General features: G+C 38.0%; 5 protein-coding genes, 2 long non-coding RNA genes and 1 pseudogene across 8 annotated transcripts in view; 4 read left to right on the plus strand and 4 right to left on the minus strand.

Annotated features, from left to right (window-relative positions):
• LOC149040108 (uncharacterized) overlaps nt 1–2,160 on the plus strand; it is a 4,343-nt gene extending 2,183 nt beyond the window's left edge. Inside the window, exons 2-3 of the mRNA XM_089181521.1 lie at nt 1–1,141; nt 1,444–2,160. The exon at nt 1–1,141 is cut by the window's left edge and continues 1,959 nt beyond it. Coding sequence (XP_089037647.1) covers nt 1–1,141; nt 1,444–1,492 — 1,190 coding nt within the window. The 3' untranslated portion in view covers nt 1,493–2,160. The remainder of the gene's footprint in view (nt 1,142–1,443) is intronic.
• A 10,057-nt stretch (nt 2,161–12,217) lies between these two features.
• Nucleotides 12,218–13,361, minus strand: LOC149040109 (melanocyte-stimulating hormone receptor-like). Its single transcript, XM_089181782.1, has one exon. The coding sequence runs from the start codon at nt 13,283–13,285 to the stop codon at nt 12,305–12,307; it is 981 nt and encodes a 326-aa protein (XP_089037908.1). The 5' UTR covers nt 13,286–13,361; the 3' UTR covers nt 12,218–12,304.
• Nucleotides 13,362–19,455: 6,094 nt separating this feature from the next.
• Nucleotides 19,456–21,783, minus strand: LOC149040110 (melanocyte-stimulating hormone receptor-like). The gene has a single exon (XM_089181773.1). It carries the CDS (start codon nt 20,742–20,744, stop codon nt 19,887–19,889), a length of 858 nt encoding a protein of 285 aa, XP_089037899.1. The 5' UTR covers nt 20,745–21,783; the 3' UTR covers nt 19,456–19,886.
• Nucleotides 21,784–23,214: 1,431 nt separating this feature from the next.
• LOC149040111 (uncharacterized) lies at nt 23,215–23,737 on the minus strand (annotated as a pseudogene).
• Nucleotides 23,738–27,815: 4,078 nt separating this feature from the next.
• On the minus strand, nt 27,816–28,688 carry LOC113676506 (beta-2 adrenergic receptor). Its single transcript, XM_027193169.2, has one exon. The coding sequence runs from the start codon at nt 28,686–28,688 to the stop codon at nt 27,816–27,818; it is 873 nt and encodes a 290-aa protein (XP_027048970.2).
• A 4,260-nt stretch (nt 28,689–32,948) lies between these two features.
• Nucleotides 32,949–58,210, plus strand: LOC113676568 (uncharacterized). 2 transcript variants are annotated; one of them, XM_089183446.1, is made up of 24 exons: nt 32,949–33,331; nt 40,520–40,608; nt 41,166–41,348; nt 42,840–42,953; nt 43,271–43,384; nt 43,713–43,877; nt 43,978–44,091; nt 44,378–44,491; nt 44,824–44,988; nt 45,295–45,408; nt 45,689–45,802; nt 46,113–46,277; nt 50,701–50,814; nt 51,096–51,209; nt 51,535–51,699; nt 51,800–51,913; nt 52,197–52,310; nt 52,643–52,807; nt 53,114–53,227; nt 53,508–53,621; nt 53,932–54,100; nt 54,404–54,510; nt 55,509–55,693; nt 57,913–58,210. In XM_089183446.1, the coding sequence occupies exons 2-24, from the start codon at nt 40,551–40,553 to the stop codon at nt 57,943–57,945; spliced, it is 2,928 nt and encodes a 975-aa protein (XP_089039572.1). In that variant the 5' UTR covers nt 32,949–33,331; nt 40,520–40,550; the 3' UTR covers nt 57,946–58,210. The 2 variants fall into 2 exon arrangements, with proteins under 2 accessions (XP_089039572.1, XP_089039571.1); XM_089183445.1 differs by having other exon boundaries at nt 32,949–33,144.
• On the plus strand, nt 46,695–47,278 carry LOC149040112 (uncharacterized). Its single transcript, XR_016180025.1, has 2 exons — nt 46,695–46,962; nt 47,060–47,278. It is a non-coding gene; the product is annotated as an uncharacterized LOC149040112 (long non-coding RNA).
• Nucleotides 47,545–48,455, plus strand: LOC149040113 (uncharacterized). Its single transcript, XR_016180026.1, has 3 exons — nt 47,545–47,683; nt 47,997–48,038; nt 48,315–48,455. It is a non-coding gene; the product is annotated as an uncharacterized LOC149040113 (long non-coding RNA).
• Nucleotides 58,211–60,948: the final 2,738 nt, after the last annotated feature.

The following is a 60,948-nucleotide window of genomic DNA, read 5'->3' on the forward strand; positions in this document are numbered from 1 at the left end:
GTCTGTACATTTCTTATGTTCAGAATCTTCTGCATTTGTGGATCTTGAAAACAAGTGGAGTCCTTCACCATAGAAGAATATCAGTAGAAGACAATCTAGTTCAGACTGGGTTGCCCAAAGATTTGTCTTTGAGTCAATTTTTGGATGATGATTTCCGGGGTCTTGGTATTTTGCCTACTAAAGATTGTGAAGATCGATCTTTAAATACGATTAACGTGCAACCTCTCTCCCCCGCACAAAAGAGCTCAGGAAGATTGCGACTCGTCGAGGAGGACGAGTACAAGGAAGTCATTTCAAGTCTACCTTTGTGTTACAAAATTTTTATTGCTCCCGTTTATGATTTGCTGGAGGGGCCTGAAGTCATCATCGTTCCTGACCGCAGTTTGTACAAAGTTCCATTTGCTGCACTGAGTGAAAAGGAGGGAGCCGAATACCTCTCGGAGACTCATAAGATCCGTGTCATTCCTTCTTTGACAACACTCAAGATTATTCAAGATAGTCCAGAGGGCTATCACAGTAACACTGGTGCCTTGATAATAGGAAATCCCAAGGTTCCTTGGCAGCCGTCATTGCCATGTGCAAGAAGGGAAGCGGAGATGGTTGGACGACTGATGCGTGTTCCGCCTCTGGTAGATGAGAAAGCAACGAAGCAGGCGGTGCTTGAGCGGATAGGTTCAGTGAGCCTGATACATTTTGCTGCCCATGGCAACGCCCAAAGAGGAGAAATTGCCCTCTCCCCCATTCCTATTCCCAACAGTCAAAATGCTATCCCACAGCAGGAAGCTTACATGTTGACGATGGCTGATGTCTCACGAGTGAAAGTTAGAGCTAAACTGGTGGTACTTAGCTGCTGTCACAGTGGAAGAGGTGAGATAACAGCCGAGGGAGTGATAGGAATTGCCCGTGCGTTCTTAGCATCTGGTGCTCGCTCGGTGTTAGCTGCGCTGTGGGCCATTCCAGACTTAGCAACGGAGCAGCTGATGAATCGGTTCTACAAACACCTTGTTGAAGGAGAAAGTGCCAGTGAATCCCTTCATCAGGCCATGAAGTGGATGAGAAAAAACGGCTCGAACAAAATGTCTGATTGGGCTTCGTTTACGCTGATTGGAGATGATGTGAGGCTCGAGTTTTACAAGCAGAGGTAAGACTCGGTCAGAACAGGTATTTCATAAATGAAAGTTAAATTAGATGTGAAGGTGGCTTTGTCTTACTGGTCGCTGACTGTCGGCGGGAATCCTTTGTCACCATGAATACAAAAGCTACTTTTATACCATTTTTTTGGTTTCTTTCAAATAGTAACAATTGATTCTCCCAATTAGATGTAAAATATATAATCTCGAAAGCGCCTTTCTGCCAATCAGATACAAGTACACATTTGCCTACATATTACACCTGGTATAACTGTTTATTTATAATTGTTTTTCTTCTTTACGTTTGTTGTAGGAAAGAGAATGAGAATACCTCGAAGGAAACAGAACTTAGAGACTTTTAATGGATGAACAAATAGAACGAGTAAAGAAAATACTCTATCCGTTTTTTGATTGTGTAATTAAAGAATGGGCAATCGTCAATTAAGCATATTAATTATAATTTTTTTTTGCGTTTTCTTTTCCGATCTTCTCAGAAGGAGGTATTGGTAACGTATTCGAGAGAGATTTTATTCTGCGCAAAAATGATCTTATCCGGCCGATTTAAGTAGCACGAAACGTTATTGACGAAGGACTCTTAAGTAAAGTGAAATCAGGAAAGTTGAAACAATAGTTTAAGCATCAAAAATGAGCCAGTTGTCTTAAAGGATTTTCTCTCAATACCTTTAATATTTTTGTTATAGGTTCGTTCATAGAATCCTTAATTTTTGCCAAAAGTCTTAAAAGAAACCTTTCCTTATGTTCATTTCCAGTACCACTTCTTAGTGCTTAAAAGACTGAAAAATACATGGATTTCTAAATAAGACCATGGAAAAAGCTATCAAAGTCAAGAATTGTATTACTATAAAGTGGAAAAGTTACGGCAGCAATATTTTGAAACTGGTTCAATAAGTCACTTACGCATCGTAATGTTTGATACGTTGTAATGTTTTCGTGGTGATTTAATCGTTTTCAAGTCAGGTTATTGTCAGAAAGTTGGCTTGGGAATAAAAATATTCTTGTTTTTACCACACTTTTATACACTCCTCTTTTTTGGGAAACTTTCCTATGGGATTATGCAGTAATGTCACGTTTTCTTGATATGGTGTCCTTCTCGTCTCCTTCTTTAGCTATTTCTAAGGGCATTTAACATCACACTATATTCCTAACGTTAATATACCTGAGCTATGAGTATCAGTGCATGAGGAGTTCTCATTCCTAGCCCAACCTACTCGTCCCAAACCCCTTCCCTCCTCCACTTCGCTCTGCTTAAAAAAGGAAATTAAAGAGATGGATTCTGGCCGGATTTGTTCGGAAACCTTTCTGTGAGTTATGTTTCTTATGAATCAAGAACATCGATCATTCGTACCCCAACCTACTTGCCCCAACCTCCCTCCCTCCACCACTCCGTTCTGCTTCAAAGAGCGCATATAGTCGTAATCAGTTTGCTGGATAAATTTTTTATTCTTTTTGCTCTCGACCAATTAGCCTGCAACAGTTCTCACAGTTATTTTAAAAGCTTTTAATAAGAAATTTCTCTGAAAATTTTGAAGTCATTCAGAATATTCTGAAATTTTTGTATAGCAGACAGCATGAACAGTGAAAAGTATTCGGGTCACGATGCACATCGTGATGCACATGTTAGTTTTGGCGGAGTTCTGCATTGAAGTGTTCGATGGCGGTAAGTGTCAACGACAACACTATTTTAGTTTTATCTCTGGGATAATAGCACAGTTTTTTAATGTAAAAGAGCTATTGGTATTTTCTCTCGACCAAGAGGGCAGAATTTCGCGGCCGTAAAAGCCGAAGTTGTTGCACAGGGAACTTGTATGTCAACCAACACTCCGCATCTGACTTAAAAATCTCCTGAAATGAGCGGTAACAAATCGTAGACTAATAAATATTTTGTGCCGTACAAAAGCCATATTTGCTGATTTTAGTAAATCTCCAAAGTAACAAACGACGAAAGAAACACTACGATTTCCCATCAACATTTCGCTTACAAGCATCTCTCTCGATGTGAAATTAATTTCCATTCCTTAAAAAAAAAAAAAAAAAAAAACTCGAAAATTGTTCACATTTCTTAGCTTCCTTAATCAACCATCATGGATAACGAGCTGTAACATATTTAACAAATAGAGAAGCCTTGACTATGCTCTGTTCTGTTATAAAGCACGCAGGAAGCGGCTAGAGCACGAAGAAGAACGCACGCTGACGCATGAAGCAATTGTTAATTATTGGCCCAAGTGACCGCTGAGAGCCAGAATTACGTGACAAGTGTAGTTAATAGAAGCTTCAAGTCATAGTCGCAAATTTATGAAATGATGGACTATAAAGGGTAATTAAATTAGTGTCGTAGCTTTCTGGCAAGGAGAGATAGTTGACCTCAAAGTTATCAAATATTAGATGAATCAAATAAAACCACAGCCATTTCTTTGCCTCTTTTGATTGACAAGCCATCGATTAAATTGATTGATATTTGCATCCTATATTCATTATTGGCTTTTCAAATCCTATTTCCAGCTTTGTCTCCTGCATCTAAAAGCTGATAGTAGCCTCTTAGAAGCCTGCTGATACACTACCAACAGTATAAAAAGTGCTACTTTGTGTCGGAAATGAGACTAAAGAATCTGCTATGTTCCGAAACTTCACGTTTTATTTTATAAAATCAACTTAATCTCCCATGCTCTCTCTCTCACCGTTCTCTGTCTCACGCTCTGGTCTCTCTCATTTTAAATATATAATATGATCCTATTGTTCAATCATCTGTCACTTATCGCAAAAAAACCAACCGGAAATCAATTAACGCTGAATAATCTCTCACATTTGTTTTGCTGAGAAAGAAATGCAAAATTCCACAAAAACCCAAAAGCTACAAACATATTCAACAACGATCTATTCTTGCCCAGTAATTTGAGCGAGGATTTTTTTTTGTTTTTATAGAGGGAGTTGGGTTTGTGATTGATGTGTGTCAATCAATGAAGTTTCTGTCAGATAGAGAATATTTAGGTCAAAATTATAAAGATACAGGATACTTAAGAAAAATTCAATGGAATGGAAAATATTTTAAATAGATGATTGCAGAATATCTAATTGGACCTTTAGGGATACAAACTGTAGGAATTAATGGAATACAGGATAGTTAGGCCAATAGTTCATACGAAATGGGATATTCAAACTAATTTTTCTTGGAAACCTGCAAATAATACATTCAAACCTACAATCAAACCTGTTCTAAGTAGCCTTTTTGTATTGTCCTCCACCTGACACAAGACGCAATAAAATTCCAAATACTGCAATCAACAATCCATAATGTAATTGGTGCATTTTAATTAGTTATTAAACCATTTTTTGTGTGTATAAATTGTGTGTAAACTTAACATCTCTTCTGATCAACCTACATGTATAAATAACAAATTACATGATATGCAACAAATTAAATATGCTTGCTGATAATTTCACTGACAATCTAATTGTATATGTATATTTTTTTTTTCAGAATTTCAACACGTTACAGAGTGTATGTATTTGAATGGATACCAGGGTGCCAGCCCAACTGCCAATCAGGTTGCATGTAGGTATACATATACATCACAAATTACAAATTTCATTCCTATTCTAAAGATACAACTTGTCCATACATACAAATATATCTGATTGCATTGGCAAAAACATGCCCATTATGTTGCAAGATTGACATTTGAGTTCACACCCTGCCAGAGCTTAGCTAACAGGTGAACACCCTGTGGTCGGAGGCTTGTTGAACATCCAAAGCAGCAGGCTTAGCAGAGGCTGCAAAAACCTAATTTTTAGGTTTTGGTTGAAGATGGGCATTGCCTGCCTTCAAGCCAGCCTGGTGAAAGAAAATGCAGGGGATTGAATGTTTAAGCTAGTGGCCACATGCAGCCTGGCCACCAAACAATCCAAAGGTGACTTGCAAATGACTCTGTATGGAAACCTCAGGGGGTGGAGAGGATAGGTTTTTGAAACCCTTTGTTAGACTGGCATTTTTCTCTGAGGCTAACACTTCCTCACTGAGCTAACACTCCATGGCTGAAGGGTGGTTGGGTGTCAAAAGCATGCCTTTGGAAAAGAGAGCTCAATTGACATTGCAAGGTTTAATCACTGGAAAGCTGGCATTGCCCACCTTCAAATGAGCCTGGCCAAAAAAAGTGCAGAGGGCTTTAAACATTAACCAAATGCAACCCAACCACCAACCTTCCCGAGGGTGGGTTGCAAATGGCTTTGTGTGCAAATTGGGTAGAGAAGGTTTTTGACTTATAAGTTACAGGGAATTTGTTTTTTGCATAAAAGTGGAAATCTTGTTTTGAGTTGTTATGAGGCTGGATTTGTTTAATACTTTGTCTGTAAATTCATAGTCAGACTCATACTTCATGGCATAACTTCTCATGCACTTAATCATTTTGGCCAGGGGTGGGGTGGGGTTAAAAATGTTCAATTTTGAAAGTTTTTTTTCTGCGATATTCACTTTGAGTTTGTTGTTTTTTTGGGTCTGTTTTGGTGATTTCACTCAGATATAACTAGACATATACATATACATATACACACCTGTTTTGAAATAATTCCATTTAAAAAAAATACATGAAATATATATACCTTTTGTTTTCTCACCAAAAAGTGTCTCTTTTTCTATGTTTACGATAATAATGAACTATGTTATAAGCCACATGAATATGGTTGTCAATTGCAACATCAGTGACCACATATTTCTATTACTTTTGTACAGAATTTGTAACAAATATTAATGAGATCACAAGACAAAGGTAATTTGCACCAATAAATTCAAAACTTTAAAATCCTTTCTTCACAATGGGGCAACTTAGAAGAAGAGGGAAAATTCTGTAATTACATCGCAAATTAACTTTCTAATGATTAATTGCTCTATGTAATATGCCACAAATATGGTTGTCCATTTTATTATTACTGACTGCATATTTCTCACATTTTGTTACAAAATATGTTGTAAGTTATATGCAGGAAAATAACAATCTTGGTTTGTTGGAGAATTTTGTATTTGATCGACAAATTGTGCTATAATTGATGTTTTATTTGATTTCCTTAATCATCTTTTTTATATTGAATTGGTATCGCTGACTATTACTTTTTTTCAGAATTTGCTGCAAATGCTGTAGCACAAATGAACACCAAATAACTAGCAGATAGGAACAGAGGTAATGCACCAATAAATTCAAACTTTTAAAATCCCACTTTCAACCTGGGGTAACTCAGAAAAAGGTTTGCAAAGTTTAGCATAATGATTAATACCTTAGTGAAGATGTCATTTATGAAGTCATTTATGCCTAAAATATGAACCACAAGTGCTAAAACCCACTAACTACTGCTAGCACAAACAATTATTGTATTATTTTGTTCATACATTCACTTGTCATTCTCATGAACCCAAATCACCTGTGTTGTTGCATCAAACAATTAAAAATGTTAACTATAAATCACTGGTACAGCCAAACAGAAAAATAGCACTAACTATCAATTGCCTTTTACAAAAATTAACTATTAAATCCAACACTTGGAGTAGGGAATTTGAACAACACTTTGGCCCCAGGAACAAACTAATCTTCAAAACTCCAAATGCCTGTGGAGATTGCTGTGATAGGGGGATGTTGAAGCTCTAAATTGACGGATACATATTTATGTACCATACCCAGCCTATGAAATTTGATCAAATCTTATCATTCGATCGTTCGATTTTTATCAGACAGAGGGTATGCTAAAAGCAACTGACTTGGAAGTATATGGAAAAAAATGTGTCGCCTAACGAGGCAATTGGTAGTGTTGGACCAATTTGTTGCTGGGGGAATATTGGTGAATATTAGTCTCCTAGTAACGAGGTTGTTGCGAAGGAAGATCTATCATAATGCGCAGCCGGTTTGTTGCAGCAATGATGGCCTCACAAGAAGATAAATATCAAAAGAATGTTGGCCCTTGACAGCCATTCACGTTCCAGTTCACTATGGATTAAGTGGTCTCTGTAACTTGTAATAGCCCACTCGTTTCTTCACATACCTTGCTCGTTAGGAAATTGATTCGCCTTACACGACCATATCGATAGTTATGGTTACATGGCTTCTTGCTCTAATTAAAAACTATATTAGAAGAAAAATATTAGCTATTGGTTTATTTGACATCTCACTTTGGTTTTATGGGCTTAATAGAAAGTCAGTTATTTGCATATCTGCTTTTCTTTGTCAAGATTATTTGCGAGTTTAAGCTCTCTTCTTTAAGTTTGTTCACAAAGATTTTCATTAAAAATATCAATTTAACTGACAACCATCTTATGTTCGATGCCATAGCTTTACACTTTGTATGACGTTCATGAGCCAAACGCCTGTTTCTTCCACGACACATCTCGTAAAATAGGGCAAGAGATTGAAAAAAACAAAAATAAGAATACATGTTGAGCGCGCTTGAGGACGGTTGTTAAATTTTTGCATCATAAAATTGAGAAACTACCTTACTAAGCCTATCAGAGGTTTTTGTTGTCGGTTTTTTTTTCTATCATTATTTCAAAGATTGAAAACACGTCAGGAGGTTCTTATCTGTCCCTTTAAACACATTATGATATATAGAAAAGAAATATAGTGTCAATCATGATCGCATAAGATCTGGAAACTCTTCATGTCGAGATAACTATGTTATCACCTGCCCCTTCGCACAAGATGCCATTTAAAGCATGCATGGCCAGAATTATTGTGGCCTTTTTACATCATAGCGTTACTTTATCTCAGCGATTGACTAAACACAAAGCGTGCGCAAGATTTGAACGGAGCCGAAAAGTTCCCAATGAATTTGGTTGAGGACACTTTTAGCATTTACAACCAGTTGTTCTTGTTCGGTGGACGACTTCGCATAACAGCAACAAAGGAAGATAAAAGCACAGGAACCGACCAAAAAGAAGTGGAAGGATGAAGGAAAGAAAACAGGGCGCTTAAGACATGATATTTTCCTAATCAGGGAACAAATGTGGAAAAAAGGGAAATTTTAAACGCGCTTGTTAACCCAGTGATTTACTTTTGGAGTAAGCAATTGATGAGAAAGTTTGTATCGAGAATGAGGACCAGGTCGTGCATTGACTAAAGGAGGTATACTCCCTAAGTCAATTTGAACTCGAATAAGCCTTATCCGAGTTTAGTTTCAGCCCCGAAGAACGTAATTGAACAACGTTTAATATTGACGGGAATATGACGATGTCAATACAAGTCCTTCAGGATTGTCAATGCTTTATATGTTTGATAAAATCATAGAGAGATTTCAATTCAATTGTGCCTAATTCCTTTGTAGACCATTAGACGGGGACAAAAAATTTCTACGTATCTGAAACAAACATAAAGAAAAACTCAATTACAATCATTACTGTCCCCGAACTGAGAATCATTGAGTGTAGCTCTTTTTGCTAAAAAGAAATCGCCTTTTTAATGAGGCTTATTACTAAAAATATACCCTTCTTGCAAAGATTTTTTCTGTGAGTTCAAATAGTCTTTTTAAGAATCAGATTTTGCGCGCAATAAACGAACAAAATACATTGTCACATAAAGTAACGACAAGGACCCTTTTTTCAATCTTTCTCCCATAAATCAGTCTCCTTCTTTGCTGGATGACAGGATGCACGACCTGGGTTATTCTTGTACAAGGTGTAGGAACGCGCTTTCTCATTTCTTTTTGCCTCCAGCAGTAGATTAATGGATTTACAAACGAGTTTAGCATGCTTAGTTAGTATTATCAACTAAGTTGGCCACCGTAGAGTTCAAAAGCTGACGTTTCGAGCGTTAGCCCCTCGTCAGTGTCATTGGAGGAATTCTGGGTTGTGTGTGGATAGCATGGCACAAATCTACCACATTGGTCCGTTTATGGGGCAAAAGCTACAAAGGCCTGTCGCCAAAATGATGAGACACAAACAAACTTGAAGAAGGCAGGCAATAACAGCACCAATTACAAACACAGTTGTCATAATCGCCTCGTCTTCTTTGGTAAATCTTTCCACTTCCTCTTGGGGCAGTTTTTGTGCTTTTATCCTCCTTTGATGTCGACACGTTTCATGATGTAAAATCACATATGCAAACGCAACGAAAAGGATTCACAAATATTCCTTCAGAATAAAATATTAGATACATCTCTAAGGCCTCAAACATTCTACACACGAAGGCAATGATCCAAACTGCAATCAGTGCTATCGTTATTTTCCTATGTGACACTGTTTGGGTAGTGCGACGTACATTTGATGGCCATAAATCTCTCAAAAGTAACCCACATTGGATGAAGGCATAAAGCGTCCAAGATAGAGACATGAAATTGAAATGCAAATTTTCAGCTGTTTCATTGGTACGGAGAACTAACAATTGGAATATCCTCCACAGGATGTATGATGACTGGTCAAGAAGACCAGTTAATGTGTCAGTCACTACTAAACAGGCCACCAAGATGTAGCTGTGGTCCTGTTTTCACAGCCATTATCATTAGCAAGTTAAGCAGAACAGTGAATGGGTAAGTGTCGCTGTCAATGATAATAGTGATAATTTAACTAGCCTCTTATGGGACATTTACTCTGTCACCTTAGTTGCTTGCCATCTTTAGAGTTTGTAAAAAAAAGAGCACAGAAACGTGATTTGCTGAGTTGGATTCCTTACGGAGATCAATTGAAACGTATGGATCAGTATGTTTGGACTTAAGATTTTTTTTTGAGTACTTTGAGCAACCCGCTCCACTCTAAAGTGCATGTGGCTCCACTCTGGATTTTCTCCAGCTTGAATAGTAGAAATTACCATTTCTTAAATTAATACGTTTGTTAACTTGATCGGTTAAGGTCAATTTAAAGCCTAAAGAGGATAACTCAATCCCATAAATCGATTCTTTGAATATTTGTCCTTTTTTTGAGCACCTTGATGCAACACCACATTTGAGTGTAAATGCTTCCATTTTAGTTTTTGTCTCACATTTATTACAGTAATTGTTAAATACAGTCGCCAATTTTGCCTGAAATCACAAAATGTAAGTGTTGCTAGACTAAGAACGAGGTTAAGTGGGACAAAAAAAAACCCAAAGCAAATAGAGGAGTTGGAATGAGCGGGTTCTCAAGGAGTATGACGCTGATGGCGAACAATAATCTCCCACATTTAGTTAAATGTAGGTTAGAACAGTGAGCTGAAATTATCCCAACTGTGATGAACTGCATGGATGTTTGAGAGAAATCGTACAATTTATTGTACCTATTTGAACTTTATTTTACCTCAAAGGCGATATTAAAAAGGCTAAGAAGAACAGACTCTTCTATATGAACTCAGAGGTTCTCTATTGTGAGTTCGAATTTCATCTATCGCCTGATTCCTTTCAAATGTCTTACACTATTTTTAGCCTGGTAGGTATTGAGCTCACAATTCGATAATCTATGATTTAAATTATTTTGAAACTAAATCCAGTGATTAACCAAGTGACAACTGTTTTTTTCGTCATTCTGATCACTGACGAAAAGGCCAATCGATCAGAGAGGAAGCTTACGAGAGTATAAGAATATCATTCATGAATCTTCTATTTTTTTCATACTGGATTCAATTCAATAACTCGTTGCCATAAACAATGATTTTGCCAGCCAGAATCCCATTCTGAATTGATAATGTGTCCGCCCCAAAAGTTATCACATACTTTCTTTTACGATAACTGAACATATTCACGTGTGCACACTGGAAAAAAAACTCTTATCCCTGATAACCCTAAGCTCCTTTCAATAATCTTCAATTCTTCAATAAACGCACGTTGTATTAGAAGCCTTCACATAATTGGTTTTATACAAGAGGAAATCAGTTGCAATCTTTGCATACTAAAATAGTGCGAGGGACTGGTAATATTTAAGGTAGCTCTGCAAAAAAAAATAGTAATAAAATAAGAAACAAAAAAAAGAAAAAAAAAGAAAATGAGGCTAATCACTAACAACAACATTTCCAGCAAAGATTTTCCCATCATCTTTAGTAATATTTTTGAGAATCAGATTTTGCATGCGGTAATCAAACTAACTTCAAATCAAACAATCTTCATATGAATCATTAACAATGGAGTTTCGTTTATCTGGTGATAGTATAATGCGAAGAAAAGTGTGCGTAAATAGTTATCAAACTTCTTAGTCCTTCTGCCATATTGTCTTTCATTACTGGATGGCTGAATGTGCGACCTCTCATCTTATACCAGTTAATTTCTTTTAGTCTGCAGCAGTAGATCATTGGATTAACAAGTGGATTATAGATTATTCGACAATATTCACTGAGCCTAAGGCGAATTTTTGTTTTCAGTATAACTGCTTAGATGCTTTCGAATTGTGTTGTAAATATTCGTTTTCAGATGCTGAAGCCATTCTGTTTCAATTTTTTCGATTACTCGTAGCGAGATAAAGAGCCAGTTTCCACAAGAATTTAACAGATTCATCTAATTCGATCAGCAAAAACGTCATGTAGTTATTTTGAAAGTGTTAGCCCAAATCTCTTGCACTCTTCGGAATTGAACTTTCTTTATCACGTTCATCAGTTACTCGGTAACACTGACAATACGCGAGGCAGCCATTTTGAAATTCTGCGCTCCTGCTAGCATCACCTCGCGCGATATGATATGACGCGACCCTTGATCAATCAGAGCCTGTGCATCTATATAATCACCAGAGCAATTACTCTGATTAAAATGAATCTACAGATTGATTTTTTTCTTTAAAAGCAAATTTTAGTTGGCTGACGACAAATAAAAAGCTCTACAACTACGGAACATTCATTTAGTGCTGTGAAGCTAGAACATGCTAGCTTTGTGTCGTGAAAAGCAAGCTACTCCTTGCTATCGCAATCACTGAAATTGGGCTCGCGAGGCGCGAAGGCCGTAATGAACACAAATTTGGCACCAACTAAAAATTACAAGTGACTTTAATCACTGTTGGAGAAGAATTGATTTTGATTGATTTTTAACAAATGTGATGCATATTCTGGTGTGGTGTATATAATTTGTACTTAATGTATACATTGTTGACTTTATCAAGTTTTCATTGTATTATAATCGTTAATTCAGAAAGTTACTGCCTTGTCATAAGTGACTAATACGATTATAATATAGAGCAATAACTAAGGAGTTTGTTTATTGAGTGAGTTTAAAATGCGACAGAAAAGTTTACATTAACAAGTTTTTTTCTGGTTTTCTGCCATAATACCCCACTTCACTATTTTAAATACGAACTTTCTCATTTCGTTTTGTCTCCAGCAGTAGATCAGTGGATTAACAAACGAGTTTAGTATGCTGCAAGTTTGCCAGATTGATTCATCGATTGGGCAAGTATCAAAAAGGCCTGTAGCTAAACCGATGAAACAGAAACCAGCTGGAAGAAGGCTCACAATAACAGCACTAACTACAAACACTGTTTTCTTAAGCGCCTTGTTCTCTTTGGTAGATCTTTCCACTTCTTCTTGGGGCAGTTGCTGTGTTTTTCTCTTCCTTCGATGGCGGCGGGTTTCATGATACAAAATCACATATGCGAAGCCAACGAGCACGATACATGAAATTGAGATGAGGCTTTTAATATAATTCAAAGCTAGGTACATTTTTAACACATATAAAGTACCACATACGAAACCAATGATCCAAATTGCTAACACCGCTATCTTCAGTTTGTTATGAGTTACAACGTTTGAATAGCGCATCGCATATTTGATCGCTATGAGCCTCTCGAAAGTAACCAACATCAGATGAAGGTATGAAGCAGACGAAAGTGTAGTCATAACACAGACACAAATATTTTCAAGTATTTCACTGCTACTGAGGCCAAATATTAGGAATATCCTCCACAACACATATAACGGTTGGCCAAAGAGACCAGTTAATGCGTCAGTCACCGCTAAACAGGCCAGTAAGATGTTGTTGTTAGTTCGGAGTCGTGGTCTTTTTTTGACGACTATAATTACCAGCACGTTAAGCAGAACTGTGAAAGGACAGGCGATGCTGTTAATGCTAATACTGATAATGTAATTAACATTCGGTGGGAATATTACTGTGTCGCCATCTATGCTGGTCATCGTTATAGCGTTCGCAAATGAAACTCGATGAAGTTTGATGTGTTGAGTTGGATACGTCATTGATATCAACCGCACAGTTTGTATCATTTCGCTGGCTTTTAGATGTTTTTGGGAGGCTTTTATCCACTAGCTCCATTTTAGTGTGCATATGGTTTAACTTGATATTTTCTCACGTATTTCAATTTCTAATTGTATGATTAATTCAGTTTTAAGTTTCTTGTTTCAGACATGTATGCCCACAGCCACTTGTTTATCGTGTTTTAAAGATCTAACGACTTATTTTTATTTAAGTTTATAAAACAATTTCAGTTTCTCCATGGTTGAAATACAAAATGCATTCGGAAGGTCAGTGCCGAAGTCCGAATTCCAGTCTGCTAATTTCAAATTATTGAAAATTTAGCCGTTGTCGCACGAAGTATTTTGCTTTGCATCCCCATGCAATGTGTTACATTCATGGCGTTTGGAACTCCAACATCTGTTGGGAATGGCTATAAAACTAACATTAATGAGAGAGTTTCATGACATATCAACCCGACCAAAATCGAATGTAGTTCAATTCGTCACAAAACCCGACGCACACAAAACCCGACGCACGGATCTCCCATGTCTGCCGTATCACAATTGATGGTATGCATATCTGATAAACAATCATACACTTTCGAAAATGCTATCAGCAATATTTTAATTACGTTATCGTGGTAATATTGAAGGGGGAAATTATCTCGAGAGATTTGTTCAATAGCGCAAATGCTTTACGATGTACTTTCCCTATGACAAATGAAACTTTTTATGAAGCTAACAGCACTACTGATTAGGCATTCAACAATTTATGAGGCTCTCCTATAAACTCCTAATTCTGATTTTTGTATTTTTGATTATTCAAAATATTGATTCTGTTTAGGAAAATTATCAGAAAGTTAGCGGATACATTTGTAAATATAAAATGGGGCATAAGAAATTTTTTATCAGTCTGAAAGCGTTTCTAAAACTAGCCAAAGAAAAATTCACCATGTCGAGTTGGTAGATTATTGTAAGTCAACTAAGTCTTTGGGATGAACTCTTGACTTCTATTACTGTTTTGTATCTGATCTATCGCTAAAATAAATGTGCAAATGTTTCCAACAGATTATTATTCTTGCACTAAAAGTGAAAAGGCAGCGAAAAACTAAGCTTTGAAAAATTCACCATGTCGAGTTGGTAGATTATTGTAAGTCTTCTAAGTCTGTGAGACGAACTCATGACTTCTATTGCTGTTTTGTATCTGATCTATCGCTAAAATTAATGTTTTCAACAGATTATTTATTATTATTCTTGCACGAGAAGGTAGAAGGCAGCGAAAAGCTAAGCTTTGAATAGTAAGTAGTTTAAGCACCTCCTAAGAATAACTTCTCAGTCCATATTTACAGGACAACACCACAAAAGAAGCTTACGTGGCAACTTTCTTCGCCGCCAAAATAATTAAAATCACTGCCGACTTTTTATTAATCACTGGGTCAAAAATGGTTTCAGCCCATTGAACTGGTCTCTGTAACTTATAGTAGCCTACTCGTTTCTTCATATACCTTGTTATTTAGGAAATTGATTCGCCCAACACAAACATATAGATATTTATAGTTACATGGCTTCTTATCCTAATTAAAAAACTATATTAGAAGAAAAGTATTAGCTGTTAGTTTATTTGACATCTTACTTTGGTTTTATGGGCTTAATTTAAAGTCAGTTATTTGCATTTAGGTTTTTCATTGTCAAGAATATTATTCCTCTTTAGGTTCGTCCACGAAGATTTTCATCAAAAAATACCAATTTATTCGACACCCGTCTCTTCTTCGATGTCATAGTTTTATACTTGGCATGTTTCTTCCATAATACAGGATAGGAGGTTAAAAAAAAAAAAAGAAAATATATAGAGCGCGGTTGAGGACGGTTAATATTGCATCAAAAAATTGATACACTACCTTTTGCTGAGCCTGCTAGAGGTTTTTGTTTTTGTTTTTTATTATTATTATTTCAAAGATTGAAAACACATCAGAAAGTTCTCATCTGTCTCTTTAAACACATTATTATATATAGAGAAGAAATATAGTGTCAATCATGATCGCATAATTATCAGATCTAGTAACTATTCATGTCGAGATAACTTTGGTATCACCTGCCCCTTAGCACAAGGTGCCATTTCAAGCATGCATGGCCAGAATTATTATGGCATTTTACATCACAGCGTTACTTTTTCTCAGCGATTGACTAAACTCAAAGCGTGCGCAAGATTTGAAAGGAGCCGAAAAGTTCCCAGTGAATTTGGTTGATGACACTTTTAGCATCTACAACCAGTTATTCTTGTTCAGTGGACGACTTTGCATAACAGCAACAAAGGAAGATAAAAGCACAGGAACCGATTAAAAAGAAATGGAAAGATGAACCAAAGAAAATAGGGCGCTTAGGAAGTTTGTTTCGAGAATGAGAACCAGGTCGTGCATCGACTAAAAGAGGGTAACTCCCCAAGTCAATTTGAAATCGGATAAGTTTAGTTACAGCCCCGCCCGAAGAACGTAATTGAACAACGTTAAATATTGACGGGAGTATGATGATGTCAATACAGGTCCTCCAGCATTGTCAATGCTTTATATGTTTGATGAAATCATAAGGAGATTTCAATTCAATTACCTAATTCCTATGTCGACCATGAGACAAGAACGAAACATTTCTACGTATTTAAAACAAATATAAGAAAAACTCAATTGCAATCATTACTCTGTAGCTCTTTTTGCTATAGAAAAAACAGGCTGAGGCTTATTACTAAAGATGTACCCTTCTTGCAAAGATTTTTTTCCGTGGGTTCAAATAGTCCTTTTAAGAATCAGATTTTGCGCGCAATATACGAATCAACACTCCTAACAGAAAATATATTGTCACGTAAACCAACGACAAGGACCTTTTTTTTCAGTCTTTCTGCCATATTCTCCTTCTTTGCTGGATGGCTGAATGCACGAGCTGGGTTCTTCCTGTACAAGGTGTAAGAACGTGCTTTCTCATTTCTTTTTGCCTCCAGCGGTAGATCAATGGATTTACATACGAGTTTAGCATGCTAATTTAGTATTATCAACTGAGTTGGCCACCGAAAAGAGCTGACTTTTTGGGCGTTAGCCCTTTGTCAGAGCTATTGGAGGAATTCGGGGTTGTGTGTGGGTGGCATGGCAAAGAATCGCCACATTGGTCCGTTGATGGGGCAAAAGCTACGATGGCCTGTAGCTAAAATGATGAGACACAAAGAAACTTGAGGAAGGCCGACAATAACAGCACCAACTGCAAACACAGTTGTCATAATCGCCTCGTCTTCTTTGGTAAATCTTTCCACCTCCTCTTGGGGCAGTTGTTATACTTTTATCCTCCTTTGATGTCGACACGTTTAATGATATCAAATCACATATGCGATGGCAACGAAAACGATTCACAAAATAGCGACAAGGCTTGCTTTAGAATAAAATATTAGATACATCTCTAAGGCCTCAAACATTCTACACACGAAGGCAATGATCCAAACTGCAATCAGTGCTATCGTTATTTTCCTATGTGACACTGTTTGGGTAGTGCGACGTAATTTTGATGGCGATAAACCTCTCAAAAGTAACCAACATTGGATGAAGGCATAAGCGTCCAAAGTAGAGAAATGAAATTCATGAAATTGAAATGCAAATTTTCAGCTGTTTCACTGGTACTGAGACCTAACAGTTGGAATATCCCCAAAAGGATGTATGATGGCTGGCCACGAAGACCAGTTAATGTGTCAGTCACCCCTAAACAGGCCAGCAAGATGTATTTGTTGGTCTTGTTTTCACGGCCATTATCACCAGCACCTTAAGAAGAACTGTGAATGGGCAAGTGTTGCTGTCAATGATAATAGTGATAAAGTAACTAACCTCTTGTGGGACATTTACTCTGTCACCTTCGTTGCTTACCATCTTTAGAGTTTTTAAAAGAAAAGCACAGAAACGTGATTTGCTGAGTTGGATTCCTTATAGAGATCAATTGAACCTTATGGATCAATATGGTTTGATTTAAGATTTTTTTGAGTACTTTGATTTGATTAGAATTTCTCCTGCATAAATTGTAGTAATTACCATTTCTTCAATTGATACGGTTGTTAATTTGATTGGTTAGGGTGAATTTAAAGCATAATGAGGATAACTCAATCTCATATATCGATTCTTCAAATTTTTGTCTTTTTTTGAGCAACTTGATGACGGACTCTTCTATATGAACTCAGAGGTTCTCTATCGTGAGTTCGATGAAGGACTTAAACCACCATCTTCATCCTCTTCTACCAACACGCCTAGACGATATCTGTCCTTACACCCTAAGGCACAAATCAGACCAGCTGTACTTTTACAAAAACGTTACTTCTTGTAAACGAAGCGAACCGAAGACCTTTTCACTTTTAATTACTTTTATCAAATGTGATGCATGTTCTGGTGTGGTGCACATAATTGATACTTAATATACACAGAAATGTACATAGTTGATTTTATTAACTTTTCATTGCATTATAACTCGTTAATTCAGTAAGTTACTGCAAGAGAGTTTAATAAACTGTTATAATTATATAAAATATGGGCCAAGAGGTCATTCTAAGTTGATGCTGAAACTGCTTACTGTTTAATAACCAGATTTCCTGTGCCTTTTTCTCCCTTTGTTTTTAAATATAAGCACTTTTATTTTAGCGGTTGATCAAAGTCAAAATCAGTAGTAAATATTAGATAAAAATCAATGGGATCTCATTGACTTGTAATAAGCTTCCCACTCGACACGGCAAACTTCTCTTAGGCGAGGTTAACAAACGCTTCAAACATAACCAGTACAGAGGGCAACATAGCAAATAACCCTGTTCTGGTGAATTATGTCATTGTTACCATAATCTACACTGTCAGTTGTCCCTTTACAGCTCTACTCAACGTACTGATGATAATGGCCGTAAAGAGAAGACCACGACCCCCAACCAACAGCAACCTCTTGCTGGCCTGTTTCCTTGACCAGCCATCGTACATACTGTGGAGACTGTTCCTATTATTTGATCTCAGAAGCAGTGTCATAGTTGAAAATGTCCATTGTACTTTTATTGCAGTATTAATTATGGCTTCATCCCTTTATTTGATTTTGTTTGCTTTCGAGAGTCTCATGGCAATCAAATTGACTTTATGCCACCAGGACGTGTAACTAATAATAACATGAAGATAGCACTTTTTATAGTTTGGATCATTGCCCTCTTGTGCCGGGTTTACAGCGTGTTTTAGTGTATTTAGTACTGCTTCCATAGATGGTAGGCCTTACCACTGTTTACTTTGTATCATGAAACGCGTCGACACCAAAGGAAGGTAACAGTGAAGCAACTTCCCTAAGAGGAAATGAAATATTAACCGAAGAGAACAAGTCGCTTAAGGCAACTGTGTTTGTAGTTGGTGTTTTTTTTTTGTCTGCCTACTCCCACTTGGCTTCTTTCTGGTCGTTTTAACTACAGGCCTTTCTAGTATTTGTCCTTTCAACGAAGTACTGACGCAAACATTTGCTATGTTAAACTGCTTTTTGATCCACTGTTTTAATGCTGGAGACAAAAAGAAACGAGGAAGCTTGTATTTAGAATAAGAACCCAAGTCGTGCATCCAGCCATCATGTGAAAGAGAGAAATAAGGAGGAGAGGTGGAAAGCCTCGATGATTATTCATGTACACTCTGCTGACCCGTGTCCTTGCACTCAGTCAACGAAATTCTCTTTAACTACAATTGTATATATTTCGTGCTATGTTCAGGAAAGTTTGATTTGAAAGTTTGCATACACAATCTGATTTTTAAAGCGTAGTTGAAGAGAAGCTAATATTCACTCCAGGAGTGGAATTTATTTAGTTTACTCTCTGCAGTACTGGGTTTGCATTGCATGAGGATTCTCCCTTTCCTCTGTTTCGTTTGTTTGAATCACATCAAAGGGAATTTACTAGTTACCATTGATCAGCATTTTCTGGCTTGAGGAAATTGCCTAATCCTGACTTTATGTGTGCAGAAGTTGGCAATTCTCGAAGCATAAGAGATGTCTATATCTTGGAGAGACTGATGAACTGATTTTCAAAGTCTTATTTAACATATGTTTTCTCTCATTTCAATTTCTGATTTCATTTGCCCTTTTTTTCGGAAAAAGTATCAGAATACGGATCTTAGAGGCGAACATAATATCTTTTTTAAGGGCTACTATCTTGTTCAAGGGCTGCTTTCGGGTTCATAAAAAGTATCATTAATAAATTGAAAAGAGAATTATTAACCCTTTGAACAATTGAACTCATCTCTTGAGATAACTTTCCCCTTAACTGATATATTTATTGATATATTGCTAATAATTTCGCGGTAATGCCTGATATAAATAAGTACGGCTGACATGGGGTTTCCGCCTCTCAGGTATTGAGGCGATGTTTAAATATACCTCTTAAGAATGCGAAGAAAATAACGTGACTTCCCTGGTAACTTAAAGCTATAACTTCAAGTTAAGACTTCAGAACTGAGTTTGAAAATAAACTCTCAGCCTTCAGAGGTTTTGTGTCACAAGTTACTGATACGATTATGATATAGAGCAATAACTAAGGAGTGTGTTTATCGAGTGAGTTTAAAGTTTACATAAACAGGTTTTTTTCTAGTTTTTCTGTCATATTGCCCTACTTCATTCTTCTAAGTACGAACTTTCTCATTTCGTTTTGTCTCCAGCAGTAGATCAATGGATTAACAAACGAGTTTAACATGCTGCAAGTTTTCCAAATTGGTTCATCGATGGGGCAGGTATCAAAGAGGTCTGCAGCTGTACCGATGAGACAGAAACAAAGCGGAAGAAGGCTCACAATGATAGCACCAACTACAAACACTGTTGTCTTAAGTGCTTTGTTCTCTTTGATAGATCTTTCCACTTCTTCTTGGGGCAGTTGCTGTGCTTTTATCTTCCTTCGATGACGGCAGGTTTCATGATACAAAATCACATATGCGAAGGCAACGAGCACGATACATGAAATCGTGATGAGGCTTCCGATATAAAGCATAGCCAGGTACATTTTTAACGCAACTAAAGTACCACACACGAAACCAATGATCCAAATTGCTAACACCGCTATCTTCAGTTTGTTATTAGTTACAATGTTTGAATAGTGCATCGCATATTTGATCGCTATGAGCCTCTCGAAAGTAACCAACATCAGATGAAGGTTTGAAGCAGACGAAAGTGTAGACATAACACTGACGAAAAATTGTTTAAGTATTTCACTGCCACCGAGGCCAAATATTAGGAATATCCTCCAAAGGACATATGACGGTTGACCAAAGAGACCAGTTAATGCGTCAGTCACCGCTAAACAGGCCAGCAAGATGTTGCTGTTAGTTCGGAGTCGTCGTCTTTTTTTGACGGCTATAATTACGAGCACGTTAAGCAGAACTGTGAAAGGACAGGCGATGCTGTTAATGATAACACTGATCATGAAGTTAACCTCCAGAGGCACAAATACTGTGTCGCCTTCTATGCTGGTCATAGTTATAGCGTTCGCAAATGAAGCTCGAAGAAGTTTGATGTGTTTAGTTTGTTACGTTATTGATATCGGCCGCTCAGTTTGTATCAGTTAGAATTTTAAATGTTTTTCGGAGGCTTTGATCCATTAGCCCCATTTTAGTGTGCATGTGGCTTAACTTGATATTTTCTCACGTATTTCAATTTCTAATTGTATGATTAATTCAGCTCTAAGTTTCTTGTTTCAGATGTGTATGCCTACACATCTACACAATAAGATTTAACAACTTATTTTTATTTAAGTTTACAGACGAATTTCAGTTTTTCCGTTGTTGAAATATAAAATACATTCTGAAGGTCAGTTTCGAAGTCTGAATTTCCATTCTGCTAATTTTAAATTATTGAAAGTATTTTGCTTTGCATCCCCATGCAATGTGTCACAATCATTTCGTTTGAAAATTCAAAATCTATTGGGAATGGCTATAAATCCAACAGTAATGAGTCAGTTTCATGGTATCAACCCAGCCAAAATCGAATGTAGTTGAATTCGCCGTCACAAAACCCGACGCACGGATCTCCCATGTCTGCTGTATTACAATTAATGGCATGCATACCTGATAAACAATCATACATTTTCGAACATTTTATCAGCAATATTTCAATAATGAACTCTTGAATTCTATTGCTGTTTTGTATCAGATCTATCGCTAAAATTAATGTTTTCAACAGATTATTATTATTGCACGAAAAGGGAAAAGGAAGCGAAAAGCTAAGCTTTGAATAGTAAGTAGTTTAAGCACCTCCTAAGAATAACTTCTCAGTTCACATTTACAGGACAACACCACAAAAGAAGCTTACGTGGCAACTTTCTTCGCCGCCTTATCAAATGAGTCTCCCTAAAGCTCGGCCCAGTTATCATTCTTAATCCAAAATAATTTAAATCACTTTAGACTTTTCATTAATCACCGAGTCAAAATGGTTTCAGCCCATTTAAGTGGTCTCTGTAACTTGTAACAGCCCACTCGTTTCTTCACATACCTTGCTCTTTAGGAAATTGATTCGCCTTACACGACCATATCGATAGTTATGGTTACATGGCTTCTTATTCTAATATTAACTAAAACTATATTAAAAGAAAAATATTAGCAATTAATTTATTTGACATCTTTCTTTGGTTTTCTGGGCTTAATTTAAAGTCAGTTATTTGCATATCTGTCTTTCATTGTCAAAAATATCATTTGTGAGTTTAAGCTCTTTTCTTTTAGTTCCTTCACGAAGATTTTCATTAAAAATATCAATTTATTTGACACTCGTCCCATCTTCGATGCCATAGTTTTATTCTTTGTATGACGTTCATGAGCCAAATGCCTGTTTCTTCCACGATACATTTCGTAAAACAGGACAAGAGATTGAAAAAACAAAAATAAGAATACATATTGAGCGCGCTTGAGGACGGTTGTTATTGCATCAAAAAACTGATATACTACCTTTTACAGAGCCTGTCAGAGGTTTTTGTTGTTGGTTTTTGTTTATCATTATTTCAAAGATTGAAAACACATCAGGAACTTCCAATCTGTCTCTTGAAACACATTATGAAGTATAGAAAAGAAATATAGTGTCAATCATGATCGCATAATTATCAGATCTGGTAACTCTTCATGTCGAGATAACTTCGTTATCACCTGCCCTTTCGCACAAGATGCCATTTCAAGCATGCATGGCCAGAATCATTGTGGCATTTTACATTACAGTTTTACTTTTTCTCAGCGATTGACTGAACACAAAGCGCGCGCAAGATTTGAACGGAGCTGAAAAGTTCCAAATGAATTTGGTTGATGACACTTTTAGCATCTACAACTGGTTGTTCTTGTTCAGTGGACGACTTCGCATAACAGCAACAAAGGAAGATAAAAGCACAGGAACCGACCAAAAAGAAGTGGAAAGATGAAACAAAGAAAACAGGGCGCTTAAGACATATGCTATTTTCCCAAACACGGAAGAAGTGTGGAAAAAAACGGCAATTTTAAACTCGCTTGTTAACCCATTGATTCACTTCTGGAGTAAACAACTAATAAGGAAGCTTGTATCGAGAATGAGAACCAGGCAGTGCATCGACTAAAAGAGGGGTAATTCTATAGAGTCAAAATCCCGAATACGACCACAGATCATATGCGTACTTCCCAAGTCAATCTGAACTCGGATAAGTTTAGTTACAAACCCGGAAGAACGTAATTGAACAACGTTTAATATTAAAGGGGGTAAGTTTCCAAAGAAACTGTGGTGCTGCGTCGGTGGAAGAGTATAGCAGGTAATTAAGTGTTAGCAACTGAGTTGAAAACGTAAATTGGCCACCGTAAAGGGTAAAAAAGCTGACGTTTCGAGCGTTAGCCCTTCGTCAGAGCGATTGGAGGAATTGTGAGTTGTGGGTGAGTTTATATGCTGAAAGTGGAGCTACGCTATTGGTAGGAATATGGTGAAGAGAAAACAGGAATAAATTAGTTGAATGAAAAGCGCTCGCTGATTCCGTGGGGATTAAGGGTGCCGATTTGAAAGATAAATTTTTGTTTCCGAACTGCCTAGATGTAAGGAAAGGCCGCAAACTGCCATATGCTGTTTTGAATGGTTGGGGAGATTAAAGCGTCTAGCGACTGGTTTGGATGCGTCTTTGTCATTTCTTTTTACGTCGCGAAAGTGTTTTCGGAATCGGTCACCTAGTCGTCTTCTTGTTTCGCCAATGTATAACTTATAACAATAAGTGCATGTTATGCATTAAATAACATTGGCGGAGGTACACGTAAAGTGATCAGTGATCCTAAAAGATCTCTTGGGTACCGATAATTTCTCTACGTTGTAAATGAAAGGACAAGTTTTGCAACGTGAGCGAGCGCATTTGAAAGTTCCAGATTGGTCATTGGTTTGGAGTGAACTTCTGACCAAAAAGTTGCTTATGTTTTTGTCACGTTTGAATGAAATGAGTGAGAGTTGCGAAAAGATAGTGCCAGTCTCTGAATAGTTTTGGAGTAATTTAAAGTTTTTAAAAATAATAGATTCAACCGCGTGGTTGTGGGGGTGAAATGTAAGAGTGAATGGAATGCGGTCAGTGTTTTCCTTAACAGCCGTTTGTAGTGCTGACTGTCAATTAATTTGTTGGGCACGGTGGTGGCCCGTTTGGACGACAGAAACAGGATAGCCACGTCGTCGTCACTACATAAACGACGAAGTCTGAGAAATTGGGAAATTTATATGTTTGATGAAATCAGAGGGAGATTTCAATTCAATGTTGCAAATGCTTTTCGAATAGTTTTCTCGTGCCTGCTTTAAAACTACAGCTCGCAGGCATTAAAAATACCTAAAGTTCGCCTCTTAAAACACAATACTGACTTTGTAATTTGCTCAAAATAAAATTATACGTGCGCATGCTGAATATGCTACGTAGCATGAACGATTACGTGCGATCTTTTAATAAAAGAAAGTCAACATTTTTGATTAAATCTTAGATTTTAAGCTTTAAGCTCCCCCTAACTATGGCTGGGACACAATGAAAGCATTATTTAACATAATCTGGCGATGTGAAATCAAACCAAAATTGCCACACCGAAGCACATTGAAGATTTCCAACTTTCAAGAAGCCTACTTACGGCCGCTTCAATAGGATTTGATTAAAATGACTTGAGGAAAGAAAAGATTTCGGCTCCACTACGCAGTACACATGAATTAGAGAAACCATCAGGTTCATTAAGGCTGTTTCGGACGAGCACCACACATGTAACAATACGTTATACAACAACCTCTATTACATTCAAACATGAGGTGGAAAAACTAGAACAGAGCTGAGCGACAGTTAACACAGTATACTTTCAGAACAGAGGCCAGAAAAAAACCCCGATAGGGAAAAAAATTCGGCAGGACATCTGGGTAGGATCTATGGCTCATGATCTGAAAAGCCCATCCTTCGAAGGCTACACGGCTGGAAGGTCTTTGCCCTTATTTACTAAACATGTAATCCGACAAAGCGCGGAAAACTCTAAATAATTTTAGGAAACGCAAACAAGCCAAGAAACCCTTGTGAAACTCGAACTGTCACTAGTAAATCAAATATATACTAAAAAATAACGTAAGCAAGACGAGGTGTCGGTCTAAAATGCTTTCCCACGTAATAAACATCCCCTTTGTAGCACTCCATTCTACCCATGCTGCATTTCAACTGCCCCAGTCCCTACTGCTCCTGTGCCGCAGAAATATTTCATATCCGGCTAATTCGTATCCACTCAAACGCCGGAAATTCTATATAATTTTATTACACGAAAGGTTTTAACGGTCACCCTGTCCAAAGTGTTTTCACATTATTCATCGCACTAAACAAAAATTGAATTTCCAGAAAAACATTTTGCTCTCCAAGAGAAGCGCTATAACTTTTGTGGAGGCTATGGTTTCATGAATATTTTTGTCCTTCTTTTATTCATTATGTGCCTAGAAAAATAAATAACGACAAAGAGAACTTCCATAACAGTCTTTCTTATTAAGACTTGAATTTAATGTTTGGACTATAACAGTCAGGTCTTTGGTTCTATGGTAGCCACGCACATGATCCTACTCTCATGGCGATAATACTATTGAATGCAACCCCTAAGCATTAAAGAGGCCTAACCATTTTGGACCTGAAGAACACATTTCTTGATATGTGTAAAATCTAAAATGATTTGAATCACTTTTGGATTAATTTTGAGTTATGGGTTGTGCACGAGGGATACCCGTTTGATTAGGGCGCAATAAGCGTTTTCATAGAAGCTTCTTTTGTATTGTTGCTGTGTAAAAGTTGTTTGCGAAGTTATTCTCTCCAGATTACGATTCGCTGCTAATACTACATGCTGCCTGAGCTGTAAACATATGAGTTCTATGTGCGTTTCATTTGAAAATGTCATTCTTCGGCAGTGAAGCGTGGCTTAGCATAGATTGCGACACCACCACCATTTGGAGCTTTAGATGCAACGGTCGTTTCTCTGTCTTGTCGAAATAACTGATAACCTTGAATATTTAACTCATGGTCGTTCCAGGTAGAATTCAACCAGGTTTCGCTTACAGCAAAAACATCTAGATTGTTTAGGAGAATCAAAGTACCTACTTCATCCAGGTGTACAGGTAATGACTTCACATTCAAACGACAGCAACGCAATCCTTTTGCTTTGAAAGGAAAACGAGGACACAACGGAATTCGAGTGGCAAGAAACCTCCGACCACGTGAGTGCATAGAGACATAAGAACCACGCATTCCACTATGCCACTTCTCTTGAGATAAGGCAGAGGTATCTTCTTGCTTGGAGAGAACTATCCCGGAAGTTATATGACCAAAGAATACATTTTTGCGCCAAATAATAATAAGAAAACTGAGTAAAATGGCGGAGCTCAGGAAAACACGTCCGACCTTTATGATCCGCTGACCGTAGAACGATAGGTATCGCAATGGAAAAGTTCCCACTGATTGGATGTCTTAAAGGATTCCTACTTGTGGTCAGTGATTAGATGTTTTGGCAAGACTCAGAGCCCAAATAGAAACAAGAATTTTTGATTAGCTGAAATTTTTTTTCTATATTCGCTAAATTACGATTTACATCGTGAGACAAAAGATCAAACGTTCATTACTGTATAAAACCACGATAAACAAATAATTTTCCATAATATCCTTACACGAGACCCAAAAAGAAATTTTCTCTTAAACAATTTCTGACAACACTATTAGCAATGAGTGAGGTTGTGAGTCACCAAAATTGTAAATTTTGTATAAAAAATTATCTTGAGAGATCTTGAAAATGCTCTGCGATATACCTCAATTCATAAAGTTCGCCTGTAAAATATTAATTCGTATTAGGTACTTTTGGTTCCTCAAAATATTGACTTATTTAAAATAATTTCCAGCGAAACCGCGTAATTGAAATTAGAGCATAGATTTGTAAATTAAAATAGGACATTAAATATCGATTAATGAGTCTCTGACCAAAGAAATATTCTTGCCGGTCTGTTTAGCGGTGACTGATACATTAACTTGTCTTCTTTGCCAGCACTCGTATATCCTGGATATTCCAATCCTTGGGTCGTATTATCTTGAGCCATGTCAGAGCCAAATGTTTCCCTCGACATTAATTCTGAGGTCCAAAACAAAGCAAAAAATGAGTATTTAACAAAAAAGACGCTGCTGATTGATCAGGAAGTTGATATTTTCTTAGAACAGAAAAGAAACCAAAGAAAAAACGCCAGGCCGAAATTCCTCCACTTAAACTGGATAGCTACCTTTGTCGTTTCATCATAGAGATTCGTGTTATTCGAAGAAATAGAGGTGACTCGTAGGATATTCCATGACATATCACTCGAAAGAGTTGCATTACAATTGTGTTGGCCTATCACGTTCCCAAGAAGAAATCAATCAGTTCCCCAAAACTTTTAATACTGTTCTGATGGCTCGCACTATCCAGCTAGCAATTATGGCATGAATTGGTTTCTCTTTAAAGATTTAGGGCCTTTTTCGGACTACAAGGAGAGAGAGGGGAAGAAATCTGACCAAAGATTTTAGAGAGCTCTTTCTGCTTCAAATCTGAATAAATCAATTGAATAATCAAGCAGATTAGATTTCCAGGTGGTTCTCCCATTTGTCAAATGAACAAAGCAAAAAGTAATGCTAATTTTTATATCATCGCCTCTGTTCCGGCCTGATTTTCTCATTGACACTCTAATGAAACGAAAGCGAATATGATTTAACCTGCTTCCTCAGAGGTGCATAAATGCATAAAAACTAAGTAAATATCACTCCTGGCAAGGATATGTGATTCTTTTGAACTGAATATTGTGAGAATCAGGTTTGATATGCAGCAAAATTTCGCTTCCTTTACTTAAAATATGCCGCTTTAATTTTCTCCAAAACAGAGTCGCTGAGAAGATTATTGTAATGAGTGGATGGAAAATACGGGTAACATAACCCTATAGAGCTATAAATAAAACTCATGCGAGTTAAAATTGAAATGAGAAGAAAGCGATGTTTGCATGTCATTTATTGTCGTAACATTAAATTGCTCAAGATTGTTTAAGATTTGTTCTCTACGCCACATCACTCATTATTAGCTGCATGACCAACCTGGCTTCTTATTCTAAATACAAACATTCTTATTTCTTTTTGTCTCCAGCAGTAAATCAGTGGATTGACGAGCGAGTTTAACAAGGGAAATGTTTGCCACCATGGTTCCATGATAGTTGAAATATAATGAAAGCCTGCAACTAAAGAGATTGGACCGAAAACAACAGGAAGAAGGCAGACAGTAACAGCACAAACTACCAACACAGTTGTCTTAAGCGCTTTGTTCTCTTTGGTAAATCTTTTCACTTCTTCTTGGGGCAGTTTCTGTGCTTTTATCTTCCTTTGGTGGCGACAGGTTTCATGAAACAAAATCATCGAAGTGAAGGCAACGAAAACGATGCACGAAATAATCAGAAAGCCACATATGGAACGTGCTAATACATACATTTTCAAAAATCTTAAATTTACTGCTGTGAAAGCGATAATCCAAACTGATACTACTGCTATCTTAATGGTACTCTGAGTTACAATGTTTGAGTAATGCATCGTAAATTTGATCGCTATGAGCTTTTCGAACGTTACCAACATCAGATGAAGGCATGAAGCAACCACCAAAGTAGCCTTAACAGTGATATTAAAATTTCCAACTGTTTCACTTGAGCTGAGACCGAGTAAAAGGAATATCTTCCACAGGATATAAGACGGTTGTCCAAGGACACCGGCCAAAGCGTCCGTCACCGCTAAGCAGGCCAGTAAAATATTGCTGTTTGTTCGGAGTCGTGGTCTCGTTTTTACGGCCATTATCACCAACACGTTGAGAAAAATTGTGAAGGGAAAAGTGATACTATTGATGATGATAGTGATGATGTAACTAACCTCTAGTGCGGCGTTTGCAGTACTAGCCATCTTGGTAACGTTTCAAAGTTGAGCCCCAAAATGTCTGATACATGTAGGATGACTTGGATACCAACTAAGGTCAGACGTACCTTCTGATCAATGTGTTGGATCTCACATGTAGATGTCTTTTAGGAGCTTGGATAGACAAGCTCTATTGTTTTGTACATGTGTTTCTACTTGACTTTTCCACGCGCATGAGGTACACCAATTTCAAATTATTAGTTAATGAGGATGCCAATTGTGTTGCCATGGTGACTTCTAATGCTAATGTGGATTAACTCAATCTCATATATCGATTTTTTCAATTATATTCTGTATATTCGTGTGGTTTGGTCGACTGTTACTATCATGTTCAGTTGCTTCCACTTGACTTTTTCTCGCGAACGTATCAATCGTTTTCAAAAGAAGCCTTTAGACTCCCTGTTTCCTTAAAAGTGACATCTACCTTGGAGAGTCGGTTAAATGATTGATGAAATTCTTAATTTGGTTCGGAATCGCAAAATATAACTTTTGGTCACTAAGAGGGAAGATTAAAATTAAGAGCCACTCACCATAAATATCGAGAATTTGCCGACAATAGCAAAACTTCGTAATGTATTTAATTTTTCCTGAAGGACCCTTTTGATGAACCTTTTAAAGATATTTTATCGCAAAGCTTTATCACACTTTGCTTTCTCCGAAAAATCAAAAAGTTCAAAATACGCTTAGACGGCCGTGTCCACGATGTAAAACAGTGAAACCATAGAATAATTTCTGAAACTTCCTACGCTACAAAGTGATGCAATTCCGCTTCGAAATTTTGTGCGCTTTCGTCTTCTTGAAGATCCGCGAGAGAAAAGTTAAGTGAAAGCACATGAAAATGAAAGTGGCGGTCAATCAAATGGCCCAAACAAAAGATAATATTTAACTGGTCGATCTTTGAACTTGAGTTGCTCTTCAACTCACCACGGCGGAAAAAACTGAAAGCCGCAGTAATTAAGAATTACTGTACTTAATGTGTGAGAAAAAGTTAAGAGGAAACACATGCACCCCAGCGTAGAGCAATGCGATCGAAGCCGTCAAAAATGCCACGTATTGATCAAAAAATTCAGTTGATCTTCATTAGCGAGGCATCCAACTAAAAATATCAAACCTTGCTGAGCAAGTAAACGCCGCAAGGATGATTAGTTATGCAAATGTCTCACCTTAGGTAAGTTATATTATCACCATCATCATCAACACCACCACATGTCCTCTCACAGTTCTGCTCAACGTCCTTGTGATGAATGCTGTGAAAACAAGACCTCGACTCTGAACCAAGAACAACATCTTCCTGACCTGTTTAGCGGTGACTGACGCATTGACAGGTGTCCCTAGCCAGCCATCGTTCTATGGAGGACATTCCAACTACTGGGTCTTAGTAGCAGTAAAACAGTTGAAAAAGTTCATCTCGATGTAATGTTTATATCAATGGCTGCTTCATGCCTTCATCTGAAGGTTGAAGGCATACATTTTCGAGATGGTCATAGCAACCACATTTACGATGCAATGCTCAAACATGATGACTAAAACTATCATCAATGTGACAGTGTTAGTATTTTGGATCATTGCTTTCTCAATTGGAATTTTAGGAGCGATAAAATCATGTTAAACTCGCTTGTTAATCCATTGATTTACTTTTCGAGACGAAGCGAAATGAGGAAGTTTGTATTTATAAAAAGAAAGCAGCTCGTGACACCTTAACACCGGCTTGTGAAGCCTGGCTCTAAATGAGACTAGGTTAAAGAGAGGACATTTTTACCAGGTAGGAGGTTATTTAGTTATTTGCCCCAGTTACACACATGTAACAGATCCCGCATTAAAATTTGCTTTAAAACGAAATGAATGCAATAATGTTCGTCTCTATTTTATCGAATTGTATGTAATACATAGTTCTGCTTAACGTTAAAAAAATAACATAGATGGTAAATGAGAGATTTATGATATATGTAAAACATTTTATGAGCACATGGTTCTTCATTCAACATCAATTGCATGGCGATGACTTCTCGTTGCCCAGATTAAAATGCCACAAGCTGATATCTTTTACTCGGGCCACATAAGCTTAATTCGTTTTCAAAGAGTGGTTTTCCGATAATTGTCGATGACAAATCTATCGTGAACTAATCAATCAGTAAGCAATCCAATTTCACATGAAGACTTTTATCTCCATAGACGAGTGACGAAACTATTGACTCCTCTCAATTTTCCAACAAGTATTGAATATACATTGCATGTGAACAACGTTTCTGCTAAACAGCCGTGAATATATGATAGTCATATATTTGAACTGCGGATAAAGACGTGAATTTGAAAGTGATCGTAATGAACACTATTTGAGCAGTCGTGAAAATAAGGCCTAAAAAAAAAATTGAGGCCTGTACGGGATTTGAACCCATGACCTATGCGATACCGGTGCAGCGCTCTACCAACTGAGCTAACAAGCCAACCGGGAGCTGGTTATTATGTTGGTTCCAAACAAACCCGTGAAGTGGTGAATAAACGGCTGTGAATATATGAAAGATATATATTTAAACTGCGGGTAAAGACGTGAATTTGAAAGTGATCTTCGCGGTAATGAACACTACTTGGTCAGTAGTAAAAATAAGGCCTGAAAAAAAATTCAGGTCTTTACACTTATTTGGAACCAACATAATGATCAGCTCCCAGTTGGCCTGTTGGCTCAGTCGGTAGAGCGCTGCACCGGTATAGGTCATGGGTTCAAATCCCGTACAAGATTTTCTGCATGACGGCTTTTCGAAAAAAATTTGCCCGAAAAAAAATTTCCGGGAATTTACGATGCAGATATTGTTTGGATCCGTACGAACTTTGCGGAATGATTCACTGAGGACGTTGGTGAGTCCTCAAATTGCGATATGACGGGTATTTAAGTATCTGTCGGCTGAGTATCGACGGAAACTATCGGACGACATTTCAACCGAGTGTTGAGCGATACTCGGCCCATACTCAGTCAGCAAGTCGACCGATAGCCGGCCGACTCTCGTTCGCCAAGTTATTCAAGTTGGTAGACCGTTGGTCGATACCTTGTCGGTATGTCGGTCGACACTCGATCGAAACCTTGACCGTTACGTTGCATTCAACAGTCGGAGCATATCGGTCGAGTGTCGCTGAGTTGTGCATCATTGTACTGTCAGTGGTATCATATCTCATTAGTAATAGCTATATCTATACCTATGCTATTTTCACACAATTTTAAAACGAATAGCAGTAATGTTTTTGAATGAGTTTCCTTAGATTCTTCCTGTCATATTTATTGGTTTTCAGAATGCGTAACCTGGGCTCTAGAGCCAGATACGAAATTCCTCAGCTCTTTTTGTCGACAGCGGTAAATGAGAGGATTAACGAGTGAGGTTAAGATGAAAGAGGTTCGAATCCAATAAAAATTCTAATCTACGATACTTTGGGGAGCTTTAAGAGAGCGTAGAATAGTATACACAACACAAGGCAAACAATGAAAGTAACAAGTAAAGATTAATGTAACATTCACGCGGTTGCGTGACAATTTATGAATTCGTGATCAAGCTACATCACAAAATCTTTCACCTACCGTTCATCGTTTGTCAACTACCGTCTATCGTCTATATTCTAGTACATGCCCTTTTTGCAGGTAATGTGAAAGAACGAATCAATCAACAAGATATATTTGTCACCTTTGATTTCGGATTTAGTAAATGAGCATTGACACAAGTCAACACGAGCGTCAAGTGAATAAACACACCAGGGTAAATTTACATAATGCGTTCGTTATATGCTGATGTAGAAAAAACTATTGACCTAGGAAAGTTGCGAAAATCAATTCAAACACGTCTCGACAGCTGAATCTTCCTCGTGGAAAATTTCCAAACAAACGATGCTGCAAAGGGTAACGACCTGTAAAGTCACAAAAATCAGCAAAAAGGCAAGTATGATAAAAGCATTACATTATGGTTGCACCTCCACCATTTTTTGATCCCTTCGTTCAAAATTGATTAAATCATCTGCCAGGGGTCTAGAATACTTACCAATACTGACGACTGTTAGCGGCTGAAATAGATTCTTAAACAATCTGTAGTGTACGTGAGCTACAAGGTAAAAAGCACTGTAAGAGGTAAGTTCCTAATTGCTGAAAGAAACTAGTTGCCCGTGACCATTCAGCTGCTACGCTCTGAAAGAGAAGATGGTTTTGGCATGACTTCCTTGGTTCACATGCGTGCCAACGCGACTATGTGACAACTTCCCTTTTTTTTTCAGAAACATTGTAAGGCCTGAAATATGTATGGAATGAAGTACAAAACAAGGGCAAGAAGTGTCAGAAAGGACGGTAGTTTTAACGGCATCAGGGAGGGAGGAACTTGGTTGCTTGAATAGGCAATTAATAGCCTTCTTTCCACTCGAGGACGTGCTTCGCACACATGCAAAAAACAAATCACCAGGAAATTGTGTTCAGGTAAAAAACAACCTGATATAAACATTCTTTGAATAAGTGTACGTCTTCAGGTCTTTAAATGCTGTTACGAAGGGCTAGTGGGGTCATTTCAATCAAAGTTACTCTGCAAAGAACTTTACACGAAAGAACTGAAGTGAAGAAGTAAACAGGAAATTACAAGAGTTGAGAAGGAACACCGTATTTGAGGGTAAATACCACTTGATTGAATTCATTTACTTCAGACTTGCTGTGTGAAAATGAACACACACATTTAGGCTTCAAATGAGAAATGTCAGAGAGCTCGGTCGCGTAAAATTTATGTCACGTCATAAAATTAGTAGTGTAAACTGATTGTCCGGTTGACAGTAATCTTGAAAAGGACCGTTGTCAGGTGGTAGTGACGAAGATTCGACAATATTGGCATCTGTTCTAGGTAAATGTAATCTCTAAGTGTGGATATGTCCTTGGAGTATTGCGCAGCAGGAGATTTTGTTTTAAATCTGGCAACTGACAAAATTCCCAAAACACCGTTTTGCAATGTGTTCTGTCGAGTAAACAACAATTCAAGCATTTTGAATCTTCAGCACGAGCGGCATATACGTAAGGAAATTTGACTTTTTTGGCTTCTAAATAGCATATTTTGTATTTATTTGAATAAAGGTTTCCTCTCGAAATATTTGTAAGACATTTTTGCCTTGCCTTTTAGCACGCGATAAATATGCAAATTGACTTTAAAATCTCAGTGATCACCAAGTATGTACTTCGATATCTAATAAAGTACATTTTCATTAAAAAATTATCATTTCCTAAGTTTGGGAATAAGTTTTCGAACCGTTTTGACTTTATCAGAGGTTGTTTTGGTCAAAAGACGATTTACTAAAGATTTATTACGCGCTGTCTTTCACAAAAGTTCTAAATTTTGTGACAACAACATCCAAAACACTGCTTTGACAATGTTATAGAGCACTTAGTTCATGCGTCAGTTGTGCAATCATGGAGTTAAATTTTGAAATCACTCAAGAATTCCTCACCCGTGCTCTCCAACTTCCCGCTTGTTTCATATCTCCATGAACCCACGCTGACGTATGACCCATTTGGTACTGGTCTAGGTAAGCGAATGAGCTTCTGAAAAGTCAGTCGCTGAAATTGGGTGGTTAGTGCTGTAGGTTGTTAATCAAGTTGCGCAAAGTCTTAGTCGATAATGTGATTCTTTGGTTGACGATTTCCAGCTAGGTGATTTTTGACGTAACTGTTTTGCGTCGCTCCTTCGTATTCGGTTCATTTGTTTAGTAATTGGCGTCAATATATCGTTTGTTTGTTTGGTAATTGTTGATATCTATCGAGTGGACTTCGTTCTAAGTAAGTGAAGCAGCTTTCCAGAGTCAGTCGTTGGAAGACGGTAAGTGTTGTGGGTTGAGCATTGCTAAAAGTCTTAGTCGATGGTGTAGTTCGTGAGTCGATAACATTCAGCTGTGCAATTGTTGATGTCACCACCGCTTGTGGCCCGCTTGTGTTCTGTCTGTCGGGTGTTGGATTCCTGCCAGTCTCTGATTATAGTGGGTTCCACAGTCCAAGCATTTGATTTTATAAACTGCTCCTTGTGTATTTTTTTCTACGTGTTTTGCCCAACTTCTACTCCTTTCACTATATCAGTAAGCAGTATGAACAGCTACACTGAACAGCTGTAGGTCACCAGTTTCTTACATTGTCACAAAACGCGGCCTTTCATTTTGCTGAAAAACAACACCGCTTTGATTAAGCAACGTTGACCAAAAGTATGATTTATAAATGAACATGTGTAGTGTCTAAAAATGAAGAAGTATGCCACAAAAGGCAGCCACGAAGGCGAACAACAACAGTACACACAGTACACGTTTCTTTAATAATCTTCCCGCGCTCACACCTTCCCGGATGTATACTTTTACATAAACAACCGCTGTCCTAGTATACTACATTCCCTCTCTTTCTTCGCTCAGATGGTTGACCTCGAAAGACAGAAACATAACAAACTTCCACTTTGTTTAGATACCGTAAAAGTTCAATTCGATTCCAAATGTTCAAGACAAAAATCACGCTAAACATAAACATAGCCTTAGCCGTTCAGCTTATAAAACAACGTTTCAATGTCACTCATGCAATAACAACGAACAGTAATATGAAAATGCCAATGTCACTAGTTTCAGTACAGAACGTAGTCACTCAGAGCCTTTGGACGGCTCGTAATTCTGCCGGATCTTCTCACGTGCGGCTCAGCTGTAGGTACAGTAGAAGGTACATCTTCTGGTGGTGATTCAGCTATTGGTACTTGATCCTCTGCCACAGGTGGCGTCTCAAATGACTTAGGTTCAGTCCGTGGTTTAGCGTCCTGTTGTGGCGTTTCCTGTTCTTCTGGATCTGGCATATTAAAGGACTTAATATGCTGAAGGCTGCGTTTGTACTGGACACCTTGAGGCGATCGCAACACCACCTGGTCCCCATAACGAGATATCACCTGATATGGTTCCTTCTCATAGCAAGGTGACAGCTTATTTTCTTTCTTCTTCTCAAGCAGAACACTGTCTCCTTCTTTCACATTTCGATCTCTGGCATGGAACTTCTTGTCCACATAGTCCTTGTTAAACTGCTTTCTCTGATTGTCCCGATCACGAACGGCTTGGTCGCTCACTTCTAGCTCCTCCTCTTCAACGTTGACTAGCTCAGGCATTTTAGTTGTTAGCTTTCTCCTAAACAATAACTCGGCGGGACTCTTTCCTGTGGTTGAATGTGGCGTGGACCTGTACGCCAAAAGAAACCTGTTTAGCTCCTCTCTCCAATTCTGTCCTTCTGTATGGGCTGCTCTCATGGACTTAAGAAGCGACCTGTTTTGCCTCTCTACTTCGCCATTAGCTCTTGGCCATAGAGGTGTTGTGTAACGGTGTTCAATCCCCATTTCATTCAGGTAATCTTCTACTTCTTTGGATACAAGATTTGAGCCATTGTCGGTACGCAGACCTTTAGGCAACCCATGTCTTGCAAATTGGGCATCCAAGCAATGAATGATGGTTTTGCTGGAAGTTGTTCGGATAACATCAACTTCTATCCACCGGCTGTAATAATCAACGAGAACTAACAAGTGTTCTCCAGAAGGTAACGGACCCATTAGATCCACAGCTACTTCTTCCCATGGTTTGTTGGGTAACGGTGTTGACTTCAATGGTGGGAGTGGAACGTTCTTTGTAACCATCTGGCACCCGTAACACTCTGCACATCTTTTCTCGGCATCACGATCCATAGCAGGCCACCAGACTTTTGTTCTAAGTCTCTCCTTTGTCTTTGTGACTCCTTGGTGCCCCTCGTGTGCCAAACTAACGACTCTCTTACGAAGTGCTTGGGGTATAACAATTCTTGTCCCCCGGAGAATTACATGGCCAATAAAAGTCAACTCATTGCGCACTGGCAAATACTGCTTTGGGGCATTGTCCCATTTCCCTTCGATGAGACAATTTCTGAGTGCTTGCAACTCAGAGTCTTGTGCTGAGACTTGTTCAATCTCTTTGATTCTCAATGCAGCGGGGACAGCATGTAGAGCTATCGCGCGTACATATCCATCATCTTCCGCGGAATTGTCTGACGCCGGTATCTTCGTCAGTCGGGAAAGGGCATCTGCGATGTTTTTTCTTGAAGGCACATAGCAAACTTGATAGTTGTACGGTTGTAAACGCAGAACCCAGCGCTCTATTCTGGCTGAAGGTTTAGACTTCCTGGAATAGATGACTTTAAGTGCTTCATGGTCTGTCACCAGATCAAACTATGGAAGCCCGTACAAGTAGAGGTGGAAGCGTTCACAAGCCCAGACTAAGGCTAGTGCTTCCTTTTCTGTCTGACTATAACGACGCTCCACTTGACTCAAACTACGACTAGCATAACAGATGGCACGGCTTTCCCCATTCTTTTCTTGCACCAGCACGGCGCCAAGTCCAACAGGACTTGCATCAGCAATAACACGGGTGGGTGTGTCCTTATCGAAGTAAGCTAGGACTGGTGCACTTGCAACTTGACTCTTCAATCTCTGAAACGACTGCTCCTGCTCCTTGCCCCAAACGAACGGTTCCCCTTTTCTTGCAAGTTTTCTGAGGGGATCAGCAGTGGTAGCAAAATCGGGTATAAACCTGGCACTGAATCCAACGAGCCCCAAGAAGCTACGGACTTCTGAGGGTGTCTGAGGCTGACTTGCCTCTGCAACTGCTCTGACTTTTTCCTCCGTTGGGCCGATGCCATGCTTACTCAGCAAAAGACCCATGAATACCACTTTAGTCATTCGGAAAGTGCATTTTTCAGCATTCAAAGTCAGCTGCTTCTCACTAAGACGTTGCAACACACTGTGTAAGTTCTTATCATGTTCTTCAGTGTCTCGACCATGAACGATAAGATCATCTGCTATGTTTGACACCCCTTGTAGACCTGCCATTGACTGGGTGATGATATGCTGGTACTTCTCTGGTGCGGCATTTACACCGAAACTCAAACGTTTGTAGCGGAATATACCATCATGGGTGGCAAAAGCAGTGATATCCCTTGAATCAGGATCCAGCTCAATTTGGTGAAAACCCCACCTTAAATCTAACTTCGAGAAAACACCACTCCCATTAAGACTTTCAAGGACTTCATCTATGGTTGGTATGGGCAATCTTTCCCGAATAATGGCCTCGTTGGCTCTCCGCATGTCGACACACAACCTTATGTCCCCGGACGGTTTAGGAGCAACAACGACTGGGCTTACCCACACCGTAGGCCCCTCGACTTTCTCAATTATGTCCTTTTCAAGGAGTTCGTTAACCTTGGCAGTTACTTTGTCCTTTACAGAAAAAGGTACTCGTCGCATTTTTTGAACGACTGGAGTTACACTGGGGTCAATGTGTAGCTTCAACTGATAATCTTTAAGCTTTCCAATTCCCTGGAATACACTGGGGTATTTTGCTTTGAGTCCTCCCACGAAGGTACCATCAACAGTGTTACAGTCTCCTGTCCCAAGAGTTCCCGAGAGATCCACACGAAGGATTCCAAGATCTGTGGCGGACGAATATCCCAGCAAACAACGCCCGGATTCAACAACAATGAAATCTGCCACAACCTTTGCTTTGGGTACGGAAACTTCTGTCTGAAACTGGCCCTCAATTTTAAGCTCTCGACCCCCATAAGCATACAATCTCTTCAGACAAGGTTTTAATTCAATCTTGAGCCCCTGATACTTAAGTTCCTGCAGTGTATCTTTACTAATGAGGTTACTTGCAGAACCTGAATCAATCAACACATCTCTGCTGATTCCACCAATCTTCACTGAGATAACGGGTTCAGAGGAATTTGACATAGCACATGTCTGTTCTTCTATAGTAAAAGCAAAACTGTCATCCTCACCTGACTCGTTACAATGACCCTCAACATGATTTGCCTGTCTCCCCTTACCATGACGCTGCTGTCTGCCTCCCCGTTGTTGGTTGTTACCTTGTTTTCCAGGCTTCGAGTTCCTTCCCCCTTTGCAACAGCTGGCATAATGACCATATTTACCACACTTGCTGCACTTGCGACCTCGGGCGGGACAATTTGTACTTTGGGCAAAATGACCTTCTTTACCACAGTTGAAACAAACGCTTTTCCCTTTGTCTCCACGCCCAGGACGTTCTTCAACTGCATGAGTACCTGCTCCAGGTTCTTGGCTTGGCATGACCATTTGACCTGCCTGCTCGTGTGAGGCTTCCCACTTTCGAACTTTATCCATTGCTGCTTGCAGAGTAATATTAACGACTTCCAATAGCTTCTTCTTTAGCTCAACATTAGGCAACTTTTCAATCAATTGATCCCGTAAATTTTCTTCCAAAGTTGGACCAAAATTACAATGACGAGCTTGTTTACGTAAACGAACCATGAACTTATCGGCGGTCTCTCCCTTTGTCGGCGTAAGTTGACGAAAGACATGACGCTCGTACGGTACATTGTCCTCGGCTCGAAAATGAGCATCCAACTTTCGCAGACACACCACATACTCATTATCCTCGTTAGCATTCAGTGGTCCAGGATCTGGAATATCTTCGTAAATATCTTGTACTTCCATACCTGCTAAATGAAGTAACTGAGCTATTTTCCGAGAAGGATTCGTAATTCCCTTGCCATCGATGTAATACTGATACGATCGTTTCCACTGTCGCCATCGTTCCGCGACCTGAGAGGAAGACCCTGTTAAATCTAGAGGTGGAAGCGCCCTTTCTACTGAATTCGCCATCCTCGTCGCCAATTTGTAGTGTCTAAAAATGAAGAAGTATGCCACAAAAGGCAGCCACGAAGGCGAACAACAACAGTACACACAGTACACGTTTCTTTAATAATCTTCCCGCGCTCACACCTTCCCGGATGTATACTTTTACATAAACAACCGCTGTCCTAGTATACTACAACATGAATTACCTTTAATGGCTACTTTGGTTACAAATGCAGTTATTCAGCGAGAACAAAGCAAAAGATAACTATATAAACGAATTAAAAAGTAGTCAAATAGGTCGGCAACGATGATCAGTAAATAGCTTATAAAGTCAGCGAGGTGGATAAACGCAAAAAATGCATAGAACGAAAAAAATTATCAATAATTTTGCCTCAACAAAAAAGATAATTTTACTTGTTGCAATTTAATGGTGTGACTGCACACAAAAAGTAAATTTATGGAATCAAACAATCTAGATGATATAACTATCAGTATGTTACATCAAAATTGAAAAATTATATTGTAAGCGTTTTGCACTAAAAAACTTTCAATCTGACATAGAAACCCTAAATTCAACTAAAATTTCTGTGTCATCAATGTAGGCATAAATGAAGGCCCACTTTGGGTTCTTTAGGGGACGAAAAAAATGCATAGCAATTGTTAAGGTGAAATAAGTCCACTTTTAAGTAGAATAACAAATTGGGGTGATTCTGAACTCCCTCCAAACACATTGTAGCAGCTTTTTTTTTTGCTTAAAAAAAACTCCAATGATGAACCAAAAATGTTTCCAATTTTTCGCCTTGTCACGAGCGTGGGACAAAGAAAAAAATCTGAGTCCCCATGAAGAATCGAACGTCAGACCTTCGGATCCGAGTTTAAATACTCTACTATTGAGTCGTAGAGACTCCATGGTGAGCGCGGGCCATTACAAAGTCCATATATGACATGCCATTCTGCATACTGCTAGGATCAGGAATGTTGATAGTGTCAGGTCACCATCTCTCTTATTCTTTTAACAAAGTTTCCAATGTTGCAAAATGGAGGTTATGACTGAATTAGCAGACGATCATCCGCTCCGAAGCAAATGCGACAAACTACTCCCAAAAAAAATGCAAATGTGAACAGTAAATTTAACTATTTTTAATTGAAATCCTTTTTTTGAAGTTTCAGTTGCAACCCACTTTTACTAGACATTATGAAGTCAACTGCATGTATGTTGGCACTGCTTATTTGGGGCGTTAACATGTTTTGTGGTAAGTACGTCATGTATTCATTAGTATTTACTTAGCTTTCTTGGGGTTTCACTTATTGAAACAGCTGTTATATCGTTGTGTACTTACACATGTTACTTAAAATGTCTTTTTCTCGTATTGCGTTCGGCCCCAGTAAATTACATTGATGTATTGGTGAAAAGCGAGGATATTGATTTCGATTTAAATAGCTTCGAAAAATTGCAAGCGCGTTAGTGTTCGCAATGCAGGAAAGGGGGAACTAGCTTTCCTTCCACACAAAAGTTAAAAACCTCGGTGACGACGACTTATCGCGGCAAACGTCCTGATTGTCTCTCTCTCTACCTTGTTCTCTCTTATATTAATTAGACGGGAAAAGACGGCTTCAAATAGATCCACTAACCTGTCAAACTGTCCAATGATGAAGCCTTTTAAGCGAGTTCAGTCTACAACTTATTTCGTATAATGATAAACATCTTGGGCTCATAAGAATACCGTACCTCTTTCCAACTCGCGATCTCTGACGTCATTAGAAGTTTCTTGGTCTCACAAAAATTCCCGATGTGTGTTGCCTCTTGCAGTCTTTAGTAGGTGTTTAGAGCCTCCTTGTCCACCTGGTAAGAAGACAGACAATCCGAGAGCTACTTGCTGTGTTTTTCCTTTCACCTACGGAGGAAAAACCTACAACGCTTGTACTATGGACGATCATAGCGGATTATGGTGTTCACTTACTGCTGCTTACAGTGGATCTTGGGCTAACTGCGGTAAGGAACAGAAGGAAAAGAGTTTAGATGTTCACAAAAAAATTTAGAAAAACGCTTTCGTACCGATATACTTTAAAATATTTGTATAAAACAGGATTTAGTATCAGCTTATTTATTTGGATAAGTAAGTTATCTGCTCAAGTGCACAAAAACGTATTGTTGAAGAGAGCATAATTATACTATGATATCTGCACTTTGTCGCCATAAGTGCTTAGTGTTTCTTTTATATAGGAGTTTTTTATTGCCGCGTTTTGAATATTGTAATTCTTTAATCAGTTGTGTAGGTAGATATTATTAGTCATTTCTCAATAACCTTTAGACTTGACCAATTAATTAAACTAATATATGTAGTCTCCCGTTCTTATTTCTATTCTTTTGATAATTTCGTAGCTCTTAGCATGTATAGTCTTAAAGTTTTTTAGCTTGTCAAACACTAATATCATGAGCCTCGGGCTTGGGAGATTGGGAGACCACTCCCTATGTCTCTGACGTTAAACTGATTAACTTATCTCAACTCCTTTAACTCCTCAAGATTTCATTAGTAATTCTCCTTACTGTCTGCCAAATGATTCTCATCATGTTGACTTGGAGAATTTGATATCGGATCAATTAGAAATGCCATAATTGATATTTTTCTTTAGCCTCATCACTTGTCTGCATGATATTGTACAAATATAGTAAGGAGAAATTCTGTTCTGGTCACTCACGGGAGTTAAAGGGTTAATCATAAGAAGAGATACAACAATACTTAATTAGAGCAACTAGATCTTGCCCGTTAGATCTCGCTATCAGATCTCGGTCATCAAATATCACAGGCATCCCAAGCTCATGTCTCGAGAAAATGCTTGCACACTTAACGTATATTCCTGAAAGCGTCACGCATTGTGTGATACGCGGTGTTAGGTTACGCGAGGAATTGTTGAGAATTTGAACCCATTTTAAGGAATAGTGTGGGGAAACAAATAAAGTCGATTAACAACGCTTATTCCTCCGAAATATGAGCATTTTACTCATAAAATTAATTAACTTACTCATTTCTTTTGTGTCCGTTATGGTTTCTGGTTTCTGCTTTGCCATCACTCTGTGTTATGACAGGCATGACAAAGCAGGCTCCAAAACGGCAGAGATCACCAGAAACCACGACGGACACACAATGAGTAAGTTTTTTGATCTTACGTGTAAAATGTTTATATCTCGGAATATAAAGCGACTTAAATCATCCGTATTCCGTTTCCGATGCAAATCCTCATAACAGATTCAAATTCTAAACGGTTCCTCTCGTTTAGCCTAACACCGCGTAACACAACGCGTGACGCATTCAAGAATATATACATACGCGTCCGAAAATTGAGACGTGAGCTTAGGACGCCAGTAGAAATGTATGCTATTAGGCCTAAACAGATTCCAGCTAATATTAATCTCAAACAGCTCATTAATTGAAACAAAAGTATGAACCAGATTAATGAAATGTCTTTTTTCGTTCCTTCACAGTCGGCCCATGCTACAGGAGACCTTGTGAGAATGGAGGAGTCTGTACAGAAACCAAAAATGATTCGTACAGCTGCGAGTGTGCCGTGGGATATTCTGGAGACAATTGTGAAATAGGTACCTGCATCACAAATGTGAATTGAACTAACAGTTGGTTGACGGGTGACGGCTGTGAATTCAGCTAACAGTCATTTCAATGTTTGATCTTTTTCTATCCTTGATATTTTTGGGCCGCTATGAGTAAGCTGACGTATGGTATTCGATATGGAAAGATAATCACAGAATATGAATTAGATATCATCATTTTCTTGACTTATGCAGAAAATGAATACTTTTGTCACCACTGAACAGATTCCTGATTGGATATCAAATACCACAATCATGCAAACAAACGAATGAACATATTTAATTTATGATTTCTGGTTACTCCGCAGCGGGCCCATGCGCTAAGAAACCTTGCCTAAATGGAGGAATCTGCACCGAAACAGGAAACAACTCACGCAGTTGCCAATGTGCCGTTGGATATTCTGGAGAAAATTGTGAAAAAAGTACATACAGGCATATAGATTGTAAACTATGTGTGAACAATTCATGCAACATAGGATATTTTTCTTACCTTTCATTTTTTTTGTGAACCAACTTTAAATTACGATCTTCTTCAAATAGTTCCGTGTAAGCTCCGGACGGCGTGACGGTGCATTTTTACAATTGAATACTAACTCAAATTCTCAATAACTAATTTCTTACCTAACCCCAGTTAGACATCCATTAAGTGTAAAAAGGGGTACTTGTACCAGTAATCGCCCCATCGTTTCGCTTTCAAATTGACTGAAAATATACTAGGAACGTAAAAGACACTTTTCTGTTCTTCCACAGAGCTGCCATGTCCACCTGGCAAAAAAACTGACAATCCGCAAGGTGCCTGCTGCTTTCTCCCTTTTACCTATGGAGGAACAACCTACAACGCTTGTACCATGGCCGCTCATAGCCGATTGTGGTGTTCGTTAACCGCTACTTACAGTGGATCTTGGGCTAACTGTGGTAAGGAATAGAAAATCCTGAGTTTAAATGCATGCCAAATAAAAACCAACAAACACTTTTGTGAGTGTTATTGATGTTGTTGTTTTTTCTTCCACCGCAGTAGGTCCATGCGACAACAACCCTTGTCTTAATGGGGGAGTCTGTACAGCAACCAAAAACGACTCGTATACCTGCAAATGTGCTTCAGGATATTTAGGAGGCAATTGTGAAATAGGTACATGGGTGACGACTGTGAATTCAGCTAACAGTTATTTTAATGTCTGATCTTTTTCTATCTTTGGTATTTTTTGGCTGTTATGAGCTAGGTGACGCATGGTTTTTAATACGGAGAGATAATGACAGGCAGTAAATGAATTACATATTATAATTTTTTGACTTATGCTGAAAATGAATAGTTTTGTCACCACTGAACAGGTTCCTGATTTGATATCAAGTACCTCATTCATCCAAACAACAATAGAGTTAACATGAATAATTTATGGTTTCTTGTTACTCCGCAGCGGGCCCATGCGCTAAGAAACCTTGCCAAAATGGAGGAATCTGCACCGAAGCAGGAAACAACTCGCGCAGTTGCCAATGTGCCGTTGGATATTCTGGAGAAAATTGTGAAAAAAGTACATACAGCCATATAGATTTTAAACTATGTGGGAATAATTTATGTAATATAGGATATTTTTTCTTACCTTTCATTTTCCTTTTTTTTACATCATTTGAATTATGATCTACTTGAAATAGTGCTATGTAAGCTCAAGCGGTGTGACGGTGCATTTTTACAATGGACTATAAACTCAAAATTCTCAATAACTGATTTCTTAATTATCCCCATTAACGACATCCATTCAGAGTAAAAAGTGGTACGTGTTCCAGTAATCGCCCCATTGCTTTGCTCTCAAGTTAACTGATAGTACACCCAGACCGTAATGGACATTTAACTTTTCTTCCACAGAGCTGCCATGTCCACCTGGCAAAAAAACTGACAATCCGCAAGGTGCCTGCTGTTTTCTCCCTTTTACCTATGGAGGAACGACCTACAACGCTTGTACCACGGCCGCTCATAGCCGATTGTGGTGTTCGTTAACCGCTACTTACAGTGGATCTTGGGCTAATTGTGGTAAGGAACAGAAAATCCTGAGTTTAAATGCATGCCAAATAAAAACCAACAAACACTTTTGTACAATATATTCGTTTTGAAAAACGACTTTTCAGCCACAATGGTAAGAAGACATACAACTATTACTTTTTTGGAGCAACTAGGTGTTGTCTGTTAGGTCTGACTATTAATCATCAGTCATCAAATATATGCTTGTCAGACCAAAGGCTATTGCTAATAATATTGAACTTAGAGTTTATTCAGAGTTACAAAAGTATGTAGGTGCTTAATTGAGTGTTTTTTTTTGTAATTGTTGTTCCACTGCAGTCGGTCCATGCGACAACAACCCTTGCCTGAATGGGGGAGTCTGTACAGCAAAAAGAAACGACTCGTATACCTGCAAGTGTGCTTCAGGATATTCTGGAGGCAATTGTGAAATAGGTACATGTGTGACGACTGTGAGTTCAGCTAACAGTCATTTTCATGTTCGATAATGTTTTTACTTGATATATTTTTGGGCCTCCATGAGCAAGCTGACGTATTGTATTCAATACGGAGAGGTAATCACAGGATATGAATAAGATGTCATCATTTTTTGACTTGTGCATATAATGAATACTTTTGTCACCCCTGAACAGACTCCTGATTTGATGTCAAATACCACAATCATGCAAACAAAAGAATGAAAATATCTAATTCATGGTTTCTTGTTACTCTGCAGCGGGCCCATGCGCTAAGAAACCTTGTCAAAATGGAGGAATCTGCACCGAAATAGGAAACAACTCGCGCAGTTGCCAATGTGCCGTTGGATATTCTGGAGAAAATTGTGAAAAAAGTACGTACAGGCATATAAATTGTAAACTATGTGTGAACAATTCATGCAACATAGGATATTTTTCTCACCTTTCTTTTACTTTTTTTTATTATTTTTTCAAAAGTGGTATGTAAGCTCTGGACAGTGTGACGGTGCATTTTTACAATGGAAGACTAACTCAAAATTCTCAATAACTCATTTTTTTATCTTAATGTCTTTGTCATTCAATGTAAACAGAGGTACATGTACCAGAAATCGCCCTATCGCTTTGCTTTCAAATTAACTTATAATATACTAGGAACGTGAAGGACATTTTTCTGTTCTTCCACAGAGCTGCCATGCCCACCTGGCAAAAAAACCGACAATCCGCAAGGTGCCTGCTGTTTTCTCCCTTTTACGTATGGAGGAACGACCTACAACGCTTGTACCATGGCCGCTCATAGCCGATTGTGGTGTTCGTTAACCGCTACTTACAGTGGATCTTGGGCTAACTGTGGTAAGGAACAGAAAATCCTGAGTTTAAATATGCCAAATAAAAACCAATAAACACTTTTATACAATATATTCGTTTTAAAAAACGACTTTTCAGCTACAATGGTAAGAAGACATACAACAATTACATTTTCGGAGCGACTACACTGTAAAATGAAAAGAGCCAAATTGACCCCAAAAGCCAAATTGGCCCCAATTTCTCGAGGGCCAGTTTGGCCCATCAAGGTTCGTTTTGGACTATTTGAGCCAAAACGGGCGTGACAAGTACCATTTCGACCCCTCCAAAATCTGAATTGGCCCCTATGAATTCTACTTTGGAACTTTTTCACAATTTGGCCCTTCCAAGAGCCAAGTAGGATTGACCAATTTGGCCCCAACGAGGTGCAATTTTTGAAAAAAAAAAGAAAATATGAAAATAATTTTCGTTTTTCGACCATATTTCGTTCCCTATACTATTCCTTATAAAGTGTTCAAATTTTCAACGGTTCCTCTCGTAACTGAACACCGAGTCACACAACGAATTAATCGTTGGCTTTTTCTCGAGACATGAGCGTGAGCTGGCTGTGATGGCATTAGTCGAACCTAGACCACGTGCGTCGGAAACAATAATGAATTATAGCAGCGAATTCGTCACTGAAGAGGCTGTTTCTTGGCTACAGTCGCATGGAATGAGACTTAAGAAAGGAAAGGTAGGCAAAAGAAATTTCTTAACAACGTATTTTACTGCAACTTTACATTCACAAACTTGACCGCTCCATTGATCTTTGTTCGTATCTTATCTTGCAGAAAAAGACGGTTGCGGTGGCTAAGATCTCCTTGCGATCGCCCAAGATGCAGACGTACCAAGGCACTACATCCCTATTATAAAAGAGCGTCTAAAGCTCAAGAAATTGATTGCAATGAACGCTGAACCCAGAGATGACACGAGTTCTTCGCCACCAGAGAATTTGACGCATGAATGGTTCGCCTCTTCTCCCGAGTCTTGTTGAGTCTCAGCGGTTTCGCAACTAAAGTCACGTGATCAAATTTTGGCGCCGAGAGATAGAGACGGTTACAGTTCGAATACTGCATTTGCACAAGATGGATTTAACTTATTTCAAGATTCTCTGATTTTAGGATCTCTCACTCTGAATTCTTAATCTTTTTCTTGAAAAGATGAACTGATATTTTTATGTCCATGTCTTTGTTTGCATCCACTTAAGCTGATTTTTTGGCTATCACTCTTTCAGCGTGCAGAATCAAGTCCTTCGAGTAAGACGGTTCAAACGTCGATTGATGATTCAGAAAACATCAGCGATTATGAAAATTTAGAGGTGACATTGGCACCGAAAGAAATGGGTAAATCAATATTATAAATCGCTCAAGGATCTCTGTTTTATGGACGAGGCGACAGAACTGAGCACTGTCTAAGTAAGTTCTTGTATATTAAACTTAGCAGGATGGTGAAGAGTGCATTATCGACTACTTTCTTTCGATTATATCCTAAAGGAAAACACACAAGGTGCCAGTTGGTCAGTTACAGATGACAAATCTCGGGGATTGCACCTACAAAAATGGCGAGATTTGCTTTATTTTTATTGAAATATATTACATATGTATTTACTTGCACCATACATAAAACAAAGTAAACCCAATTTTTAAATCTGGTAAATTAAAAAATTAGTGAATTGATAGGATGTTATCAGACAGTTTAATTTTTTTGAAAACAAATATTTACCTACAGGTTCCTCCTGAATGGCTTTCGAAATTCCAACTACCATCGAGGGTAAGAAACTTTTCTTTGTTTTGTTTTTTAAGTCTACAAGCAATCCTTATTTATTCATGAATACTGAACTAAAACTGAAGTGCATAGATGTATGATTTCTTTTCTTGATAAGTACATATACAGTTTGGTGAAAATACATCATTGATGATCACCATTATTGTGTTTTTACTTCTTATGCACAGTTTGCTTACAAATATTTTGCAACTTTGTAGTTGCAAAAATTTACTGTTCTCCGACAACAAATTAATTTGCTCATTTGTTTGTTTTTTTGTACAGTTCTCTGCCTCAGTAGAGTTGGATACCCAGAAGGGATATCTCATCAGCAGTACTCTGAGCAACAGTGGATTGCAAAAAAAATTATTGCAGAGTATCCTTGTATGGTTAGCAGGATACTAGACTAAGTTGACTTGGAAACTGAATGGATTGGTATGGTCTAAAAATCTATTGCTTCACCTCTTCTGCTTGCAGTGAAGAGAGACAATTTTGTGGTGCTGAATCTCTTGCCTTAAAATAAAAAGTTGCAAAATAATCACTCTCACCTTTTAAGTTCATGACCTTTGTTCTTGTGTGTTTGTCATCACATGCATTTAATGAAGTTGTGACCATTTTGGAGGTACAAGTCCAAAAAACTGCTACTTTGGTACTAAGATGAACAGCTAAAATTTCTGAGTCCATTTGCCAATGAAGTCCAGATACAAAGGTTCAAGTACTTTGGGGTTGTATTAATTTTGCCTTTTTGTTTAGTTTTTTTGATTTTGCAATTTTTTTAAAATATTCCTGTTGTCAAACCATTAGATAAATATTGGACATAGAATAGCTGATTTTTTTCAGATATTTTGGGAGTCATACATTAGTTTTTCAAGTCTTGAATGGGAGACAAATTACACACATTGAGCTAAACTTCCACTTCCATTTCTGGTGTTTTAGCTTATAGTTTTAGAAAAACAATATGTATATATAAATATATGTAAATGTGGGGGTAGAGTCTACCTTGGCATAAAGTGCTCAATGCTGTGGTAGTAGAGCTAAGTATACATAAGTTAAAGAATTAAAGAGGACACATCAATTCTCTGTGACTCAAAATTTCGCACCTAAGCACTTGTCAGACAGAACTTTTCTGTCTGACAAGCACTTAGGCACAAAACTCAGTCACAGAGAATTGATGCATCCTCTTTAATTCTTTAACTTAAGTGTGTATATATATATATATATATATATTCTTTTTTTCTGGCTACAGGCACTTATTGCACTTTGGCTTGATTTTAATGTGGTTGTAAAACTTGTTTTTATTGCATAGAGTAGCTGATGTTGATTCAGCAATCAGAGATTATGTCCAGCACAAATTTTAATTGTTGGAGATCTTCAATACATCAATCACCTAAATATAGTAACAGAGGGAAGTGTAATTTGTCACTTCTCATAAGAAAAGATTCTTGATGCTCTCATTGGGTTACTTGGCTTATTTATATTTTCTTACAATCGGTCAAAGGCAATTTTGACTTTTTTTAGAGCAAGCATTGCTTGAAATTGGGCACAGGCAGACTCTTGTCACTGTTTCCTCTATTTTCAATGACTTGGCAAATGCCTGCGGTAGTACTTGCTGATAGTTTATATTTTGATAATATCTAGAGTAGTAATATGAGTGCATGTATTCTCACATCCACTGGAAGAATACTCTTTGCTGCTCTAAGGTTCTTTGTTTTTCATATGCACAAATCAAACAAGGTCTATATTCTTGTGCAGGAACTGGACCATTTGTTGCCTCTGTCTTATTTTGATAATTTTCTGTACTTTAAATCAGTCTTAATTATAAGCTGCTTTACATTACCACATTTGCTAAGTCATTGAAAAGGGAAGCTTTACTCACAAGTGTCTCTTGGGTGTAATTTCTTGCAATGCTTGCACTGTTAAGAAGTATACTGATTTAGGGAAGAGATCTATTTTAGAAAATGGTTGAATTAATGTTAAATATGTATGTATGTTATATTCTTTCACATGATGTTTCAAAGTTTGCCTGTTTTATACCACAATTAAGATTCTTAATAACTGTAAAATCAGGTAGCATAAAAGGTTTTTACAGAAACAATATCTAGAAGCTAATAAATGAGTGTTTGAAAGATAAAGTATGTGGTGTATTTTCATTATTTGAATGTAAGGGGGAAAATCAGCATGGAGAGGAAAGAGCCCTCTACTTCTGAAGTGGCCCACAATGGAGCTGAATTGGCTCTTTTTAAAGGGGCCATTTGCGAGAGGGCTGAAATTTCGGGGGCTGTTTTGGCCCCTATAAATTTCAAAGTGGCCCCTGTATTTTTCAAATTCACCCTTCACATGGTCCAATTTGGCCCCTACAACGGGGTCAATTCAGCCCCAAAATTGGTGCCAAAAACAGCCCCATTTCAATGGGGCTGAATTGACCCTAAGCAAGTGCCAAACTGGACTCACTCGTTTTGGCCCCATTTTTGGGGCCAAATCAGCTCTTTTAATTTTACAGTGTAGGTGTTGTCTGTTAGGTCTGACTATTAATCATCAGTCATCAAATATATGCTATTGTTAAGCCAAAGACTATTGCTAATAATATTGAACTTAGAGTTTATCCGGAGTTACTAAAGTATGGAGGTGCTTAATTGAGTGTTTCTTTTTGGTTGTTGTTGTTCCACTGCAGTCGGTCCATGCGACAACAAGCCTTGTCTGAATGGGGGAGTCTGTACAGCAAACAGAAACGACTCGTATACCTGCAAGTGTGCTTCAGGATATTCTGGAGGCAATTGTGAAATAGGTACATGTGTGACGACTGTGAGTTCAGCTATCAGTCATTTTAATGTGCGATAATTTTTTTTACTTGATGTATTTTTGGCCCGCTATGAGCTAACTGACGTATTGTATTCAATACGGAGAGGTAATCACAGGATATGAATTAGATATCATCATTTTTTGACTTGTGCATGAAATTAATACTTTTGTCACCCCTGAACAGATTCCTGATTTGATGTCAAATACCACAGTCATGCAAACAAACGAATGAACATATTTAATTTATGATTTCTTGTTGTTCTGCAGTGGGCCCATGCGCTACGAAACCTTGTCAAAATGGAGGAATCTGCACCGAAACAGGCAACAACTCGCGCATTTGCCAATGTGCCGTGGAATATTCTGGAGAAAATTGTGAAAAAAGTACATACACTCATAGTATAGATTATAAACTATGTGTAATCAATTCATGCAATATAGGATATTTTTCTTATCTTTCATATATTTTTTCTTTTTTTCTTATTACAACGTTTGTATTATGATCTACTTAAATAGTGGTATGTAAGCTCTGGAAGGTGTGACGGTGCATTTTTACAATGGAAGACAAACTCAAAATTCTCAATAACTTAATAAGACATCCATTAAGTGTAAAAAGGGGTACTTGTACCAGTAATCGCCCCATCGTTTCGCTTTCAAATTGACTGAAAATATACTAGGAACGTAAAAGCTCTTTTCTGTTCTTCCACAGAGCTGCCATGTCCACCTGGCAAAAAAACCGACAATCCGCAAGGTGCCTGCTGTTTTCTCCCTTTTACCTATGGAGGAACAACCTACAACGCTTGTACCATGGCCGCTCATAGCCGATTGTGGTGTTCGTTAACCGCTACTTACAGTGGATCTTGGGCTAACTGTGGTAAGGAATAGAAAATCCTGAGTTTAAATGCATGCCAAATAAAAACCAACAAACACTTTTGTGAGTGTTATTGATGTTGTTGTTTTTTCTTCCACCGCAGTCGGTCCATGCGACAACAACCCTTGTCTTAATGGGGGAGTCTGTACAGCAACCAAAAACGACTCGTATACCTGCAAATGTGCTTCAGGATATTTAGGAGGCAATTGTGAAATAGGTACATGGGTGACGACTGTGAATTCAGCTAACAGTTATTTTAATGTCTGATCTTTTTCTATCTTTGGTATTTTTTGGCTGTTATGAGCTAGGTGACGCATGGTTTTTAATACAGAGAGATAATGACAGGCAGTAAATGAATTACATATTATAATTTTTTGACTTATGCAGAAAATGAATAGTTTTGTCACCACTGAACAGGTTCCTGATTTGATATCAAGTACCTCAATCATCCAAACAAAAGAGTTAACATGAATAATTTATAGTTTCTTGTTACTCCGCAGTTGGCCCATGCGCTAAGAAACCTTGCCAAAATGGAGGAATCTGCACCGAAACAGGAAACAACTCACGCAGTTGCCAATGTGCTGTTGGATATTCTGGAGAAAATTGTGAAAAAAGTACATACAGCCATATAGATTTTAAACTATGTGGGAATAATTTATGTAATATAGGATATTTTTTCTTACCTTTCATTTTCCTTTTTTTTACATCATTTGAATTATGATCTACTTGAAATAGTGCTATGTAAGCTCAAGCGGTGTGACGGTGCATTTTTACAATGGAACATAACCTCAAAATTCTCAATAACTGATTTCTTAATTATCCCCATTAACGACATCCATTCAGAGTAAAAAGTGGTACATGTTCCAGTAATCGCCCCATTGCTTTGCTCTCAAGTTAACTGATAGTACACCCAGACCGTAATGGACATTTTACTTTTCTTCCACAGAGCTGCCATGTCCACCTGGCAAAAAAACTGACGATCCGCAAGGTGCCTGCTGTTTTCTCCCTTTTACCTATGGAGGAACGACCTACAACGCTTGTACCATGGCCGCTCATAGCCGATTGTGGTGTTCGTTAACCGCTACTTACAGTGGATCTTGGGCTAATTGTGGTAAGGAACAGAAAATCCTGAGTTTAAATGCATGCCAAATAAAAACCAACAAACACTTTTGTACAATATATTCGTTTTGAAAAACGACTTTTCAGCCACAATGGTAAGAAGACATACAACTATTACTTTTTTGGAGCAACTAGGTGTTGTCTGTTAGGTCTGACTATTAATCATCAGTCATCAAATATATGCTTGTCAGACCAAAGGCTATTGCTAATAATATTGAACTTAGAGTTTATTCAGAGTTACAAAAGTATGTAGGTGCTTAATTGAGTGTTTTTTTTTGTAATTGTTGTTCCACTGCAGTCGGTCCATGCGACAACAACCCTTGCCTGAATGGGGGAGTCTGTACAGCAAAAAGAAACGACTCGTATACCTGCAAGTGTGCTTCAGGATATTCTGGAGGCAATTGTGAAATAGGTACATGTGTGACGACTGTGAGTTCAGCTAACAGTCATTTTCATGTTCGATAATGTTTTTACTTGATATATTTTTGGGCCTCCATGAGCAAGCTGACGTATTGTATTCAATACGGAGAGGTAATCACAGGATATGAATAAGATGTCATCATTTTTTGACTTGTGCATATAATGAATACTTTTGTCACCCCTGAACAGACTCCTGATTTGATGTCAAATACCACAATCATGCAAACAAAAGAATGAAAATATCTAATTCATGGTTTCTTGTTACTCTGCAGCGGGCCCATGCGCTAAGAAACCTTGTCAAAATGGAGGAATCTGCACCGAAATAGGAAACAACTCGCGCAGTTGCCAATGTGCCGTTGGATATTCTGGAGAAAATTGTGAAAAAAGTACGTACAGGCATATAAATTGTAAACTATGTGTGAACAATTCATGCAACATAGGATATTTTTCTCACCTTTCTTTTACTTTTTTTTATTATTTTTTCAAAAGTGGTATGTAAGCTCTGGACAGTGTGACGGTGCATTTTTACAATGGAAGACTAACTCAAAATTCTCAATAACTCATTTTTTTATCTTAATGTCTTTGTCATTCAATGTAAACAGAGGTACATGTACCAGAAATCGCCCTATCGCTTTGCTTTCAAATTAACTTATAATATACTAGGAACGTGAAGGACATTTTTCTGTTCTTCCACAGAGCTGCCATGCCCACCTGGCAAAAAAACCGACAATCCGCAAGGTGCCTGCTGTTTTCTCCCTTTTACGTATGGAGGAACGACCTACAACGCTTGTACCATGGCCGCTCATAGCCGATTGTGGTGTTCACTCACTGCTTCCTACAGTGGATCCTGGGCTAACTGCGGCAAGTAACAAACAGTAGCTAGCGAGTTTTAATGTTCGAAAAATACCATTTTGTACCATTATACCATAAGATACTTTTTATGAAAAGAAAATTTATTAGCCTAAATGATGAAAAGTGGTAAATAATTATACCTTTGGGCTAATGAGTGTTGTCCATTTGGTCTAATTACAAAACGCTTGGGCAGCAAATGAGTTCGTTCGGGACGGCTGACTACAATCTTGCCAATATTACTCATTTCAAGTGGTTAGTTCATTTTAACATTACTAAATCAAAAGTAAACTTAGAGTTTTTGTTCCATTGTAGTCAGTTCATGCGACAAGAATCCTTGTCAGAATGGAGGAGTCTGTACAGAAACCCAAGATAATTCGTATAGCTGCAAATGTACCGAGGGATATTCTGGAGCCAATTGTGAAGGTACCTTAATGATCTGATTTATATTCTTGCAAATTTTGAATGTTTTCAAAACCAAGAGCAGATCTAGTGATTATTTTACAGAGGTATTGATATTTCTAACAAAGTAGCAGACTATTCTTAGGGCTATTTAGTGTTAACAACTGGGTTGAAAACGTAAATTAGCCACCGTAAAGAGTAAAAAAGCTGACGTTTCGAGCGTTAGCCCTTCGTCAGAGCAATTACCTTCTATACTCTCCCACCGACGCAGCACCACAGTTTCTTCAGAAACTTACCCCTTTATTCTTAGGGCTGTTGGGCCTTTTTCTTTTACCTATAAGATGGTGAACGTACAAATCTTTTGCAGTTTTAATGTTTCTTACTTGTTACCATTTACGAAGAGGGCAGAATAAATTGCCATATTTGGAAAACTTTCATATCTATGATGACGAGGAGTAGTGAACTTGGTGTTAATATATGAAAGAAAATCGACAAAGATCGAAGGTAAAACCGTTTTCTTATCCATGGCACAGAAATTACTAATAGATCAACATAGCAGATATCCTCCATAGCCAATAACTCTTTCGTTCTCCATCAAAACTATGATAGCGAACTTAAAAGCTGCCATGCTGCAAATGATTTATTAACAAAGAGTATGATTGCAGTCACAATTAAGAATTAAACAAATTAACTACCAATTGATCAGACCGCGTTCACAACTAAATAATTGTTTACTCTGCGAATACGCCACAACAGCGCACGCAAAAAACTCGTACTGTCCAATTGCACAGGTATGATGCATCAACTGCCATAATACATTGCCCAGTTACAAGCAAGGCGCATACTTTATCCTCTTAGTGCTTGAATCGGGCTGCTAGTAACCAATATCGTTCAAGAATTTTATTTTTGTTTTGTTTAATAGTAGAAATAACAATAATGATAATCCTAATAATAATGATCATGATCATGATCTCAATACTATCCCAATAAACTTATGGTGGATTAATCCTTCTTCCAATCAGTTACTGCAGACGGGTGGAGGTCAGAGGGATGCTTCAAAGTACTCAAGAAGGGAGAGAAAATTGTCTTTGATGAAAGATTCGCAGACATCAAGGCTACAGGAGAAATAAAGTGCGATGTTAAAACGGCGTTTGAACTTTGTAAAGTTGCAGCGGAGGAGAAAGGTTACGAGATGTTTGGCGTCTTAGTGAGTACTTTCTTGTTTTAGCCTAATTTCTTTCCAATACGTAAATGGTACAGAAATTTTCGGCCATTATTTTATCTTATCGCTTTTTAACTTAATATATATCTTTTCGTTATGCCTATGTAGATTTTCTTTAACTTTCTTTCTTACGTACCCTTCTTCACTGAAAACGGAGGGTTTAAGGTCTTGTTGAAATAGTTGCTTTTTACTCGAAGGAACAAGAAGTACTCTCCAAAAGTTCCGAAAAGTCTCAAGAGTACCTGGCTCGTTATCATTTTTGAGGAAATAGACAACAGCTTCAGTTTTAACCAACTCTTTATCAATTTATCCCAAACAGTGAAGAAGGTTAAATTTAAATCGAGGAAAATCCTTGGCTATACCAAGTTGAGTTGATTTGTAAGAAATGACAATTGTTTAGTTCAGCAAAACGGAAAACCATTTCAAATTCTAGATACAAATTGCTTGGGTAGGATTGTGTTCGCGTGGACATTGGACAAGTGTTGCTTGAGCTAGCTGATGAGCCAAGACCCGTTTCAAAACTCGCGGCATGAGAGGTTTCTTGAATTGGCCATTGTTTAGTTTTGGCGACCATTGTTATTCGTGGGCCGAAGACAATGGTGTCGAACTCGAAGCGCGCTGTTTTCGAAAAGAAATTCGACTTAAAATTCTAAAACTGCGAGGACTAGCGGTTTTAGTTCACCAATTTTTAAAGTTTAACCGGATTCTATTGCAGGAAAGATCCATTCTCCATTTCCCGCTCTTGAGTTTTTGGAAGCCAGTTCGAATTTTTTTCTTTAAGATCGCTTTTAAATCGACCCTTATACTAAAAAGGTCCGGTTTTTTCGACATTTTCAAAGGAGAAGGAATAGAATTTATATTTTCTCAAACTTCCTCTTTTTAAGCTTTAATTGAATTTAAATAAAACCCTCCCTCCTTAAAAATCTGCTTTTGAGTTTTTGACTTATTGCTTCTGGCGATCGGGAAAGCGACTTTTATCAACGCTGCTGTGCTAATTTTGGCCCTTTCTTCTCTTATTATGGGCTTTCAGGACGCGATCGCATTCAAATATTCCCAAGTCAGCGCTCCTAAATACCTATTCATAGCTTAATCATGTCCAGGTATTCTGCGCAATGGTGTGCTTTCGCGACTCTCCAGTCGCGATAGCACACCAAAACAAAGTAGCAGACGGGTTAGGGGAAAGTAAGAACGCTTTAATCCAGAACAAAATCCCGCAACAAAGCAAGAACAACTGGCAAAAAGTTGGGAAGTCTTGGGCTTCCAAAAAAGGTCATGAAAAAGGTATTGAAACGCAGAAATCGGAATTCCTCAACAAAATTCTCTCGCAGTTTATGCAACAATTCGTACGAAAGACAAGGATTAAATAACGAGCGTGTTAGCCTTCGTGTACTGGTTGCGCTATTTAGCCAATTGTAACTGAGAAAGAGGGTGAACACTCAATTATTCCTAAGAGAAAATTTAAAAGCTAGACGTAAATTCGTGCGGGAAAACGCTAGCGACTCCGGCAACAACACAAATGCAAGCGGCTGCACCAGTGACCCATTAACAAGGCTAGGAGAAAACAGAGTCAAATTCTTGCATCTGTATTATTGACATGTAATCACATGAATCTTTTCTCGTATTATTTGGGATGAATCAGCACTTGAAAGTTTTTCTAAGACAATAATTTTCATTCGCCCTACGGGCTTGAGCAGTTTGGTGAGGCTTTGAAAAATTTGCTTGTGCTGATTTATCCCAAATTGCACTCGGAATCATGTGATTACCTATACAAACTAACTGGTATAAGAACAAAATATAACTTGACGATGCAAAGTTAAAAAGAGTTTCGAATTAACTTAATACAAAGTAAAATTTAGTCTAAGATGGATTTCTTATCTCTCTCCAACCCATTTGGCTGACCAGACCCGCAACAAAAACAGTCCTCAGACTTTCATAACCATAATATGTGCAGCCGCCTTTTCTTTCAATAACTCTACTTATGTCCTTTCAGTTTCATATTCGCTCAGATGATGAATCTACCACGTCATTGATCGTTTTCGTTATTGCCTAGACATCAAGCTCACTTTCACCTTTCAAAATCGCTTATATTTTTGTTGTGTAAGATCCTACCCTCAGTGGACTCCGGGCGTGCATGGTACGTCTTTTTTTGTTCTTCAGTTTGCCTAATTAGCAAAATAAACCGCGTAAACTTTTCCTTTCCTCAGGGTGTTAGAGAAATGAAGACGGGGAGAAGCTGAGTGAAGAAAAGCATCAGTGCAAGAAAATGTGTGAATGAAATGAATAAATATACTCGAGATTCCGTAGAAAATGAGGTTAATATAGAAGTTTAGACTTAATCTGAATACATTCCTTATTTAACGAAGCATGAATTTTTAAATATTTGTCGTAAAGTACGAATGAGAGCTTAAACTTATTAAGTGGTTATAAAGACTTAAATGCGTTACCTATGTAATAAAAGCTGCTTTTTCTAATGTTATGAATAAAGAAAAACAGTTTAATAGGTAGTTGCCTTATTTTATCCAAACCATGGCAATATTTCACTTGAAGATGTTTCAACGATAACATGAATAAAGTTATGTGCTGTATCGGTAACGAGAAGGCGACCCTAAGTGGCCCCTGGTATCGTAAGAGCCCCCCAAGAAAACTTCTTTGAAACCCAGAAAATTTCGACTTATTTTTTATTCAGGTGCCTTAAGCTGTCTCGCTTCTAAGGTAACTTGAAGTCATTTTTGGAATTCATAGCTCCCAACCTTCCATAGGCCCTTAAGGTACGGTGGAACAGAGATTTATCTCCAAGGGAGAGGAAAAAAGAACCACTTACAAAATTGGAAATTGACTTCGATTAACATGAAGACTGATAAGATAGAAAATCAAGATGCAGTCTTCTGTTGCTACGAGCAGTCTTTTGAGGTTTTGCTGTCTGTATTTCGTAATGTGTTCACTTTCGGTAAATCTCACTCGGCTCCAATTTCGTTCCCGCCCAGAGTATACCATACTCAGGATACTTAGGACTAGAAGAATCAGGTCTGCAGAGTTCTGAACATCGGCCTAGATGAATAGCTTGAAACCTGGCTTCAAAGAGTTGCTTTCCAATATGGGTGAAAATTTAAGAGTATTCTTACGTCTAAAGGAACAAATCACAAGGTTCATTTCACTTATTGCCGATTATCTGTAATCTTAGATAAGGATCGCATTAGCCCTGCGAAACGTTGCCAAGTGACGGATTGTGTGCTCAAAAAGGTTGATAACACTCATGAAATTCGCATGAATTGAAGCTTTCTTTGAAATCGTTCACTTTTTTGAGCTGATATGTGCTCTAAACCTATATTTTGTTCAAAAATTTCTAAGAAAGGCGAAAATTGCTCGAGGTTGCTATAACAGCAAAGGTTCTCTAGACCCCTAAAGTTGCTCAAATGTGCCCAACACAATTGGAACAGACCTAGTGGGAGACATTCGAAAGTTTAATCCTAGAATCGTGGTACACCTAGGAAAAAAGATGTGTTCCACTTGATGCTTGCCAGAGGTGGATGTAGGGGAGGGGTGTAGTGGGTGCACTTCCCGCTGAGATGACCCACTGCTTTCTAAAATAACTTCACGGTTATGCCAAATATTGCGTACCGTTTGCTTAATTATTCTCAGCAGTTTGAATTATGTGATGGCCTAATCCTAAGCCTTTCTCTACGTTGTTCCCTTTCAAAATTGGTTCACGTCACCCGTCAGTTGCGTCATTTGCCAGCGGTGCACCCCTATAATGAAGGAAATACCCTTACTCCTGCAACAAAGATGATGGAGAATAATCGTGGTGTTCACTTACAACTGATTACAGAGGATATACATATATATATATATATATATATAAGTGAAAGAATCAAAGAGGACGCATCGATTCTCTGTTACTCTGAGTTTCGCGCCTAAGCGCTCGTCAGACAGAACTTTCTCGTCAGACAGAAAAGTTCTGTCTGACGAGTGCTCAAGTGCGAAACTCAGAGTAATAGAAAATCGATGCGTCCTCTTTGATTTTTTCAATTGTATATACTCAGCTCTGCCACTACAGCATTGAACACTTTATGCCAAGGTAGACTTTACCCCCACATTTATATGTGTATATATATATATATATATATATATATATATATATATATATATATATATATAAATATTATGAGGGGAAAAAAGGACGTAACTACGTTTCCCGACAAGCCTGTTTCGTGAATCGCTTCACTCTTCAGGGGTTTAAACCCCTGAAGAGTGAAGCGATTCACGAAACAGGCTTGTCGGGAAACGTAGTTACGTCCTTTTTTCCCCTCATAATATTTATTCTGCTCTGCTTCAATGTATTGAGCACTGTTCCACGCGAAAATCGACTCGCAAACTTCCTATATATATATATATATATATATATATATATATATATATATATATATATATTGTTTTTTTTTTTTTTGAGGGAAGCTGATATCCTTAGCTGAACAAATGATGAAAAGGGCTTTATGTAGTGTTGTAATAAAAACAGAAAGATAAGAAAATATACCTATTTAGCCTAACAAATATCTCGAATTTTCCTCGAGTAGGTATAGATAAGCATTGGTATAAATAATTACTGAAATTTCTGCGTTGTATTAGTCTTCCTGACACTTAATGTAACTCTCTCTTGGAGAAAAAGGTAAATGACCAGTAACGTGCCCAGAGCTAGTCATGATGAAGTATGAAACTCAGCGACTTCATGTTGCAGCTGATGGCTGGCAAGAGGAATCTATGGAATATCTAACAATTGTTCGCTAAGGGCAATTGTTAAGCCCCCCTATGTTGAATAGTCCGCGAGGCTAAACTCGTCGAAAACATGAATGACCATAATAATCAACACGAATCCACAACCAGTTTAAATGGGTACGATGCAAGTTTTCTAAAACAGCTTCTGTTTTTTTTTTCCTGAAAGCCTTACAACTCTGTTCCTAATACAAGTCAGAAAATTTTAATACAACATAAAGAGCTGTGAAACGCTGTTTTAAGCCATTTTGAATTGTTTCCGTTAATTTATAACTATTTATACCGAGATTCATTCTTATAACCACAGTTTACGGACTTGCGACTGCTGCTTGTCTCCTTGCTGGGTAAGAGAGATAATGTCAAAAATATCTTTCTCTTGTATTGCAAAATGATTCAAGATTGATAGGATTTAAGAAATTTTGGCTCTCACCTAGGGAGCAATACAAGAAAAAGTCCAAACTGGAATGACCTAT

Source organism: Pocillopora damicornis, chromosome 9, assembly GCF_964200805.1.
Source record: "Pocillopora damicornis chromosome 9, jaPocDami1.2, whole genome shotgun sequence".
Lineage (NCBI taxonomy): Eukaryota > Metazoa > Cnidaria > Anthozoa > Scleractinia > Pocilloporidae > Pocillopora > Pocillopora damicornis.

Bases quoted from the DNA above. Each gene is read 5' to 3' on its own strand.
- LOC149040109 (XM_089181782.1), bottom strand. From the start codon at position 13,285: ATGATACAAACTGTGCGGTTGATATCAATGACGTATCCAACTCAACAC.
- LOC149040110 (XM_089181773.1), bottom strand. From the start codon at position 20,744: ATGACCAGCATAGAAGGCGACACAGTATTTGTGCCTCTGGAGGTTAAC.
- LOC113676506 (XM_027193169.2), bottom strand. From the start codon at position 28,688: ATGGCTAGTACTGCAAACGCCGCACTAGAGGTTAGTTACATCATCACT.
- LOC113676568 (XM_089183445.1), top strand. From the start codon at position 33,110: ATGCAAAAAACAAATCACCAGGAAATTGTGTTCAG. The intron at 44,492-44,823 runs GTACATACAGCC...TTTCTTCCACAG, and splicing joins TGGAGAAAATTGTGAAAAAA to AGCTGCCATGTCCACCTGGC. The intron at 45,409-45,688 runs GTACATGTGTGA...GTTACTCTGCAG, and splicing joins TGGAGGCAATTGTGAAATAG to CGGGCCCATGCGCTAAGAAA.